Here is a 72,089-nt window from a genome sequence, read left to right as displayed (position 1 = left end):
TGGCTATTTGTTCAGGTGTTAAACCAACCGGTTGTCACACTGAACATGTGAGTTAAATACATATTATTATATAACAATGTTTATGAACAGCATTTGTGACGTGCTGTTGATCACCACGGGCAATTATTCATGCTTCATTGTATAAATTCAAAGTAACGTGCTTAGAACAGAAATGAATCAACTTCACCAATGTTATATGAAGAAATACACAGATATGTTGTGTTGTTAATAATGTTCTCCATATTTTTGCAGTTCTGTATTGGTGGCGGTGGACACTTTCCTGAGGTGGCTCCTAGACAGTGTGGGGACTTCACAGCTTTCGACTGGAGCGGCTATGGAACTCATACAGGCGCCAGTGCTTCCAGAGAAATAACCGAAGCAGCTGTACTTCTTTTTTATCGCTGACACTCTGAAACTAAAATCACCTGCTTCTTTTTCTTTTATTTTAAGATATATAACAGGAATTCACATCTGTTTATTACATGCACAGTTAAGTATTTAAAGATATATCTCTCTCAGATGCAACACCATCGTCAACTCCACCCACTAATTCAGCCGCACCAGAATTGATACAAAAATCTATCAGATGAAGGTATCTCAGAAAACAGGAAGTGAAGCAAACATTAGATTCGGACATTGCTTGCCTTCAAATGTGTCCTCCGAAGGCAGCATTTTCCAGGTTTCGGACGCAGCCAACATGTTGTAACTTTAGTTGTTGGGGCACATGACTATTGACTAACTTATTAAGTAATGTGTAATTGTGGTTATGGGTTTTGAATTAATTTTGAATTAGTTAATAGTCATGTGTCCCAACAAGTAAGTCATCACACAATGATACCTTTGTAAATCATTAGCTAATGATTAATTAAAGCAGACAACTGGAAGTTGAAATGCATGGCTTTAACCCCTTGTGGTAATCAACACATTAATTAAAATTATTAGTTAATATAATATGTTATTATGGAATTAATACACTGACACATTTAACTTAATAACTATTTAATGATTACTTAATCTATTAATCATGCATAATCTTCATTAGTTGCTGAAGCAGTAATCATTAATAAATGGGTTAGTTCACCATTAGTAATTCATTAACTCATGATTATCTGTGCATTAGTTAAGCATGAATTAATGCATAGTGCACCTGTATTGTATTGTGTTACTGATCCATCTTCAAGATACTCACCAGTTTAAATAAACTAGTTTGAATTCTATTACCTCTGTTGACTCTTGTCCTTTATATTATTCTGTAATCTTAGGATAAATTTGTTGAGTGTGAATTTTAGGTGTTTGTGATTGGGAAAAAAGTGTAATTTAATGAGCTACAGCTAGTTTTTAAATCACTCTTCATACTGTAAAACTCTGTGTTCAAGTATTTCTTTATATATATATATATATATATATATATATATATATATATATATATATATATATATATATATATATATATATATATATATATATATATTCAAAAGTGGAAACAAAAAAATAAATCCATTTGATTTCCATAATTTGAAAGATTTACAAAAGTTCACATTTGATCATACATAAAACACTACAAGCAGTGAGTCAATGAATACTGGACATCCTACAATTATCAGCATAAAAGTAAAGAGGACGCTTTAAAGAAAAACACAACATGTCCTTTTTTTTGGACATCAGGCCATATGGATTGGCTACAAAGAACAGGCAGATAAAAAGCAGCAAAGGAAGCACTTCATTTGGAAATTACATGTAATGTAATGAAATGTACATGTAATGTAATGTGTCAGCATCTGATGTTCAACCCATATTGAATCTGTGCATGTACAATAAATGGCTAAACTTTGAATACAATACTAAATAAAATAATTAATTATTGAAAATAGAAATGACCAGGTTTTACGAGATGTCGAATTTTGTCAAACTCATTCATATTTATCGAAAGGGAAGAGAAACCAATTTTTGATTTGTGTAATAATTTCCTGTGTAAAACAAACACTGTAAAAAGTATATGTTCAATAAGTTATGACAACATATGTTTTTACATTGTTTTAACTCATCAAACTAAGTTAAGCAATGTTAAAAAAAAATTATAAGTTACACAAGCTGTATCTCATTTTTAAAGTCAGTTTAGCATAATCTAAGTTGAAATAACTCAAAACATCCAAGTCGATTGTACTTAAAAATTTCAGGATGTGACTTTTGTTTACAGTGAAGTTTGATAGAATGTTAAATGATAGCTTTTCTTTCTTTCTTTTTTCTTTTTTTTTACAAAAATATTTACAATTTCAAATGAAAATCTAAACAACAACAACAACAACAACAACAACAAACTCAAGGAGCAAAAGAAAATATATATTATACTATTTCAAAATAAAATGTATTCAAACATTAACAAATTAGGAAAGTAACCCTTTCATGCACAAATTATGATAATTAATAACTTCAGTCAGGATTTTGTCTTATGTGTTTTTACATGAAAAACAAGATTTGAAATGTATTTTTTTTTTCATATATTTTTCAAAGAGATTTGCAGATGTCCACTTGAGTGGATAGCATGATTTTATGGTTTAAACTGAAGATATACTCTATTAAAAATTACACAATAATAACAGTTATGCAAGTCAATCAATAAAATTATATGAAATCATGTGACAACAACTATAAAAAATAAATGCAAAAAATATAAATGTGAAATACTGCAAATACAATTGGACTTCATACAAGCTGAACTTCACGTATCTTTGATATTAGAACATGAGGACATGTCAAAGATCTCTACAACCTGTCAAGGTACAACTAGAAACCCAACCCAGATGCTCCCTCCAGAGTACCAGAGTATGTTAATTTACTTTTATTAGCTGATAATTCATGTTCAAGATGGACACATTTGTACCATAGCTCTCCTCTGAGAAAGCCTAGCGAGGTGTTTTCATTCTCATCTCAAATGAGCAATGTTGAGGGTAACGCATTAAGTAAAAAAAAAGCAATCATTACTTATTGATGTAAAAAGTAAAATCAGATCACTTCTTTGATGTTATGAGTAAAGTAATGCATTACAAGTCACATACATTCCGTAATCAGAATACTTTTTGATCTAACAAATGCATTACAATTTTCATTGTGTAGTCAGATTACTTTTTTATATTAATGTAAATGACATTCTAATAAACACAAATAGCCTACATGTGTTTACAGTCAAAAAGGTTACTTCAGATGAAGTATTTTTAAAAGCAACAGTCACAGTAATAGAATGAATTGTAGCTGAAATAACTTTTTAGATGCGCACTTACCTATTCAAAAAATCTGAGGCACCGCAATCATCAAATAAAAAGAGAAGGAGTGGGTACAAAGACTGGAAAAATGAATATTTGTGACTGAAAGGTGTTGAGGTGGATACCGAGAGAGCTTTTTGTCACCTTTGCAAAACGTCTTTCTCAATCGGACATGGAGAGTAAAATACGATGTCAAACGACACAGACTCACACTGCAAAAAAATGCTTTTCTTACTTAGTATTTTTGTCTTGTTTCTTGCCAAAATATCTAAAAATTCTTAAAATAAGAAGTATTTACTAGACAAGCAAAAGTAATTGTCTTGTTTTGGGAACAAAAAACTCCAGAGTTTTTGCTTAAAATAAGACAAATCATCTGCCAATGGGGTAAGAAAAATAATCTTAATTCAAACAGAAAACAAGATTATTTTTCTTACCCCATTGGCAGATTATTTTGCTTAATTTTGAGTTATGCTTTACCCAAAACAAGACAATTTTTTACACGTAAATGTTTCTTAATGTAAGAATTTTTAGATATTTAGACTTGAAACAAGACAAAAATAGTAAGAAAGCTTTTTTTTTTTTTTTTGCAGTGCAGACTTTACTAACATGGAAGTTCACCATCCTTCCTCCCCTTCTCGTTCCGTGAACCTCTAGAGATAACTGTACTTTTAGTTTAAATTTAGCTTAACTAATTTTTTTTTTTTTTTTTACTGTTCCTGTGGTGTTGAGTCACTGCAATTTCTGTTAATCCTATAATTTTATATTATAATTTATTTAAAGTGAATAAATTGTAATGAAAATAAATAAAGTAAAATAGGCTATAGCTAAAGTAAATCGTAAGTGGAAGTGCATCTGTCAATTAATTGAATATTCAAAATATTATGTTAAAAATACACATTGGTTGGCCTATTCATGAGCATACATCAGCCATTAGCCTACACATTTAGGGGAATAGGGAATTTTTAATATACCATGTAAGGTGCTATGCTAGAAATGGGTAAACCACTCTCTGCCCGTCTGCCCATGGGGTGGGGCACCGCCACGCCAGGCAGTGTCCCACATTGTCCCTCAGAAACATACCCTTTGTCCCCCCTTGGGCTTATTAGCAGGTGGTCACCCTACATCTTTTCTATTCCCTACCCACAGACGGCATCATTGACATACAGCCAAAACATTGACCTAAAATCACACGATTTGCAGCATATCAGTCTCACAGGATTTGTTTTCACCACATGTAAATTAATAGTTACTTCAGATGTTAATGGTTATGGTCTTTTCAGAGAGTATGATTCATATATTGAAATTGTTAATGTGGGTGTGTCTACTGGACACTACCGACACAGGAAACAAAACTGAAATAACACAAAAATGTATTTATTTATGCATTATGGAGAAAATATTAAACATTATCGTATATTTTTGTTTGGATGCAGAGAATGATTTAAAGGCTTACAATAAATAGTAATACAAGCCTCTATATTGCTCTATATTATATTAGAATTCAAAGTATGCCATGCATTATCTCAGAAATAAAAAGATGTGTGCATTTTATTTCCTTATAGAGCAACATCTAATTCAGACTCTTAAAGAGAGAGAGAGTGAGAGAGAGAGAGAGAGAGAGAGAGAGAGAGAGAGAGAGAGAGAGAGAGAGAGAGAGAGAGAGAGAGAGAGAGAGAGAGAGAGAATGACTAGAAGGAACATTGTGCTGGCGAGACGGCACAATCAGCTCAACCGCGTGCTCACTGCTGCTGGTTAAAAGAGCAAACTGAAAAAGGCTGCTTCCGCCTTGTGCATGTTATGGCATTGCTCCAGTTGCACCAGGCCCAGGCACTCATGGACAAGCAAGAGGGTAGCCCTGACAAGCTGACAAGATCTCACGACAGCCAAACCTCCCGGGAGAGTGGAGACTCCATCCCCAGGTGGTCCAGCTGATATTGTGTTGCTTCGTGACCACACAGAGAGACCTGTTTGCCGCCCCGGACACAACCCATTGTCAGTTGTTCTATTCTCTGACCGAGGGGACCCTCACCTCGGATGCCCTGGCACAAAGCTGAACTCGGGGCTTACACAAGGATGCGTTTCCCCCAGTGAGCCTTCTCACATAGACACTGTGCAAGGTCAGGGAGGACAAGGAGCAAGCCCTGTGAGTTGCCCCATATTGGCCCAACAGGACTTGGTTCCCAGAACTAGTGATCCTTGCAACAGCACCTCCTTAGCCCATTCCTCTGAGGAAGGAACTCCTGAACCAGAGACAGGGCACCCTCTGGCACCCGTGCCCGGACCTCTGGAAACTCCATGTCTGCCAGGATGGGACACAGAGGTTCTGGGTGGCCTACCACAGGCTGTGGTAGACACAATCACTTCCGCCTCGATGCGCCTCGATGCGCCTCGATGCGCCTCGATGCGCCTCTATGCGCCTCTTGCCTCTTGCCTCTTGCTATGTTTTTCTTAGAACATAAGAATGGTGTGAATCTCCACCCTGTCACGAGTGCTCACGGTTGGGCGATTGGTTTTTGGGGGTGGCACCCGACAGCTGCGGGCCCCGCCCCCAATGCCATTTCGCTCCTGAGATGCATGAGGAGTCCACGCGGTCCGGGAGATCTCCGGGTCTTCCCGCGACCGTTCGGTGGCCTCCTCCGCCTTCTCTGCCCTCGAGGGGTCGCGGCCTAAGGGTACACTGGGGTCCCTCCCCCTCAGTCAGGTGCTCTGTTGCGCACTATGGTGTCCACTGAGTGTTTTGACCTGATGCGGTGAGGCTATCCTAAGCGCCCTCCCAAGCCTGTTAGCTCATCTACTTCGGTGGCGTAGTCCAGTAGTGCTATGGGGTAAGCTGCTGCCCCGATGCATATGCACGAGGACAGAGCTGATCCAGGGCTTACTAACTGCGTGCCGCCACCGATCCCGCCCAGCGCAGCGTAGGTGACCACACGCCCCCTGGGTCAGGAGATGTCCACAGCTGTGGTCCGGGATAGACAATTGGCCTTACTTGGTCGATGTGGGAAGGCTGAGTGAGCCTGCCTCCTCAGCTCGCCCATATCCCAGGCTGGCCTTATCGGCGGCACGGTCGAGGACTGCGCCCAACAGTTCTTGGCCGTTCCCAGAGGCAGACTGAGGCCATCTGCCCCGGCGGCCCGTTGCTGCACCTAAGCGCCGCCGGCACAGTTGCCTCAGCCTCCTCGCCGCCAGGGCGATCTCCTGCGACCCCCTCCCGCGTGGCCACAGCAGCACCTCACCCTGGCCACGCCGCGGAGCGCGCTGCAGGAAGCCGTCCCAGTCCGCGCCAGCCCCGCAGCCTGCAGAACAGTAGGCTAGCGGCGCTCCGGGTGCGGACAGCTCTGGGATGGGCAGTTCTTTTCAGGGGACGGTGGCAGGTCCGCCCCTTCTCCCGGTGGAGGGCCGGGGGAGAATCCTTTGTCCAGCTGTTGGCCCACGGGTCAGCAGCACCCTTTGTAAAGAAAGAACTGATTAACCCATCCCTGAGCACCCAGAGACCGGTGACGGCAGTGTGCGCCGCCCCCGGCCCACGCCGCTCTCGTCCCTCTCTGTCGCCAGCCCCCTCTCAGAGCAGACCCCAGTGGAACGCGAGTCCTTCCCTGGTCTCCTCTGTCAGGGCGCAGCCGTTACCACCGCTCCGACACCGGCCCGCTACGCCACCCGAGTCCGAGCCGGTAACGCTGCCTCGCTGCCCCACCGAGGGTACGCCGGTGCTCCGCGTGACCCCGTTGGTACACTCCCTGGGAGCGTGGCTACAGCTGCCGGGACTGTCCCGCTGGGTCGCACGGACCATCCGGCTCGGCTACGCGATTCAGTTCACGCGAGCTCCTCCCCGCTTCCGGGGTGTCCGGTACACCATGGTGGGGTCCAATGCCCCAGTCATGCGTGCGGAGATCGCGACCCTACTGGCGAAGGGCGCGGTCGAGCTCGTCCCTCCAGCCGAGATGAAGTCCGGCTTTTACAGCCATTACTTCATTGTACCAAAGAAATCCGGTGGGTTACGACCGATCCTGGACCTTCGCGTCCTGAACCGATCCCTGTACAGGCTTCCGTTCAGGATGTTGACTGCGAAACGCCTTTTTCGAATGCGTTCGTCCATGCGATTGGTCTGCAGCGATCGACCTGAAGGACGCGTACTTCCATCTGTCCATCCTTCCGCGACACAGACCGTTCCTACGGTTTGCGTTCGAAGGGCGGGCATATCAGTATGCCGTACTTCCATTCGGGCTAGCTCTGTCCCCTCGCGTCTTCACGAAGATTGTCGAGGCAGCCCTTGCGCCACTCAGGCAACAAGGGGTTCGCATCCTGAACTATCTCGACGACTGGCTCATACTGGGCCACTCTCGGGACCGGGTGTGCGAACACAGAGATCTGGTTCTCCACCACTTAGCTCGTCTGGGCTTTCGGGTCAACTGGGAGAAGAGCAAACTCTGCCCAGTGCAGAGGATCTCTTTTCTCGGTATGGAGATCGACTCGGTCGCCATGTGTGCGCAGCTTACCGGCGTGCGCGCGCAGTCACTGCTGACTTGCCTCCGTCAGATAGAAAGCAAGAGTGCGGTTCCACTGAAACTGTTTCAGAGGCTCCTGGGGCATATGGCATCTGCAGCCGCTGTGACGCCGCTCGGATTGCTTCATATGAGACCGCTTCAGCACTGGCTTCGCGATTGAGTCCCGAGATGGGCATGGCAGTCTGGCACGCTCCGGGTCCCCGTGACTCGGGCCTGCAGACAGACACTCACCCAGTGGTCGAACCTCAGCTTTCTACGGGCAGGTGTGCCCTTAGAACAAGTTTCCCGGCATATTGTTGTGTCTACAGATGCGTCCACCACGGGTTGGGGTGCCATGTGCAATGGACATGCAGCTGCCGGCTCTTGGTCAGAGAGCCAGAGCCGCCTGCATATCAATTGCCTCGAGTTGCTGGCAGTACGGTTCGCCCTGCACCGCTTCCTAGCGTTGCTGAAGGGTCAACACGTACTAGTCAGATCGGACAACACGGCCATAGTAGCGTACATCAACCTCCAGGGCGGTCTACGCTCCCGCCGCATGTCTCAACTCGCCCGCCATCTCGTTTTATGGAGTCAGAAGCGCCTGAGGTCCCTTCATGCTATCCATATCCCTGAACCGTGCAGCCGACGAGCTCTCACGGGTTCAGCCAATCCCTGGGGAGTGGAGACTCCATCCCCAGTCGGTCCAGCTGATCTGGGATCAGTTCGGGGACGCACAGGTAGATCTGTTTGCCTCCCAAGACTCGTCCCATTGCAGCCTGTACTATTCCCTGACCGAGGGCACGCTTGGCACGGATGCACTGGCGCACAGCTGGCTGCAGGGCCTACGCAAGTATTCGTTTCCCCCAGTGATCCTTCTTGCATGTGTTCTGTGCAAGGTCAGGAGGACAAGGAGCAGGTCATCTTGGTCGCCCTGTACTGGCACGGCCGGACCTGGTTCCCGGCCCATTTGAGCCTTTGCGGTCAGTAGATGTTAAGTTCTTGTCTATGAAGACAGCGCTCCTGACCGCATTGGCCTCCATCAAGAGGGTAGGGGTCAGGGCCCACTGCACTCGGAGTGTGGCCTCCTCTTGGGCTTTAGCACGTGGCGCTCCGCTGACAGACATCTGCAGAGCTGCAGGCTGGACGACACCAAATACATTCGCCAGGTTTTATAACCTCCGGGTGGAGCCTGTATCCGACTATGTACTCGCCTCTACAAGTGGCCGGTAATGGATTGGCTCAGGTGTCTTCGCTTGCTCGCCATTCCACTCCACGGACTGGATACGTGCGATATTCTTCTCTGGTGAGCTCCCCGAGAGCCCTGAGCTCCTCCAACACTGACGACGCCGATGCCAGTAAGTCTGCCTTAGCCCAGACACTCGTGTCCGGCCAGGTGCCCCATGTGCATGGTTCCCCTCCGGTGACCCCCACATGTGTATTTCCACCGTAAGCCTCCCTGAGCGGGTGTATTCCCTTGGCAACCTTGCCACCCCCTGGGGTTAAAAATCCACCTGCGGCTGGTACCCCAGTGATCTTCCGTATGCAGCCCCCCGGGGTCATACGTGTATTCTTAAGTCCTCCCTACGGGTAGGCATCTTGGCGCATATCTCCTCCTGGAATATGCCTCCCAGTGTACCTTGGTATTCCTGCGTTAAGTAGAGGCCTTTGACCGTCCTAACTTGCATCAGGGCACTCACGCTTGCGCAGGGCACTGGAAGACAGCCGAGTAGCGTTATTGCATTGGGACCCCCATTCGTCAGTCACTGACGTTATGTCGGAGTGACTGAATGAAAGGGAACGTCTCGGTTACGTATGTAACCCTCGTTCCCTGAGGAGGGAACGGAGACGTAACGTCCCGCTGCCACTTCCGCTGTACTGCTGGAACGGCCGAGAGTTCAGTCTTGGCTCCTCAGCAGGTAACATAATGCGATTCATGCCAGCTACTTCCTTATATACCCAGGTGGGTAGGCGGAGTTACGCATGCAAATCTTGCATGCCCATGGCATTGGCACTGCCATTGGGTGTATTCTTAGATCTCGAATATGATTGGCTTCTAGGCGAAACCCCCATTCGTCAGTCACTGACGTTACGTCGGAGTGACTGAACGAAAGGGAACGTCTCGGTTACGTATGTAACCCTCGTTCCCTGAGGAGGGAACGGAGACGTAACGTCCCCCATTCGTCCATTCGTCAGTCACTGACGTTACATCTCCGTTCCCTCCTCAGGGAACGAGGGTTACATACGTACACTGTAAAAAATTTCTAGTGCTTTCAACTAATTATTATTTAGTAACTAGTTCCACAGATATTTTACGTTCACTCAATTTTGTTCTAGAAATTGTTACCTGAATTAATATTTTTTAATTGGCTCAAACTTGACTTCAACATTAAAATATACGTTTGCTCAATTATTTTTTAAAGTTAATTGAATTAATAATTTTTAGTTGGCTCAAACTTGACTTCAACTTTAAAATGTACGTTTACTCAACCTGTTTTTATAATTAATTCAACAAAAACGTTTTAGTTAGGGGTTTCATTTTTAAATGGTTTTAATTGTTACTAGAAATTGCAGGTGAACTAGTTACATGTTATAGCAAGGATAAAAACAGGTTAAAGCACATTGTATCATCTGCATTTATAACATGTCATACAAACAATACATTTTCATAAGAATTAATTTCAAATTTCTTTAAATAATAAAAAAATGACCAAAGCCCTTGTCACTTTTCTTTAATGTCTTTAATGCACCTTTAGTTTTGAAAATACACACACAGTCAAAGTAGATACAGTGGAGCATTCTTGCTACTTGTCAGTGTTTCAGCTGGAAAAGGGATAGTTCACCAAAAATGAAAATTCTGTCCTCATTTATTCGCCCTCATGTTGTTCAAATCCTGTATAATGTTCTTTGTTCTGCTGAACACAAAATAAGATATTTGGAAGAATGTTTGTAACAAAGCAGATTAGCAACCATTTACTAACATAGTATTTCCCCCCCTACTATGGTAGTGAATGGTTGGTCTGTCTGCTTGGTTACAAACATTCTTACAAATATCTTATTTTGTGTTCAGCCGAACAAAGAAACTCATACAGGTTTGGAACAACATGAGGGTAAATGACAATTTTTATTTTTGGGTGAACTATCCCTTTAAGAAGAACTGACTGGCTTGGATGAGAAACTTTGCGACGACAAACCATCAATGGATATCTTGGTCACACCCTGTTGGAGAAAGAAAGATAACAATTAATAAAAATAAATTAAAAAATATATATATATTCTTTATAAATTTATTAATATTAAGAATTTACTTGCATGTGTGACTAAACTAAAGTTGCAAACTAAAGTAATTTAAAAGTTTTTTTTTTTTTTACCCTATATTGCAACGTAGGCCTACATGGCTAGCTTTCTTTCTCTTACGCTGTTTAGAATTCGTCCCACTTATGAGGACGATTAAATGAGCGACATTTTCATAGTAGCCTATTCGTGGATGTTGTTCCCATAACTTTACGGTACAATTTCACAAGTTGGAACACGAAAAATCACGTTTAACACAACAAAGTAACGTACTCGGTTACTTTCGTAACCTCGGTTCCCTGAGAGAGAGGAACGAGTATTACGTATGGGAAAAACTCCTTTTCTCGAGAATGTGAAGCAAAATTTTATTAATAAAGGTATCTATGTAAAGCGCAGTGAGCTGCACGGCCATAGCCCAGCGCGAGGAGCGCTCTGATTGGCCGGGCCGCGGCAACTGCAGGAACCTATGGTGAGGCGGCTGAGAGGAACGAACCAATGGGGGGCGTTCCAGAAGCTAGCCGAAAAAGGTGCTTATATTTGCATACAGGAGGCTATATAAGACCCTAATTCGCCATAGGTGTCAGGTTTTAAGATCGACTGAAGCGATACCTGAGAAGCATAAACACGGCACGGAACGTAATACTCGTTCCTCTCTCTCAGGGAACCGAGGTTACGAAAGTAACCGAGTACGTTCCCTTTCGAGAGAGGTTCCTCGTATTACGTATGGGAACACAATGTAAAGCGCCGTGTGTGCTGACTGACCCAGTATACCCAAAGCACATGTTAATAAACCCCCGATAGACCGACAGAGGCGGCTTATAAGGGGAATGAAGAACCGGAAGAGTCGGTTCGTTTGAACAGCTGATCGGACATAGTCGGATCTTATGATGAATGAATAAGTGCTTGAGGGCTAATGTGTACAGGCCAAAACATAAGGCAATCTGTTTGTCAGGGTCTAGAAAGAGCCTAGATGGAGAGAAGCCCTGCTTGTAGAGCTGGAACCTCCAACTTGTAGAATCTGATAAAAGTGGACGGAGAGGCCCAGCCTGCCGCCGCACAGATATCTTCCAAAGAAATGCCACACGACCAAGCCCAAGATGAGGCCATGCCTCTAGAGGAGTGGGCTTGAATGCCTGTAGGACAGGTTAGGTCCTAGACCTATATGCTAGTGGGACTGCATCCACTATCCAGTGTGAGAGTCTGTTTCATGACAGCACAAACTTTAGTGCGGCCACCGAAGCAATGAAGAGCTGATCCGACTGCCTGAAGGGGGCGGAGCGCTCTAGATACAATCTCAATGCTCTGACTGGGCAGAATAGGTTTGCGTCTATTCTCTCTGAGACGCGGGTTAAGCAGTGAAAAGACCTGCATACTGAAGGGGTTGATAGCACTTTCAGCATAAAACCATGCCTCGGTTTGAGCACAACCTTGAAGTTGCTGGACCCAAACTCAAGACAGGAAGGGCTCACGGAGAGTGCAGGTAAGCCACCCACTCGCTTAACCGAGGCCACAGCCAGCAGAAAAACGGTTTTGAGTGATATGTGCTTCAAGCTCGTGGTCTGAAGTGGTTAGGAGGGGGAACCCTTCACGGCCTCCAAAACCATGGCGAGGTCCCAAATAGGGACCGAGGTAGGGGCAAGGCGGGCTGAATCTCCTGGCCCCTTTAAGAAAACACACAATAAGATCACTTTTCCCTAGTGAATGTGCCGCGATCGGAGCGTGGCTAGCTGCTATGGCGGAGACACACACCCCGAGTATGGAGGGGGGGCGACCCGAGTCCATTAGCTCTTGGAGAAAGCGAGCAGTTCCGCCAGTTCGCATGAGTGTGCGTCGATGTTTCGCGTATCACACTGGTTAGAAAACCACTGACCACTTCAAAGCAGAGCTGCCAGATAGCAGGGGCTCTAGCTTCCGAAATAGTGTTCATAACTTGTCAGAGAGGTTCCCGGATACCGTTGATGGGCCATACGTGGAGGGCCCACAGCTCGGGATTGGGATGCCAGATCTTCCCTTTCGTTGGCGGAATAGGCCATGGGGCTGTGTCTGACAGCTGAAACAGTTTGGAGAACCATGTGCGGTCCTTCCAAAGTGGGGCTATTAAAAAGCACAGGCTTGCAGCTGGATCGCGATCGGAGGGAGCATATAGAGGGAGTCTGGGCCAATATGGGCCAGGGCATCCCTGCGTTTGCAGAAAAAAATATTGGGCAGCGTGTGCTGTGTGAGCTGAATCGTTTGCGGGTAAAGGGACCATCCCCCTGGGGACATGGGTCCTCTGGATAACATGTCCGGACCCTGATTCAGAATACCTGGCACGTAAGCCGCCCTTAGGGAGCTCAGATTGTGCTCTGCCCATAAAAGGAGATGCTTAGCCATGCAGTGAAGAGAGTCTGATCTCGGCTGCCCTAGCGATTTTATGTACGTTATCAAGACGTGGTGGTTCTTATGCCGTAAGACGCTCGTTGAGTCTTGAGTCTATGACAATGACTGTACTGATAAGCCTGCCCCACGAAGGCGAATCTCAAGAATGGCCTGTAGAGGGGGTTATCGTAACGTGAAGTATGCGTTTTTCAGATCTATTGAGAAAACCCAATCCCCGGGGCGAATGTGCGCGAGGATTTGTTTCACCGTCAGCACCTTGAAACGAGCGTGTCATAAGTGCTTTGTTCAGATGCCTGGAAAATGGGCCTGAGACCGCCATCCATTTTCGGCATGAGGAATTAGCGACAGTAAAAACCTGACTCGCTAGCGTCGGGTGTACTGTTTCCGCCGCTCTCTCCTTTAACAGTTTCAATGCCTCAGCGAAAAGCACGTGACTGACACTGCTTCTTACTGAGGGCTCGACCACGGCTTGAATCGCGGGGTCTGCGAGCAAAACTGTAGCGAGAACCTCGTTTTATATGTTCAACACCCAATATTATATACCAGGAATGGCCTGCCAGGCCTGGGCTCGTGAAGCCAGGGGTTGAATTAGATTCGGGGGCTGGCCGCTTAGTAATAGGGGCCTGTTAGCCGGGTTGCTTGTGCTGTAACACTGCTTGTAACACTGTGGGGATAGTGTTAGTTTTGGCGGTGCAGGCTTTGCAGTGGGCGCGCGCCTCACATTTATATTGTGTGAGCGAGAGTGAACTTTGTGAAAAGTGCTTGGGTGCAGGAGTGCAGACTGTAAAGTGGGCACATTTCCTACATAGAAAGCTCTTTTGTGTGTAGTGTAAACAATGTGTAGTGGCGCACAACCTACGTAGAATACCCACGGTGCAAACCAGTGAGCAAATCCACAGGGGTAAACGCACACAGCATTAGTGTGCAGGCGAGCGCGTTTAACACAGGCTAGTTGACTGCAATATTTCATCTCCAGTCACTTAACTTAAGGGAACTGGGAGAATGTAAGGAAGTGCGGGTGGTATGTGAGCCATTCCACAATGCCGTTATGTTCTAGTCTAGACTGAAAGCGCGCATGCAGACAAGCGTGTTTGACCACAGGCTAGTTGACTGCAATAAGGCTAGTTGACTTTATATGGTGTAATCCGGCCGCGGCGGGATTTATTTGTGATTTTGTGAGGCTGAATTAACAGTGCTTATGTAGGGGTGCACACTGTGTAGTGGACACTTTGTCTACAGTGTAAAAACCTTTCCAGCCGCCTGAATAAAGGGGACTGGAAGTGATAGAGTGAAAAAAGGGCTTAGCTTGGCAGCCATTTTCCGACGCCCTTACAGTGAGCGCGTGCTATGACGTAAGTCGCGCTCTAGTCAGCAACGCGCTGTGGAAGGGGCGCGCGCGCGCTATCATGACAAGGCAGCCATTACAACTTCCTTGGCAGTAAGCGAGCGCTGCAGCGACATTGTTCTTGACATACCCAATAGCCCGAGCTCGCTCGTCTAACTTACTCTAGTATTCTCTGTCCGCAGCGCTTCAGCACGACGGCAGTAGAATGAGCACGGCGAGAGCTTCGGCTCGAGTTAGTTTATTCACTCTAGTATTCTCTGTCCGCGGCGATAGAGCGACAGAACGAGAGAATTGGAAGCGTGAGGAAAAACTCTGTCCGCGGCGCTTCTAGCACGGCGAGAGCTTCAGCTCGAGTTTGTTTATTCACTCTAGTATTCTCTGTCCGCGGCGATAGAGCGACAGAACGAGAGAATTGGAAGCGTGAGGAAAAACTCTGTCCGCGGCGCTTCTAGCACGGCGAGAGCTTCGGCTCGAGTAAGTTTATTCACTCTAGTATTCTCTGTCCGCGGCGATAGAGCGACAGAACGAGAGAATTGGAAGCGTGAGGAAAAACTCTGTCCGCGGCGCTTCTAGCACGGCGAGAGCTTCGGCTCGAGTAAGTTTATTCACTCTAGTATTCTCTGTCCGCGGCGATAGAGCGACAGAACGAGAGAATTGGAAGCGTGAGGAAAAACTCTGTCCGCGGCGCTTCTAGCACGGCGAGAGCTTCGGCTCGAGTAAGTTTATTCACTCTAGTATTCTCTGTCCGCGGCGATAGAGCGACAGAACGAGAGAATTGGAACCGTGAGGAAAAACTCTGTCCGCGGCGCTTCTAGCACGGCGAGAGCTTCGGCTCGAGTTTGTTTATTCACTCTAGTATTCTCTGTCCGCGGCGATATCGCGACTGAACTAGAGAAGAGGAAGAGTGATGAAAAGCTCCGTCTGTCCGCGGCGCCTCCTCAGCGCGACGGTATAGTGACGAGAGCTTCGGCTCGAGTTCGCCTATTCACTCTAGTATTCTCTGTCCGCGGCTGTAGCGTGACGGAACGAGAGAAGAGTGAGGACAACTCTGCGGCAGCGGCGGAAGAAGAGCCGCGGCGGCGGCAGAGTGAAGAGAGCTTCGGCTTGAGTGTGCTCATGTCCTCTAACATTCTCTCTTTCCGCGGCGCTATTCAGCGCGACGGGACGAGAGCAGAGGGAGAGTGAGAAGAGCTCCGTCTTTCCGCGGCGCTTAATGACGCGGCGGAACGAGAGAGTCCTCGAATAGAACAAGCCTGTAAGCTCTAGAAGTGGCGTTGCAGCGGCAACACACACAAACACATACAACACTCAACATAGACACAGTTTAAAGGATATATAACGCTGGATGGCGTAGCTGGAACGGCAGAGAAGGCGGAGAGGGAGTCCGTCGTCCTCAGCTGCAGGTTCCGCTGGTGCCTTTTCAACGGCGGTGCTTCTTCCGGAGATCAGCGAAGGTATCGCTGAAGGAGATAAAATCTTCACATTCTCGAGAAAAAAAAACCTGACACCTATGGCGAATTAGGGTCTTATATAGCCTCCTGTATGCAAATATAAGCACCTCTTTCGGCGGGCTTCTGGAACGCCCCCCATTGGTTCGTTCCTCTCAGCCGCCTCACCATAGGTTCCTGCAGTTGCCGCGGCCCGGCCAATCAGAGCGCTCCTCGCGCTGGGCTATGGCCGTGCAGCTCACTGCGCTTTACATAGATACCTTTATTAATAAAATTTTGCTTCACATTCTCGAGAAAAGGAGTTTTTCCCATACGTAATACGAGGAACCTCTCTCGAAAGGGAACAACTAGAATAGTTGTTTTTTACATTTGATCATTTAGCAGACGTTTTTATTCAAAGGGACTAACAAATGATGAGACCAATCATATAGTTTAATAACTTTAATACAAATATAAGCATTTTTCACTCGTTTTTGCACATTAAATACTTGTAATTTAATTTGTGCATGTGCGCGCAGCATAATTAGGCTTAACGTTACCTGTACGTTACCTAACACTAAGGCTGTGGCACCGACATTATAACAGAAACGAACATTTTACAAATCTTTTAGCAAATCTTGCCATTAAATAAGTTAACATTTGCATTGAGAACGACATGACAAACACAATTCTTACCTGGAGCTCGACACTTCGCGGTCCCGCTGGGAGGCAATCATATCACGGAGACAACAAGAACCCGCGATTGATTTCCTCCTGGCCGCGGCGCGTTGACGCATGCGCAGTTTGCGATGACAGAACTAAGGCTATTTTTGTTACAGAAATCTTCATCGTCTAAGCGTGAGTGTTTAATTATTATTTTTTAAATATTGCTGATATTGCTGTTAACAAATAGTTTGTATGGGTAGAACATTACGAAACAAATAAATGGGAATATACTGCAATTATATGCAAAATAGCCTATATTAAAGGAAATATAAAGGAATAAAGGAAACTAAAGCCTTTTTTAATATAGCTACTGCAATGTATGCATATTGACTATATTTATAAAATATGGCTATATTTTAACACATACAATATTTAGTAATTAAGATATAAATAGTATTACATGTAATATCCATTAAGTTGTATCCTTTATTGTGTAGCCTTACTGTAGATTGAATTTCCCATATTAATGTGAATGCATGTACACACATAAACACTTTTACAGAATGAGTTACAACAAATTTCTACTTCCCATCATGCTTTACTTCTGATTTAAAGGAGGTTAAATGTTAAAATTAATTGTTATTTGATGTGTTTTTGCTCAATTTAAAAACCTGTAAAACTGTTACTTTTATTAACAATAATGTCGGTGCACTTTTCAGCAGTTACAGCTCTTTGCTAAATATGTAGGAACATGCCAGTGTGCTTGACTTGTGTTATTGTTAACTGTATGTGTGTGTGTATGTGTGTGTGTGTGTACATATATATATATATATATATATATATATATATATATATATATATATATATATATATATATATATATATATATATATATATATATTTTTTTTTTTTTTTTTTTTTTTTTTTTTATTATTTTTTTTTTTTTCTTTGCATTAGGGTTACCCATTTTTATTCGTTTTACTTGCTAATTAATTTACTAAAGTAAAATCTCACTGATTTGCAGGGGTTGTATTTAACACAATCCAGCATATATATTTTTTTACAGTGTAGGACATATATGATTGAAAATACATGAATATTGTACAATTTGTATATGTGGTTTTTGCAGCATATATGATCCTTATAGTTTTCTGTTGGAACATATAAGAATCACATATGTTTTTAGCAAGACTTTTCCATATGGGAGGTTCATACACCCTGTGGTTCGGGACCCATGTCTGCTGAAGCAGCACAACATTTACAATCATGGGGATTGCAAATGGAACTAGCTGAAGAGTTTAAGATGGCCTCTGTCCTTTGTCAGTTTATTGCACGAGACAGCAGAACTGACTGAAACAGGTTTTTTTTTGCAGCGTCTTTCTGTTGAGTTTTGCCTTTCCGCTTTCTCCTCTGCCTGGAGCAGGGAGACCGTCCACTAGAAACACACACTCTGGAATTTTTACATCTCACGTGCCATTTTCTGACCACTTTTTTAATTTTTCATCACATCAGCCTGAGGGAGCGGTCAAAGGCAAAAGTTCCAGCAGACAGTCCTAAGGAGAATTTCACTACATTTGCCACATGGAGTGAGAGGCCGATTGACAATCAGCCTCACAGAGGATGATATCGCATCCAGTCCCGCTTCACCGCCAGAGACAGGCCAACCACCACCAGTGAGTGACTTGACCGAGATGTTGCATAAGCCCACCACAGACCATGGAGACTGGCCACCCCCGAGAGACGAGCCCGTACCAAGGATAAAGATGGAGTGTTTCATTGCCTAAGAGCGCAAACTACCTACAGAGTCTGACCAAATGCGTGAGCCAGCAATATTGTATGTCGCTGAGGGAGTGATTGTGGAGCCTGAGGGCTGGGAGGAAAACCCTGCCCACAACACCACCACTGAGGTAGAGTTGACTGAAGTCACTGCAGTTATATTAAGAAACTAAAGATTGTGTTTGAGGTAAACTTAACTTTTTTGAGAGGTTTCTCCAGCTACCCCTGTTTCTCCAGTGACCCTTGTTTCTCCAGAGTCTCCAATTTCAGAATTCCTGCCCAGCATCCCTCTCCGGCCTCCTCATTCAGCCAGTTCCTCAGCCCCACCATCGCGGTTGACCTTCAGTCACTCTGCATCTCCCACATGCCTAGTGTCTTCAGAGTCAGACCACCAGCTCCGTCTCACACTGAGGATTCTCTGTCTCCACTATTAGTAATAGAATACACCTTATGACAAAAAGATTTATGGCTTTTTGACCTTTTGACCTTTTGAACTTCCGGGGTTGCGGTCATGGAGGGGTTTCCGGTATGATTTATGATGTGACCTTTTGACCTTCTGGGGTTTCATGGGGATTACGGGTATAATTTATGATGTGCCCTTTGACCTTCCGGGGTTCATGGGGATTACCGGTATAATATATAATGTTTTGACAGATGGTTTTATCCTTTGAAGTGGGTATGATATATTTGTGACAGAAAGTTTTTATCCTTTGAAGAGGGTATAATATATGATGTTTTGAAGTCGTTAATAATATATGAAGTCATTAATAATGATAATATATGGTGTTTTATCCTTTGAAGAGGGTATGATATATATTTGTGACGGAAAGTTTTATCCTTTGAAGTTCGGGGTATCAGGACCCCCCTCCTCCTCATTCCATATTATCATGCTGTACTGTGAAAAAACTGTCAAGTGTATCTCACACAAGCATTCTCTTCTTTTCAAATAATATAAACGAAAATCTACCCCACAAAAGTTGAATGTTTATAAAATAGTTTAATAAAAAACAATAATGAACCAACCATTTCAGTTTTAAATAAAATGGAGTCACAAAAAAAGCACTCGTTTATAGAGCAATGTTTATAGAGTAGAAGTAAAAACACACTTCTTATAAAGCAATACAATGTATGAAACGGTTCACACAAAAATCATTTAGAGATATTATTTAGTAATATCATAATATTTAGTGAGTCTGCATCTAACATTCCACATCTTTTTTAAACAAAGTTCCCATACCATCCAGGCATCCTATTTCCTGAATGTCTCCCGAAGCAGCCTCTCTTATCCATGGGCTGGGGTTTGTGGGTGTGTATTCCTGACACCTTGTTGCCATCCGCTACAGATCTCGCCTAATGGTAAAGGTAATTGGTTCTATAAAATTAACCTACTCCAGTATGAAACGAATGCTTCAGTCCCTCTCTGGACGGGAGGGGTTACAGCTGAGACTCTTTGCATCATGTCACAGCAAGTTTGTCTGCCAACGCCTTTCCAGAGCCAATATTTAGTTTGTACTAATTTTTTTTCAAAGTATAATCTTTAAAGTTTAAATGAGATCTAAAGCCAATCTTTAAAGTTTATATAAAGTCATACCTTCTTTATCTTCCTATGAGACAACTGTATAACATCTGATGCCACATTGTAGGAATGATTTTCCTTAAATTCAACCTAAAGTATATTCCTACTAAAATCAAAAACTGTGTGTTCAAAAACTTTAGCTTGTTTAAAATGTAAAATCTTAGATCGTATTTCTACAAATATTCAAAGCAGGTCTTAAACGGTTAACCTTTATGAATCCATGCTATAAAACACATTGACAAAGTTTGTCATCTGTGGTCAAAGACACAGCATAAGTAACGTTTAATTTTACTCGTCTTATGTTGAAGCACGATCTTTAAATAATAACCGGTCATATCTTATACCACTACTACAATAGTCAAACATTTTATGGTGGCCGTGATCTAGGATTGTAAGTCGCATATGATTTTTATTTTCTTGCGTCTTCCAAACTGGTCTTCATCAGTGTGGAAACATACCCTTTACATAAAATATACTATCAGTTATCTATTTAAAATGCATAGAATTTTGAAAATGTAATGTTCATGTATGTTGTTGAGACAGTTTGTCTCTTGGTCAACATGAACAGACTTTGGAGAGAGCGGATGACGCTAGTTTGTGCAAATCATTTTAAGCATTTTTATTTAAACTTATTTGTTTTCTTTTGACAAACCTACATTTCAAACGATTCACCTCCAATGTTCCACAACCACAGGGAAAACATTTTGTTTTGCAACACTCCTGAAACCTAATCTTGGTGAATTTTTCTCACCTAGAACACAAAACTTTGTTCATACCAAACAAGTATGTTTTACACATGTTGACTATTTAACTATTTTTGTAGGTATCATGACATTTTAGAGGAATTACTAGAAGATTAAAACAGCAGAATCACAATGTTTGTTGATGATGTGATTGTCATATTTAGTTACATTTCAGATGACCGTTTTGTTTGTTGAAATTTTTTGACAAAGGCTCTTCTTTGAGCACCATCAACATTATAGGAATAAATGAAAATTAAGAAATGACACGACAGTCTTTCTATTTGACAGTGTTTGACTAAAGTGATATTTCTTTTACTGTCACTACAGAGTCAGTCTCATTTATGATGAGGAATCACATGAACCGTCACCGTGAAAAGTAAGTCTTGCTATTCTACAGCTGAAACATATACGCCTGTTGCATTCATTAAACTTTGCGCTTGTTAAACAAAGTTAGACACCTCCTATAAAGGTTATAGACACATTTTGAACATTAGCCTTATACGCGTTTTATCCATGCACAAATCTCTATGTAATTCGAGAAGTACATTTACGAAAGTATCATTTTATAATCAATTTAGGAAAAAAACATTCACAAGCAATTGTGAAAGTTTGTTATTTTGGATTTGTAAATATTGATTTTTACTACTCCACCGGATAGGCATGAGGTTTATGACCAAACTCTTCTTTTGACAAACCAACATTTCAAATTATGTAACGAATCGTTTCTTTCAACATCCCACTTGACATTAAAGATTGTGACATGTCGTCAACTATCATCGACATCTGACCCTGACGTACGACACATCGGTTGTAATAAACAAGATGTGCTAAAAATTCCGTCCGATTTGTTAGTGGGATAATACCGCATCAACATAACCTGTTCCTGTTTTAGGTTATAGGTCAATTCAAGCATAATCTTTATGCAACAATTAGTACGCGTGCACAATTTACCACAAATGTTTACCGCGGATAAGATAAGAGACATTTAGCTATAATGAAATCATAATACAGAAATCATTTCTTCTGATCTATTGTAAAAGTTTGTAACGTAGATTTTTCCCTGCCAGTAGATGACAGTTTTACATTTTGTTTCGAAGACTACTCTTTGAGAATAGTCAAACAGGCATAATACAGCATTAAATTTTTTTTTAACTATGTTATTTTAGGGGGTCTGTCTGCATAATGCGTCAACATGAAAAGCGAGTCTCTGTGTTCTTTGAAATATTACGTTTACCATCCACAGAACAGGGGTTAGAAGCTGTGACATGATTAATCTCTCTGAGTGTGTTAAAGTGGCTGGTGTTTTATGGCTATCGAAAGCACCACATTCTTGTTAGTCACATCAAAGCTCCACAGCCCCTACCCACTGAATTTAGTATTTAAAAAAGTTAGGAAACGGTCTGCAACTCTAGTGTTACAATGGCTACTGAAACATCTGTGGTGGGTGTAACACCGACAAGAAGTTCTGTTGAAACTGAAGAAAACCTTCCTTACACACTACAGAAAAACAGAGGATCCGTTTGACCAAGTTTCTTCATGAAGATGAAGATTTTGTCAAAAAGGATTTTCTGCTAGGTGACGTTTATATCGCGGGATTTGTTTTTGACAAGACATCACACACGGTCAAACTCTACGCTATGGAATTTTTTGAAGAAGAACTTACATCGGAGACACCTTGTGTGCTTTTCCCCGCTAAAGACTGGTCATTTTTCTACAACCGTGTTTGGAGCGATCTTAATGGGGTTGCTAGTAAAACATTTTACATCAACGAATGGGATGGAGCGACGCCAAATGTGAGGTACAAGGTGACAAAGGACAGTGAGGAACCAAAGGCTGATGATTACGTACTCGTATCAACCTGCAGGAACAAGAGGCTACATGAACAAAACCACCTTAAGTTGCGTAAATGTTATGAGGAGGCCGAAATTCAAATTCAAAGTATTGGCTTCAAAGCAGCAGTGATTCCGACTCTGAAAATGACTTCCCAATTACAGAGGACTACCCTTTCGAATGCTGTACAAAGAGTCTTGTCCTCTTGTGGAGTGACATGCCTATGCTGCACAGCACCTTTTGCTAATAGACATGTTCTTTAAGAGTTATATGTTGAGTGATACTGAATGATCAATCAATCAGTATTGGCGTATTACATGGTTAAGTCCTTTGTATTGAAAATATTAATACATTTCAGTAAAACCATGCAGTATTTGTGCAATTACATTGTAATTGTAATGTTGTTACGAACTGCTGTAGCGACTCAGGCGAATCAAACACACAATCGCCAGTTACATTTAACAAATATGTTTTGAATGCTTTGTGCTTAGTAACAGACCTTCCCCCAACACAACAGAGAAAGATTCTCCGTTACCCTGGAAACCATCTAATAAGACGTTTTACGGCCCAAAAGAATTTGGCCACATGAAAGTCCAGAGTTAAAGCTTGTAAAACACACGCTTTTGCCTCAAATTATAGACAACCATCTATAAATGAACATGCACCCCAGGACATTGTATGTAAACACATAACCAACGTCTGTATAGTATTTTGCATCTTTTTATCTTTGTCTTAACAACTTACTAGTTCAGGTAACCTCATATATTTCATGTCTCCTATCAAATTAATGCTCACTTCACGACTTACACTTCCATGTATATCACTTATTCAGAAAATGCAGTGTGTGTTTGTTGCATTAATTAGAGTATGAATGGTCAGAGACCCACTGATTCAAGCTTGAAACAAAGAGCCATAAAATCTCCAGAGGAATTTCCCGCTTGGAAATCCCAACAATCTCATTGGTTGAATCTACCCCAGGAGGGCGTGACTACTCCCAGACCTTAAAAAGAGGTGCTCGAATGCCCTCCCTCTCTCTCTTCCCCTCGCTCTCTTCTCTTCCCCTTCCTTCAGCTCTTCGCCTTTGCATCGCATCAACTTCCTAGCCCCGAGGGCATTTCTTCAGGGAGAACACAGAGCATCTCTAGAGCAACCAGCCGCTCCACCCCGACCTCTGAAAGAACCGCCGGACATGCAGGACATTTGAACTCGGAACACACGCACACACACGAGAAGCGAAAACTAAAGCAAGTATTCTTATTTCCAAATTCAAACTGCTGTTAAGAGGGTGTGTTATTTTCCCGTTGGGACAAGTTCACTTCTTGAGGCCTCTGTGTTTGATGAACTAAAGGAAAGCTGTTTCTCATCCCTAATTCTGTTTCTCATCCCTAATTCTGTTTCTCATCTCTCTCTCTCTCTTTATCTCTCTAATTTTAGTCTACTTAGTATCTTCGTTTATGTACCATATTCTTTCGTTTACTATCTATATTTCTACTCTCTTTATGCATATTTAGTATGTACTTTCTGTGTGAATTGTAGTGTTATTTTAGTCTGTGTTTATTAAACCTCCAAAAGACATTTAATGAGTTGAATCTGTTATTCTTCCACATACACGAAGTCAATGAAACTTATGATCTAACGTTACCTAACTGCTTATGCTACTATTTTAGTAAAGTAACTTGTACGACCATTTGAAATATTGACTTTCGTATGTGTGAACGACATTCATATTCTATTCATTGTGTATTTTTGGGGTATTAATAACCGGCACGCGTGTTTTTGTTTTGTTTTTGTTTTGTGAATTGTGAGGTACCGCGCAAAGCGAACCCAAGCATAAACAGATGCTGAAACATGCTGAAGTAGCAGGATTATATTAAGGACAGTATAAACGGCACGTAAATCCAATATTGAAACAAGTAGCCAGATTATATTAATGACAGTATAAACGGTCGTAAATCCAATATTGAAACAAGTAGCCAGATTATATTAATGACAGTATAAACGGTAGTAAATCCAATATTGAAACAAGTAGCCGGATTATATTAATGACAGTATAAACGGTAGTAAATCCAATATTGAAACAAAACCTCTGCAGCCGTAGGCGCAATAAGGTGTATCCGCGTGATTTATATTACATGTTCCATCAAAATAAGGATATTTTGATGTAGTCTGTAGACATGTACGTACGCTATCCCGCTTGATCTGAACTACGGAAAGTTTCTATCGTTGCGGAAGATTGGGACAGGATGAGACTCTCCTGTACAATAAGAGGCCTGAAGTATAATTATTATATCGTTAATATAAACGATAACTCCTGGTTTAAGTCTGGCTTAGCTAACCAAAGACCTGAGACCTAAAACATTTGAATCAAAGATGCTGAAAACCGTCAGCCATATTGATAAATGTCTATTGGAGTCCTTGTAAATGCGTGAATAGGCAGACGGTAAATTCCTGTCTTCACCCGCTTCGTTTCTCGTGCCCTTACAGCACCGTAGAGCACCAAAGTCATCTTGAGTGATTGAAAAAAAAAAGTGTACAAATGCCAGAGGGCGACTCAAAAATTGCAACGGCGCTTGCAGAACGCCAGAGGGCGACTCTAAAACCAGACAACGCCATCTGGTGAGCATTTCCGCCTAACTAATTCTAGTCTAGGGCGGGCGCAACAGCGCCATCGTGTGGATAAATTCGGATAGTTTCACTCTCCGCTATTTGATTCTGCCTTAACAAAATAAGTTTGAGCCTATAAATTGTTTATTGCTTACTGTTGTACACGGTTTCATTTATACAACTTTTCTAGCAACAAGCAAGTCTCCTTTCTTGCCGATTAAACACCCTTATTCGAATTTGAAGTTTAAAAAGAAACATAACTTCCTCTAACTCAAAGTGAAATTAGGTTTAAATCACAGACAGTCCAATTGGAAGGAAGGACACCACCGTGTGGCTATACCCTGTTAAGTCAGCACAACACTAAATCCCTAATCCCTTTCTGATTAATTCTTTTATTTGGATAACTCCCACTTAAAGATTAATCGTTATAGGATAGGATTTTTGATTTGCTTTCTTTTATTTGATTTTCCTTACAGGCTTATTTAAATTTCATTTAATCTTGCTTTGAATGTAATTTGAATTAAGTTGAGCTTCTATTTTTTTTATTTATAATTTTATTTTAATTTGTAATTTTTTTTGTTTTATTTTTAATTTTAATTTCAATTAATTTTTTTTTTATAATTTTTTTTTTTATAATTTTTTTTTTCTTTCTCTGCAAAAGTTTTTATTTTCCCCTCCCATTGGGAATAAAGCTCAGTCTGGTAATTACAAACGGTATCAAAAGTGCTTTTTGTTTTATCATTACTTGACAGAAACTTTTGCCTTTTTCTAAATTGCTCTTGATATTTAATCTTCCACTTCCTTCTCGCCTACAATCAAAAGGCCTTTGATCCGGTGAACAAGAGAGTTTTAATTCAATTTAAATCCACCTGTTTACCCTCTTTGTGTATCCATTGTAGGGCTCACGCGTCCGTGGTGCATTGAGAATCGTCTCAGGCTGGTCTCCAGAGGGGGGGTGGCCCGACCGACGTGACCGGCACCGGCTGTGTGTGAGTCTTGGTTTCTTGTATCTCTGTCCGCGGCTGCGGCATGCAGTGGCGACATCAGCAATTCGACACTCCAAAGAAGTCAACCAGTCCAGCTCACGCACGCAAGGCAATCTCTGGGACTAATACTCAAACCAGGGCCTAAGTGGGGGCCACTCTCGAAAGAGAGGGTTCTGGGGAACGTACCGATTTTGCTGTGCGGGCTGGCGGTTGATGGACTGGTGTGTCGGGTTGTGTTTTAAGTCATAAGCTGTTTGAGTGGGCGCAACGCAACACAGAGTGGCAGGGGACCGGGGACACGGCAGTTACTCTGACCCTGAGTCAGACCAGGGGCTCATCACTGCCATGGACCTCAAGCAAGCCCGACTCGAGACCTCACAGAACTTTTATAACAGACTGCGACGTGCTTACTTTAGGGCACGTAACGATCCAGGCATGGAGGAGGACATCAACTTCAAAACTCTTTTCCTCCGAAACCTGCACCCTACCATCAGTCACCACCTGGGGGTGCAGGCGTGCCCGCGCAGCATGGACACGCAACAGTTAAGAGACTTGGCCCACAATGCTTACGTCAAACAGAAAACCATTTCTGAAAAGACTGTAAAACAGCCCACCATCTGCCCTGTCTCTGAGCACCGCCCAGAGCTGACCCTAGAGGGCGCCCAACAGAACCACAGTTACCGACCCGTCAACAGAGAGTCCAAACCACTCCAAGCCAGCAGAGGGCAGTGTGGTCATAATGGCAACCGTCCACGGTACCAATCCGGAAGGATCGGTACCGAAGGATCATATCGGTACAGAAGGATCCTGGGACCCGCCTCGCCCCTTTCACAACCAAAAGGGGGTGAGCACCTGGGAAACTGGCCGACAACCCAGACGGAGCCGAAACGAAACTCCGGGACCACCCAGCCCAGCAAGCCAGCGAAAAGGCCACCCTCGATGGGACAATGGTAGGCCCAGACCTGAACCCACGTCTGGCAAAGAAAGTGCAGCTGCTTCTGAGGTTACAGAGCTCATAAAAACCCTGAAAGAGTTCCTCCGACAGAAACCTCACAAGGAAGACAAGAAGGAAGGACCAGGTACAGCATGACTAGACATGATACCTGAAATCAACCTTCCCGACCCTCCTGCAACTGAATCATCCACCCTGAACACTGTTCCCCAACCACAGACTAGTGAACTAACTGTTGCACCCCCACACGTCAGCAGCACACCCACACTACAGCTGACAGCAACAGCCTCTGATCAAGACAGCATCATGGGGCAGCCCAGAGTACCAGAAAGCGCTGTTTTGATTATCTGCACTCACAATGAGACACTCGAAACATATCCCGACGGCTTATCAAGCAACACACAGGTCCCCACACCAAGACTCCTGGGAAACCTGATCGAGAAGGGGATGGCTTGAAAACTCTATCTGACCATCACTATGGAAAGGGAATTTAAGCTCGAAGCCCTAGTTGACACTGGCTCCGACCTCACGCTTATATCCGCCCAACTGTTTGAAAAACTCAGATTTGAAGCACAGAGGCAAAATCGCACCCTTAACCTTCACACTTGTAAGCTAAATGTGCAGTCGTATAGCCAAAACGACATCCAGCTCAAGCACGTAGCTTCCATCCACCTGACAATTGGACCTATGAGCCTGACACACCCCGTCTATGTCTCCCCTATAAACACTTATCCATTTCTCATCGGAAAAGACCTGCTGGACCGCTTCGAACCCGTACTGGACTTCAAACAGCTGAAAGTCTGGGCTCAAGTGCATGACCCTCTGCCCCTTCAGACACACACCTCGTCTGAGCAAGACTGTCAAGTCACAAAGGTCACGGGAACTCCCGCAGAGCCAGACTGCCAGGTCACAAAGGTCACGGGACCCCCTGCAGCACACTGTGACAACACAGCCTCAGCGTTAGCCCCAAAGCCAAGTTCAAGTTCGCTACTCTGCACATTTCAGCTAACCAAAGACTCTGATGCCTTCTGCCCCCAGGTCATCAATGGCCTACAGCTGAATGACATCACCACAACGAACAGTATCCCTGCACTGTGGGCAGACAACTCAGCCAAAAGTCTCTCACTGTGCAATGCAATCAGTAAAAACACACCACATGGCGGAGGCACCCCCGAACCCCACATCCAGCCCCATTGTTGCAGTGTTAACCCACAGCAAGCGATCGACACCGGCTACAATGCACCGCCCAGACCACGGCATACCCCCTGATGAATCACATCTTTTTCCTGTCAAGATTGCCACTGAGAATCCACTCAGACAGAGGCATCCACTTCACTACCGAGGTCATGCAACAGATCTGGAAATGTCTAAGAAACGCGGCCGTGATCATGCTCCTATGCCTCCAGACAATCAGAGGTCAGCCACCACCAGACATCATCACACCTGGTCCAGCCTCGGGCATCGTACTGAGAGAGCAACCTGGACTCCTGATCACCAACTGCCGAACACACACCCAGAAGGTGTATGTCCGACTTGACCCCCGCAATGTCTACAACGCACACTACCCCCGTGCAGTAGCCCAGTACAGCTGGGCCGGTGCTCGCTGGACAGAGGACTCTCTCCGCCACGCCGATGCTGATATCACGCACATGCTCAACCAACTAGAGAAGATGACCGTCACCCAGGCAGAATTAGGTGGACACAACCGCCGCCCCAAACCGTTCCTGGGAGCGCTGCTCGGAGCCGCTGCCGCTGTCGGAACTCTGTTTAACATTGGTATGTCCAGTGTCAATGCAGTAAACATCGCCACAGTAAGACGACATGTGGCTGAAATCCAAACTGAACTTCCACAGCTCAAAGAGCAACTCACCACACAGAGTGCAGCTCTACAGACTATCGGCAAGACATTGAGAGGAACTGTGGTAATTCTAAACACCCACAGTGTCCTGTTGAACCAGACCGTGAACTCCATGAAACAGTTATTCACCGTCTTCCAAAATGACTTTGCCCAAACGCAGCTAGTTACCGCCTTAATGACGGACATGTTACGGGAAATAAGCTCGTCCATCGACAGCTTAGCCATGGGTAGAATCCCACCGTACCTGATACCCTTAAGCCTGGTGCAAAACATGTTGGCATCTGCGATCAACGCACCCACTGACCCGCTGCAGATACACCTGGCCTACTCATTGGGTAGCGCCATTCCCCTTTACGTGGATCCCGAGCAGAAAGAAATGGGTTTCCTCCTTAATTTACCCATCATCAAGTCGAGCCGAATCTACCGACTCAAAGACATTATTAATGTGGGCTTTTGGAAAGGTAACACTCACCTCAAGGTGCGCACTCCTCAGGTAGTCTCGTACCATGACAGCGACACACAACTGTATCTAGCCCCACACTATGTCATGCATGTGATTTGAGAAAGAAGGCCTTTAACGAACACAAGGCCGCCTCTGAAGAGATTCTCAAAACCCCAATGACTTTGAACTTTGAAACAGAGAAACCAAAATCAAAAGACTTTATAGGGCTCAGACAGCTGCTGAACAATGAGAGCAGCTGGACAGAGCAAGCACGGGGCCAGTGCAGAACTGTCACTATGGCAATCGTCCAGGTACAAGACACTGGGAAAAGCCATGGAAGACTGCACCCTCAACCTGCGCACACCACAGGCCATCCCACGGCCGATGACAACATCCTCTGCCAAACCCTTTACACACCTGTCAAGCGAAGGCTGAACAAAGATAGCTGGATGCGACTATCTTAGAGTTACAGGAGTTGCTGACACCAGCGAAATAGCTCCATGAACAAGCCTCCAACTCCTTGCCCAACACAGCTCAGGCAAGCTCCTGTCAGCACTGCCAGAAGAGCAGAGCAGAACTCCAATCCTTCGGACTTCTCGTGAATGAGAGGCTAACAACAGCCTGCTGCCCTCCTGCTACGAGCACTAGGTCAGTCTAAAACCCTCTTCAGGTCACACAGACCCCTAACCACTTCCTGAAACTAGACACCTGCACCACACAAACGGACTTCTGGATGACAGGTGACGCACCGTCAGGGCACCTGCTGCCTCGACACCTGCTGCACAAGCACAGAGACCTGAACTTGGCTACTGTCTGCCTTATCTGCCGTGGAACGACCATCACTCCAGGAGACACAAACAACTGGAGCCTAACATTGCTATGGTGTGTCTGATCTTCCTGAACCTTTGATATCGCTCGTTGTTGTCCATAGGAGGGGCAACAACTATCGAAAGGGGGGAATTATGTAGCGACTCAGGCGAATCAAACACACAATCGCCAGTTACATTTAACAAATATGTTTTGAATGCTTTGTGCTTAGTAACAGACCGTCCCCCAACACAACAGAGAAAGATTCTCCGTTACCCTGGAAACCATCTGATAAGACGTTTTACGGCCCAAAAGAATTTGGCCACATGAAAGTCCAGAGTTAAAGCTTGTAAAACACACGCTTTTGCCTCAAATTATAGACAACCATCTATAAATGAACATGCACCCCAGGACATTGTATGTAAACACATAACTGTCTTGTAAAATGTTTCGTCTGTATGGTATTTTGCATCTTTTTATCTTTGTCTTAACAACTTACTAGTTCAGGTAACCTCATATATGTCATGTCTCCTATCAAATTAATGCTCACTTCACGACTTACACTTCCATGTATATCACTTATTCAGAAAATGCAGTGTGTGTTTGTTGCATTAATTAGAGTATGAATGGTCAGAGACCCACTGATTCAAGCTTGAAACAAAGAGCCATAAAATCTCCAGAGGAATTTCCCGCTTGGAAATCCCAACAATCTCATTGGTTGAATCTACCCCAGGAGGGCGTGACTACTCCCAGACCTTAAAAAGAGGTGCTCGAATGCCCTCCCTCTCTCTCTTCCCCTCGCTCTCTTCTCTTCCCCTTCCTTCGGCTCTTCGCCTTTGCATCGCATCAACTTCCTAGCCCCGAGGGCATTTCTTCAGGGAGAACACCGAGCATCTCTAGAGCAACCAGCCGCTCCACCCCGACCTTGGAAAGAACCGCCGGACATGCAGGACATTTGAACTCGGAACACACGCACACACGCGAGAAGCAAAAACTAAAGCAAGTATTCTTATTTCCAAATTCAAACTGCTGTTAAGAGGGTGTGTTATTTTCCCGTTGGGACAAGTTAACTTCTTGAGGCCTCTGTGTTTGATGAACTAAAGGAAAGCTGTTTCTCATCCCTAATTTCTTTTTCTCATCCCTAATTCTGTTTCTCATCTCTCTCTCTCTCTCTCTCTCTCTCTCTCTCTCTCTCTCTCTCTCTCTCTCTCTCTCTCTCTCTTTATCTCTCTAATTTTAGTCTACTCAGTATCTTCGTTTATGTACCATATTCTTTCGTTTACTATCTATATTTCTACTCTCTTTATGCATATTTAGTATGTACTTTCTGTGTGAATTGTAGTGTTATTTTAGTCTGTGTTTATTAAACCTCCAAAAGACATTTAATGAGTTGAATCTGTTATTCTTCCACATACACGAAGTCAATGAAACTTACGATCTAACGTTACCTAACTGCTTATGCTACTATTTTAGTAAAGTAACTTGTACGACCATTTGAAATATTGACTTTGTCCTGATCAGTAAAGTTAATGATTCTTATGCGCTCGTAAAGCAGTAATCCCTTATTGAGAATTGATTTGAAAGTCTATAACTAATTTGCAGGACAAACTTAGTAAGATAATTTCAAGCAATTCCGTAAAGGGTTACTTGTATTTAATTAAACATTTTTCCCTATCGGAAAATTTTAATACGTAATGAACGACTAGCAAATTATATTCATAAATTCATGAATATTGAATATTAAATCCCTTTTGAGTTAATTATTCCCCGAAACATTAAACTCACAGTCGTTGTTGTTACACTGCTCTGAGACAGAAGGTTGGTTGAAGATCCAAACGCAGTATTTATTAAAGGGTAATCCAAAGTCGTAGTCCATAGAACAGGCAAAAGGTCATAACAGTAACCCAGCAAACATTTGGACGTTTAATGACCGTTGAAAAGACGTCCATCCGACACGTCCCGTCACGGTTGAAAAATAGTTCCAAAATGAAAGTTGAACCGACGTCTTTGACGTCATCTGGCCGTGAACTGCACGTCTCTTCTGCGCGTCCCTGGACGTCTAAATGCGACGTCTTCTGGCTGTTTAAATGTGTTGCTACATAATTTACGTGTATTTAAGCCTGCATATATAAAATAATTACACACCCATTATGTAACATCGTGAAAGGCAATCAGTTATGACGTGAGGTTTAACACATCTTGACAAAGGTTCAAAAAAGGTCCAAAATAGGTCCAGTCAGACCTGAACCTCCATACAACTTTTTAATCACGTGCATCACAAACAAGAACACATTGTGGACATAAGCAAAAAAAAAACAGCATGTTCTGATTTACCACAACATTTTATTGTTTGGAACAGCCACAACTTTTCCTCTTTATTTATTTTTCATCATTGTTTAACATCTGTTAACCAAACTAAAATACCAAATTCAAAATACTGAATTATTAGCCTTTAAGATAACATTTTACAATAAGGTTCAAAGTTAACATTAACTAATAATGAACTGCACTTATAAAGAATTTATTTATTTTTGTTAATGTTAATTTCAGCATTTACTAATGCATAATTAAAATCTTGTTAACATTAGTTAATGCACTGTGAACTAACATGAACAGCTGTATTTTTATTAACTAACGTTAACAAAGATTAACAAATACACAGTAACAAATGCATTGCTCGTTTCATGTTAACTAAGGCATTAACTAATGTTAACTGATACAACCTTATTGTAAAGTGTTACTGCCTATATAAAGGGATAGTTCACCCAAAAATGAAAATTCTGTCATGTTTCAAACCTGTTTACCTTTCTATGTTCTGCTGAACACAAAGATATTTGGAAGAACGTTTGTAACCGAACAGATCTCAACACATTAACTACTAAAGTAGGCAAATAATATAATGTTAGTTAATGGGAGGTTATATCTGCTTGGTTACAAACTGGCTTCCAAATATATTTGTGTTCAGCAGAACATTGAAAGGGATAACAATGAATTTTCATTTTTGGGTGAACTATCCCTGGCTTAAACACATTAAAGTTGTTTGGCTCATTTTTGTAAGCACCACCCCAGCTCTTCCTGTACAGGGCTTCAGGTGTTCCTCCATCGCTGCATCAATCTCAGAGTCTGGAGCATTCGGGTTCCACATCTTCACAGCATCTGAGGGAAGAGAATATATATATATATATATATATATATATATATATATATATATATATATATATATATATATATATATATATATATATATATATATATTTTTTTTTTTTTAATGAATAAAAGGGAAAATGTGAGGTAAGTTACATGCATTTATTCTCAAAATAGCTTAATGGAGTACAGCTAAATAAAAAAAACAATGGAACAACATGTATAATAATAATAATAATAATAATAATAATAATAATAATAATAATACATTTTATTTATAACGCACTTCATTCCGAAGAATCTCAAAAGTGCTACATGGGAAAATGACAAAAACCAATAAAAATAAATAAAATGATATAATAATAAAAACAATCAACACATAAAAGCATTACATATTATTTTATTGTATAAAAAATGTTCTGCTTTAAATGGGTGTTAGATGGGTCCATCAGTTGGGAGATCAGCATCTGTCCGCTCCCTCTTCAATACCACTGTGCTGCCCTAAAAAAAAACTTAGGTGTGTGTCTGTGAGAAGGACCCTTAACTAGGTGTGTGTCTGTGAGAAGGACCCTTAACTAGGTGTGTGTCTGTGAGAAGGACCTTTAACTAGGTGTGTGTCTGTGAGAAAGGCTCTTAACTAGGTGTGTGTCTGTGAGAAAGGCCCTTAACTAGGTGTGTGTCTGTGAGAAGGACCCTTAACTAGGTGTGTGTCTGTGAGAAGGACCCTTAACTAGGTGTGTGACTGTGAGAAAGACCCTTAACTAGGTGTGTGACTGTGAGAAAGACCCTTAACTAGGTGTGTGTCTGTGAGAAGGACCCTTAACTAGGTGTGTGTCTGTGAGAAAGACCCTTAACTAGGTGTGTGACTGTGAGAAAGACCCTTAACTAGGTGTGTGACTGTGAGAAAGACCCTTAACTAGGTGTGTGACTGTGAGAAGGACCCTTAACTAGGTGTGTGACTGTGAGAAAGACCCTTAACTAGATGTGTGTCTGTGAGAAGGACCCTTAACTAGGTGTGTGTCTGTGAGAAAGACCCTTAACTAGATGTGTGTCTGTGAGAAGGACCCTTAACTAGGTGTGTGTCTGTGAGAAAGACCCTTAACTAGGTGTGTGTCTGTGAGAAGGACCCTTAACTAGATGTGTGTCTGTGAGAAGGACCCTTAACTAGGTGTGTGTCTGTGAGAAAGACCCTTAACTAGGTGTGTGTCTGTGAGAAAGTGAAAGACAGGTGGGCTGAGATGTCCCCTAAATAGATAAATGGTACCAATAAAAAGTATATTAAGGAACAATATATTTTTTTGATTGGTATATGGCCCAAATTACATCATATAAAGGATACATTAATAAGTTACAGTAATAATTTTGACGGTATCATTTAACATACTTTCTATTTATATGTTCGAAATAACTTTTCTACTTGGCCAAACTCAGTACATTTCAGTTGACAATGTAGCATCATTTCTTCCATTTCATTCGTGTCAAAAAAGTAAAACTCAAGCATGTTAATCAAATAATACAAAATGTACTTACCCAAAAGTAGATTTTTAATAATATATCGATACAACTCCCCAATTCCTCTCCTCGTGGTTGTTCAACGGTCCCGTCCGGTTTCCGGGAGAGCATATCTCGCGAGATAATATCCTATCGCGGGATTTTGTAATATCGCAGGCTGTATTAATAATAATAGATTTTATTTATAACGCACTATTACTATATATTGTTACTACATCTTGGCAGCACAGTTTTGGCTATCTTCATCCAACTCAGACCTAAATGGTGAATGGAAATGTATCTGTTTTACATAAAAATAATAACGAATACATAAAACAGATTGGGAAAAAATTACTAAATGCAGCTTTACAATCACTTAACCACATGGGCACTTTGTGATTTTAATTAATTAAATGAGATAAAGTAAATATATTTATTTTGCATGCAAATTGTGTATTTCATAAAGATAATTCCTGTTTTTGTCTCGCTTGACGTCTTATTCACAACCTCTTAAAAACTACTTGGTGCACTTAAATTAATTATTGCAGTATTAACCAATGTGTAGGGGAAGCACAGCTTTTGCAATTTTCACAAGGATTTCATAACATAAGGGTCAGGATGGACTATAATTTCATGTGTAAAAGACGTCGCCAGGTGACGTCCTCTCACAACCGAATCACAACAGGGTATATATTGAACTACACGGAGCTAAAAGTCAAAGTAATAATTATACATACAACTCCAGAGAACTGTAGACATGAACAAATGTATCTGAATACATTTTTAAGAAATGTTTCTGTATTACACATTTTTACTGATACATGCCGTCCTACCGCGACTATTTTTGGCCAGGGACACGACGTTGCCGTCGGACCAATGTTTGCTGGGAAATCAGTCCGAAAAGGCAAACAAAACAGAAGGAACAGGCAAAAGGGTAATCCACGGAGAAGGCAAGAAATCAAAGACCAAGATACATGAAAACAGGGAAACGCTCAGAAATGCAGTTGTGACACTAAACAAGACTTCGCAATGAATGACAGAGATAGCCAGGCTTATATAGGCAATGAGGTAATAAGGTGATGAGAGACAGGTGTAAACATTGAGTGCTAATGAGTCCAGGGAAAGGATTATGGGTAATGTAGTTTGTGATGGAGTGACAGTCCGGGGTGGAGTGCCCTCTGGTGGTGATCACGGGCACTCACACTGGTGAATTGTGACATAGCCCCCCCTCAAAGGAGCGGCTTCCAGACGCTCCTAAAATTGTCCAGGATGGAGCGGAGGCGGACATGGGGGCGGGATGGAGGGCCAGGCCCATGTAGTGGAAGAGAGCCTGGAGATTCAGTCAGAGCAGGAGGCCAGAATGGAGCTGACCCGGTAGATGACCAGGGTGGCGCAGACCGGGCAGATGACCAGGGTGGCGCAGACCGGGCAGATGACCAGGGTGGCGCAGAACGGGCAGATGACCAGGGTGGCGCAGAACGGGCAGATGACCAGGGTGGCGCAGAACGGGCAGATGACCAGGGTGGCGCAGTCCGGGCAGATGAACAGGGTGGCGCAGTCCGGGCAGATGACCAGGGTGGCGCAGTCCGGGCAGATGACCAGGGTGGCGCAGTCCGGGCAGATGACCAGGGTGGCGCAGTCCGGGCAGATGACCAGGGTGGCGCAGTCCGGGCAGATGACCAGGGTGGCGCAGTCCGGGCAGATGACCAGGGTGGCGCAGTCCGGGCAGATGACCAGGGTGGCGCAGTCCGGGCAGATGACCAGGGTGGCGCAGTCCGGGCAGATGACCAGGGTGGCGCAGTCCGGGCAGATGACCAGGGTGGCGCAGTCCGGGCAGATGACCAGGGTGGCGCAGTCCGGGCAGATGACCAGGGTGGCGCAGACCGGGCAGATGACCAGGGTGGCGCAGGCAACCGAAGCGGAGCCGGCGGTCATGAAGACCCCCACGGCGGAACAGACGACCACTCAGGCAGCGCAGGCGGTCTTGAAGACTCCCACGGCGGAGCAGATGACCACCACAGCAGTGCAGGCGGTCTTGAAGACCCCCACGGCGGAACAGACGACCACCACAACAGAGCAGCCGGTCTTGAAGACTCCCACGGCGGAGCAGATGACCACCACAGCAGTGCAAGTGAGGTTGAAGACCCATACGGCGGCGCAGATGACCACCACAGCAGCGCAGGTGAGGTTGAAGACCCCCACGGCAGAGCAGGTGGTCCAGCCAGAGTCTTCTCTGGACTCGGGGCAGGAGTCGACGACACCAGGCCCCGGAAGGTCCGCTGAGACGACACCAGGCCCCGGAAGGTCCGCTGAGACGACACCAGGCTCCGGAAGGTCCGCTGAGACGAGACCAGGCTCCGGAAGGTCCGCTGAGACGACACCAGTCTCCGGAAGGTCCGCTGAGACGACACCAGGCTCCGGAAGGTCCGCTGAGACGACACCAGGCTCCGGAAGGTCCGCTGAGACGACACCAGGCTCCGGAAGGTCCGCTGAGACGACACCAGGCTCCGGAAGGTCCGCTGAGACGACACCAGGCTCTGGAAGGTCCGCTGAGACGACGCAAGGCTCTGGAAGGTCTGAGAGCGCAGAGGCCTGTGGGTTGGATGGTGCTGAACTAGGGATGCCACTTGCACGCACTGACATCAGCGGTGAGTCCTCCAGGCTGGATGCCAGTCTCACTTGCATTGGGACCACCTTACTGGTTTCATGTGTTCCGTTTATGACAACCCGGAACTCTGCATTGATGTCCATGATGGCTGAAGGTTCTGGAGTGGTGTCCATCTTGTCCAAAGACACAGCTTCGGCTGCCATCTTGTCAGAGGACACAGGCTCAGCAGCCATCTTGTCCAAAGACACAGGTTCGGTGGCCATTTTGTCAGAGGACACTGGCTCGGCGGCCATCTTGCCCGAGGACACAGGCACGGCAGGTGCAGTGGAAAAGTCACAATCCTCCTCCATGACACCCACTGTGAAAGCAGAGCCGCTTACCTGAAGGGCATAATCAAGGAACTCACTCAGGGACCCTCGAGGACCATCACGGACGAGTTTGCTTTGTAACTGTTTATTGAGTCCATGGCAAAAAAAGTCAATCAACATAAAGTCCGGGAGGTTGGTGAAGTTTGCAATGTTCAGAAAGTCTATGATGTGGTCCTCAAATGAGAGAGTTCCCTGGCATAGACGGACGAGACATACTGCTGGATTCATGTCGGCGAAGTCTTCTGTTACAAACTGCTCTGAGACAGAAGGTTGGTTGAAGATCCAAACGCAGTATTTATTAAAGGGTAATCCAAAGTCGTAGTCCATAGAACAGGCAAAAAGTCATAACATTAAACCAGTCCAAAAAGGCAAACAAAACAGAAGGAACAGGCAAAAGGATAATCCACGGAGAAGGCAAGAAATCAAAGACCAAGATACATGAAAACAGGGAAACGCTCAGAAATGCAGTTGTGACACTAAACAAGACTTCGCAATGAATGATAGAGATAACCAGGCTTATATAGGCAATGAGGTGATGAGAGACAGGTGTAAACATTGAGTGCTAATGAGTCCAGGGAAAGGATTATGGGTAATGTAGTTTGTGATGGAGTGACAGTCCGGGGTGGAGTGCCCTCTGGTGGTGATCACGGGCACTCACACTGGTGAATTGTGACAAATGTTCCTTGTTTTGTGTTACTTGACATTATCTTAGTTTTTTTGTTTATTGGAGCAAATTTCAATCCCCTCTGTGTTACAGACTTAATAATGATTCACTCAAATTGTAGAATATTGTTTAAAATTGTTTGTATTTTTTGAAAAACATTAAAATTATTATTCATGTGTTACATAAAATATGCGCATAGTGTTTTAATTTACTTGAGACAAATTAATATGACGATGTCAGTAAAAGTCTTTAACTGAAAATATCATCTTAACATTATCTTAAAAGTCTGCACAAAAAGAAATTTCAAGACTATCTAATTTCTGTTTTTTGTTTTGTTTTGTAAATCATAACTGGACTGAGTTGCAATTATACACTTCTCTCTGGTGATATGTAGGAGTTTTACATGCGGGTACTTCTGATGTATCACAGCTATCTGTAGGACACAATCTGCATTTTCCAAAACTCTAATCACAATTCGCGCAACAACCTTCTGTTTTTACCACACATTAACAATCCATGTTGGTTTCACACAATATCCAGTCAGTTAAAATAATTCTAAAATGCATACATTTTCTGTTCATACATGCTTAGCCAATACCAAAAACTCATGGTTTCTTCCGGTCTTATTTACAAATGCTTAAACAGTACGTCACAAATGAAGAGCTAATGGTCCAATCGTTAAATATAGTATAAAGCCTCTACTTCTGCAACAATAGCAGCATCTTGAACGTATTGAAATACCGTATAAAAGAAAGACTGAAACAACTGATAAGCATAGTAGATCTCTGAAATATTTTCTTAATTGAGTTAAATATTTTAACAGCTTCTATGTTTGAAATCATTTAAGATGATTATTATTTACCTCCTAATTAATCAGAGTTGCGAGCTGTCTAATACTGTTTGTAACAAGCTCAGACATGTTCATAAAATAATCACAAATGATTGAACCTTTTATTTTTTAATAAACCGTTTCTGGAACCTTGATACACTTAAGCTCTCTCCTAAAGTTGAAGAACAAGCTGCTCAAGCAAGCTCTTTGAAAAACAAGCTGCCTGCTTGACAAATATTTATTTATTTATTTTTGTACTGTGAATGTTCATAGGCATTTATATGCCTTATTGACTAGCTTTGACATTGACATTTCTATTAGTTGCATGTACTGCACATGATTTAATAATGAGGGTTGCCATCATTCTAGGGTTTAAAAAGAATGACGTGAAAAGGGAAAAACATCCAGTATGCAGCAATCCTGTGGGCAAAAATGCCTTGTTTATGCTAGATGTCAGAGGAGAATGGGCCGACTGATTCAAGCTGATAGAAGAGCAACTTTGACTGAAATAACCACTCGTTACAACTGAGGTATGCAGCAAAGCATTTGTGAAGCCACAACACGCACAACCTTGAGGCGGATGGGCTACAACAGCAGAAGACCCCACTGGGTACCACTCATCTCCACTACAAATAGGAAAAAGAGGCTAGTTTGCACAAGCTCACCAAAATTAGACAGTTGAAGACTGGAACAATGTTGCCTGGTCTAAAGAGTTTTGATTTCTGTTGAGACATTAAGATGGTAGAGTCAGAATTTGTCGTCAACAGAATGAGAATATGGATCTATCATGCCTTGTTACCACTGTGCAGGCTGCTGGTGGTGGTGTAATGGTGTGGGGGTGTTTTCTTGGCACACTTTAGGCCCCTTAGTGGGCATTGTTTAAATACCTGGGCATTGTTTCTGACCATGTCCATCCCTTTATGACCACCATTTACCCATCCTATGATGGATACTTTAAGCAAGATAATGCACCATGTCACAAAGCTCGAATCATTTCAAATTGCATTCTTGAACATGACAATGAGTTCACTGTACTAAAATGGCCCCCACAGACACCAGATCTCAACCCAATAGCTCATCTATGGGATGTGGTGGAACAGGAGTTTTGTGCCCTGGATGTGCATCCCACAAATCTTCATTAAATGCAAGATGCTATCCTATCAATATGGGCCAACATTTCTAAAGAATGCTTTCAGCACCTTGTCGAATCAATGCCACATAGAATTAAGGGAGTTCTAAAGGCGGAAGGGGGTCAAACACAGTATTAGTATGGTGTTCCTAATAATCCTTTAAGTGAGTGTATATTAACAATAAAACAGGCAAATATACAACTAGACTCTTGCCTTAAAAACCTTTATATATGGGAAAACAAACCTGTATGGCTTTTTTCTGTGAAAAACAACAGAGGACATTTTGACTGTATACATTTTTTATTCATACATTACAAAAGTGTGGAGTCCAAAACAACATTGACATTTCCCTTGGAAATTCGCCAAGTTAAAGTCCCTTCATAAAAATAGGTATCAGACCTGAAAAAACAATATCTCTTCCTTATTGTATTTGCCAGTAAAGTGCACAAGGAAGTGTTTGTTCTAGATGATAAGTTTGTTACTTATAAATCATCTTTTGATAAGTAAAGGGTATAAATGAATATTTTTCCTTAAGCCCATTCAACACCAATAACACAAAACCTATTACTTTACTGGCATATGGAAATGGTAAGTTAACTGTCTTTTTTCAGATAACAGAAACAAATGAAAGTTTAGAGTATATGATTTGGTAATGTTTTATTAAATGTAATTGATTGGGGGAAAAAAACACATTATATTTGTGAAACAGATGTCAGCGAGATGTTTTCGTTTAGTAAACATTCTTCACACAAAAAACATAGAACCAAACACATCATCATTTTTCTCCTTTTATTTGCAGACCGTCTTTCTTATAAAAAGGTATTTAGGGATCCTTCTCAGTCTCTCACTGAGTTTATTGTTCTGTGATGCTAAATCAAGTAAGTGTGATGATTTGATTGGAACTAATTTCTATTTTCTACATCATTGCATTTTATTTATCACAATATGTGACACTATGTGACTCACTTTCTGACTCACATGCCAGCGTTTACTCTTTTTATGATCTTTCTACAGTGTATGTCATACAAGAAAGAGAAGCACCTTGTATTAATATCAGTGACACCAACAGCAACCATGAGCTTGAAAAACTTCTGGACAGAATTAAATATGTTGCTCGAAGCTGCAAAGAAATTCTTGACAAATATCATGTTTATGAGGGTATGATTTTTTTTTTTTTTTTTTATCTGAAGGAATAAGTAATAATTTAGGTGACTCAGCAATTCTTCTGTTCACACAGATGGCCTTTACTATCTGATCTCATCAAGAGGGGTCCTTTACCAGACGTTCTGTGATATGAACACTGCGGGTGGTGGCTGGACGCTTGTGGCTAGTGTTCATGAAAACAACATGTATGGAAAGTGTACTGTTGGTGATCGCTGGTCTAGTGAGCAGGGCAGCAATGCAAACCGGCCTGATGGGGAAGGAACATGGGCGAACAGAGTCACGTTTGGAACTGCAGATGCCGCTACAAGTGATGATTATAAGGTACTTTTTTATTGGTTTTACAACTCTGATTCAAGGGAAGCAACACATAAAGGACACAAAGTCCCTGGATTGACAATCAAAATATGTTTATCTAAAACAGAATCTGACACTGCCGGTATCTTTTCTGTCCTTGAAAAGACAATTTATATTAAAGGGATAGTTCCCGCAAAAATGAAAATTTGATATTGATCTGCTTACCCCCAAGGCATCCAAGATGTAGGTGTGTTTGTTTCTTCAGTAGAACACAAATTAAGATTTTAACTATAAACTGTTGCTCGTATAATGCATGTCAATGTGGTGTAAATAGTAAGACTCCATTGACATGCATTATACGAGCAACGATTGTTGAGTTAAAAATCATAATTTGTGAAGAAACAAACACACTTACATCTTGGATGCCCTGGGGGTAAGCAGATAAATATAACATTTTCATTTTTGGATGAAATATCCCTTTAAGTCATATCAAGCTATATTATTAATTTGACCACATCGGATGAGAACAAAACTTTAACTAAATATGAGCTTGATAATGATACTACTGGCATCTACAGAACTGCTTTATTGCTAAATTGAGTTGTTTTCAGCTGACAAACTTTGCAAAATCAACATTGTCATTGATCTGATTAAATCAACATTGAGCTAAATTGACCTGGTTAATGAAACTATATTGTCTTCTGTAGAGCTCATTTATTGCTGAATCAGATTTGTTTCATAAATTATGAACTTTCCAACATTCACACTGTAACAGTGTCATGAACTGTACAAGGTTCTAGTGGTTGTAGTTTTCATCCTCACCACCAGGGGGTCCTAGAGTGCTCCCTTGGTATGGTTAAAAGGTGAGGAAGTAGTAGAGTAAGACAGAGGACAGCATGGTGTGCTTTGTGTTCCTTCTTGGCCTTGAAACATCCTTGTTGGGAAACCTAGTTGTTTGATGCTCAATTGTAAGTAATGTTTGATTATAACCACTGAATGATGTATATTGAATAACTTTATTTCATGCTTAATGTTATATGTGAAATTTAGTCATGAGGTAACTGTTATTATGCCTTGAGATTGTCGTGAACCCCATTTTAAGTGGGTTGATAGAATGAATGTTTGTATTTTCTTTTATAGAAGGATTCTTGATTATGGGCATTCTTTCCGTGTTCATCACCATGTGCTATGGGAATAATGTGGATGGGCTATCATTGAGGAAGAGACTGATGTGCCAAGGCATATGGGACATTTCTTACAATACATGTCTGAGCTTTAAGCTTCAAGTATAATCCTTGAGTATTTTCCTGCGGACGAGACTTTCTGTGATTTCTGTTTTGGGTTATTGATTGATTTGTATTTTTGTTTTGTTTGTTTGTTGTTTATTTAATTATTTGGAGAAGGTCTGTTCCAATAGGGGTTATTCAAGAATTATGTAAAAAGGGTCCATTGTCGTGTATTTGTACATCAAATGAAATTAATCAGCAAACGAGTTTGGAAAAGGAACTCTTTATTGATATAACCATGTGTGAAGTAATACAGTTGAATCCTCCTTCAAAATTTGTGTAGCTGTTTTCTTTGTTAGAGAGACAGAGGATCAGTTATAGATGGCGCCCGAACAGGGACAAAACTGTATTTATTCTTAACTACTTTGATGTGCAAAAAAAGAAATGGAAGACTTAAATCCTGATGAGAGGGATGAGAGTATGCCCAACCCTGATTTTACAGCTGGTCCATTTGTGACTCGTAGAGAACCTGTTAGAGAACTCATACATACTTTAAGTGAGCTGTATATTAATTCTGAAGAGGATGATTCCGTTGTAGATGCAGACCCACAACCTCGCTCTACGACGCCCCTACCACCTGAAGAAAAGGAAGGAGATGATTTAAACTTATCCCTACAGGCAGCAATAGAGGAATTAAAAGGAAGAGTTGTTAACCTGGAGAAATGCAGTGCTGACTGTATTCAGGAGGTAAGCCAGTGCTGTTCTCAAGTAGATCTTGAGGTTCAGTGTGGATCTCTGGAGGAAAAGCTGACATACCATATCGAGAGGGAGTGTGACAGAGTTAAAAAAATCTTAGAACTGAGTATACAAGATCTGGGAAAATCTATGGTTGACTGCTTAAAAAGGAGAGATCAGCAGATTGATAACAAGCTAAGGTCCTGGGTACCAGTAACATCCACTCCAGTTGTTACATCTGCTCCTGATCAGTACACACCCATTTCACGGCAAGGTGGAAGGAAGACCCATGCATCTCAGCCTTTTTCCGTCAACACTGAAACTGTACCTGCACCCACCTATTTGCCCCCTGTTAAAGTAGAGTTTCCCCATTTTGGAAGTGAAGCAGACACCGATCCTGTGTCTTTTATTGAACGATGTGAAGAATATTTGGCCATTCGACCTCTGAGTGACTCTGAAATTCTTGCTTCACTTACTTCAGTATTAAAGGGCACAGCGAAAGATTGGTGGTTGGCCGAGAAAAGAACGGTATTGACATGGCAACAGTTTAAAACAATCTTTCTCCGCTCATTTTTAAATGACGATTATGAGGCTGAGGCTGAAAGAAGGCTTCTGGAGAGGAAACAAGGGGCTAAGGAGAGTATACGTGATTTTGCATTCCATTATAGAGCGTTGTGCCTAAGATGGAAGAAGGACATGCATGAGAGAGAAATGGTGCAAGCCATACTAAGAAACTGCAATCCTCGTCTTGCGAGCCTGTTGCGAGGAACGGTGAGAGACGTCAGTGAATTGGTAAGGATAGGGACCCAAATCGAAAGAGATTTTGAGGAATCCAAACGATATTGGAACCATGCCAATTCTGAGATGCAGAAGAAAAGATCTCCTAGTGAGAAAGATACCATCCATAGGACAACCCATGCTAATACCCGAGTAGTTCAGTCGGTTTCATTTCCCAGTCAGGCTGAGTTGAAAATGGTGACTTTACCCATATTACTAAGAGGTCGGTACTTTCAGGCAATGGTGGACACAGGGAGCACCCTGTCTCTGATTCAAGAGTCCTGTTGGAACCAGATAAAAGGACAAGACCAGTGGAACCCAAGCAAAGGACAGACATTCATGTTAGCCAATGGTCAGATGCATTCTTCCATGGGCATGTCTAACTGGGAATGTGAGCTGCAGGGGCAAAAGTTCAAACTGACATTGTATGTGCTGAGAGATTCAGATCTGACAGTACCAATAATTCTGGGTATGGATTTTTTAACTTCTGCTGGGGTTATGCTGGATTTCCGAAGGGCTCAGTATGGCATAATATCCCAAGAGGAAAGTGAAAGTGAGAAGTTTCCCCTTTTGCCATCTAAGTCATTTACCAACTATGTGGTTTCCTTTTATCTTGCTTTGCCTGGTAGAGAAATAACATCAGAAGTCTCATCAGCTGTTCGACAACTAGCCTTCAAAGCTGATACCACCTCAGAATTCCAGAGTCATTTGGAGAAGTTGATGAGTGAATGGCCTATGGTTTGCACGAATGAGGTAGGACACACTTCAATAATCAAACACTGCATCAATACTGTAGATGAAGTTCCTCTCCGTAAGAGAGCATACCGTGTATCTGTGGCGAAACAACAATTCATTGACAAAGAGATTAAGGAGATGTTAGCCAATAACATAATTAGACCTTCAAACTCATCATGGGCTTCTCCTGTTGTTATTGTTCCTAAAAAAGATGGTGGATCTAGGTTTTGTGTAGACTTCCGTGGATTGAACTCAAAAACGTACTTGGATGCTTACCCGATGCCCCAAATCCAGGATATTTTGGGATCTTTACATGGAGCCAGAATTTTCAGCACTTTAGATCTCAAAAGTGGATATTGGCAGGTGGAGATGGAGCCAGAAAGCATGCCTAAAACTGCTTTTGTGACATCCTCAGGGCTATTTGAATTCTTGCGCCTACCATTCGGGCTTAAAAACGCTGCAGCTTCTTTTCAGCGTTTAATGGAATGTGTACTGAGAGAAATCAAGGGAAAATGCTGCTTTGTATACATTGACGATATTGTGGTATACTCAAAGGATGAGAGTGAGCACTTGTTGCACCTAAGTCAAATTTTCCAGTGCCTCAATCAAGCTGGTTTGACTTTAAACCTTAAAAAGTGCAATATGATGCAGAGGTCTTTAACTTTTCTAGGCCATGTGATCTCAGAGGAAGGCATTAAGACGGATCCTGCTAAGATAGCGTCAGTGAGTCAGTTTCCAGTGCCTCAATCCTTGAAGGAGGTGCAACGGTTTTTAGGACTTGCTGGCTGGTATCACCGATTTGTACCACGATTTTCAGAGAAAGCAGCCTCTCTACATGCTTTAAAGAAGAAAGGAGCCACTTGGGCTTGGACAGAAGCCTGTCAAGAAGCATTTGAAACTATTAAGAATGATCTAACTCAAACTCCTGTCCTGATTTCTCCAGACTTTTCTAGGCTATTTAAGGTGCAGACAGATGCGAGCGAGAAAGGACTGGGAGCAGTTTTGACTCAAGACATAGAAGGAGAAGAACACGTTGTTGCTTATGCTTCCCGTTTACTTCAGGGAGCTGAAAAAGCATACTCTGTGTCTGAGAAGGAGTGCTGTGCTGTTCTGTGGGCTGTGGAGAAGTGGCGGCCTTATTTAGAGGGTAGACCCTTTGAAGTTATAACCGATCACTCAGCATTGACTTGGGTTTTTAATCACCCCAAACCCTCTTCAAGATTGACCCGGTGGGCTATACGGTTGCAGGAGTTTGAATTTACAGTTAAGTATCGGAAAGGACAATGCAATGTGGTCCCAGATACGTTATCCAGGAGTCTGGAAGACACTGCAAATTTGAACATGGTGAGGCAAATGAAGACTGCAAGTTCAACTGTAACACCCTCAAGCCTACCAGTGGATTGGGAGGAAATTGCAAAAGCTCAGCAAGAGGATGCTGAAATAAAGGAACTGACTGATAAGGCTCTCACGCAAACAGATATCGATCCCTTAAGAATCCATTATGTTGTAAGGAATGGGTTTTTATTTCGTAGTGTGCCAGATGGACAAGAAGGGCAGAAGTTTCAGCTGGTAGTACCAGAAGGTTTGCGCAAAGAGTTCTTGAAATATGCCCACGACAATCCGTTGAGTGGTCACTTTGGGCGGTTCAAAACCCTTTTGAGATTGCTTGATATGGTGTACTGGCCCAGTTTACGCTCCGATGTTTGGAAGCACTGTAAAGAGTGTCAAGTGTGCCAGATGTACAAACCCTCAATCTCCAAGTTGTCTGGTTACTTGCAGAGTACCCCAGTGGTGGAGCCTGGATATATGATAGGTGTGGACCTAATGGGACCTTTTCCTAAGAGTCCCAGGCAAAATGAGCATCTTTTGGTGATAGTAGATTACTGCTCAAAATGGGTTGAGTTGTTTCCTCTACGGGTAGCCAAAGCCCCACAAATAGCTCACATTCTGGTAGATGAAATTTTCACTCGTTGGGGTACTCCAGTCTATTTGGTTTCTGACAGAGGAGCGCAATTTACCTCACACCTCTTGAATTTAGTATGCAAGCAATGGGGGGTAACTCAAAAACTTACCACTGCCAGTCATCCACAAACTAATTTCACAGAGCGCATCAACCGTACGCTCAAAACTATGATAGCCTCTTATGTCAACGAACATCATCGTCATTGGGATCGTTGGCTTGCAGAATTTAGGTTTGCCATAAATACAGCTTGGCAAGAATCCACTAGGTTTACACCTGCCGAAATCGCTTTAGGGCGAAAACTAAAAGGACCAGTAGAGCGAGCCCTGTCAAGTCCACCTGATCCCAGTAATCCTGCTTATGCAGTGCTGGAACGATATGAGAACCTGCTGAAGTCGGTGAAAGAGAATGTAGAGCAAGCTCAGAGGAAGCAAGGGCGCTATTATAACCTTCGTAGAAAACATGCTCAGTATCAGGTTGGAGATTTAATATGGGTGCGCTCTCATCCCTTGTCACGGGCCAGCGAAGGGTTTATGTCTAAGCTAGCTCCTAAGTGGAAGGGTCCAGCTAAAATTATAAAATGGTTGGGTCCAGTTAATTGTTCTGTTGCATTTTTGGATGACCCTGATCATTCAGACATCTTTCATGTACAGAACCTGAAGCCTTTCCATGGTTATGTCAAGCCTTCCAATGAGGAGAAGGGTATGTAACAGTGTCATGAACTGTACAAGGTTCTAGTGGTTGTAGTTTTCATCCTCACCACCAGGGGGTCCTAGAGTGCTCCCTTGGTATGGTTAAAAGGTGAGGAAGTAGTAGAGTAAGACAGAGGACAGCATGGCACTGCATGAAAAGTGGGATTTTCGTCCCCGTAAACGGCCGGAAATCTCCCTGATTTTCGACAATTAACGTCAGTTTACAGCCTGTGAACGTCGCGTTCGTCTGTGCCACATATTGACGGAAACGAACCATGACGTATGTGGAGCTTGCGGAGGCATGCTGGCGCCGGCGCTAATGGCTCTAATTAGCATATGAATAGCAGCTCTGGGCGGCGCCTTGCCGGAATGGCTTGAATTTCCTCACTCAGTATTGGTTGAAACTACTACATTGAAACAAGAAATATCACTCGTGATTGGTTGGCAGATCTGTTACTATTGGTCAACCTGGGTAATAAATTAATAAATTTAAACCCCCAAATTATAATAATTTTACACACATATAAAATTATGATTTGCATATTATTTTTTAATTGTATATATTCATATTCATGTGATATGCTATTATGTTTTATATTCATGTCATTGTTATCCTATGGACTACGCCATTATAACCATCAAGGACATTCATTTATTGAGGAAAGGAAAATATGCCAGGGACGTGCAGTTTATTCAAAGAAAGAGCTTTATTAGAACAAACACAAACACACAACCAAATGCAAAACGTTTGAGATCTGCCCACACAACAATAGGAAGCTCACGAGAAGCCCAAAATCCTACAGCACCATGAAGTCTCTGTTTTCCGCTTCAGAGCTGTAGGTAACTAGCGCCATTCTGTCTGATTTCAGTCCATTTTTCAGACGTCTGTCGTGCGTTGCCCTGTTCTTTGGAATCGCCTCTAATCTCGATTGCAGCGTGGCACAGAGCTCGGCGAGCTCCTGGCTGGTCGAACAGTCCATCCAGACACCGCGCGAACGATGCCGTCTTCCTCATCAGACATCAGGTCTATGGTAGCGCACTTCCAAAGGCCCACCTCATCCTCAGCTAACACACTCTTTCTTGCTTGTAGCAGCTGTAAAAACAACCAATAAAGACAATCAGTATTGCGCGATGTACTGCGTAAAATGCACCTGAAAAATAGTCACACTGACCAAAAACGGATCTAATCTAATAAATCTTACCCTCTTTCTTCTCAATCGACTCCGAGTTGAACTCTTCACAGCTTTTCAAGAACTGGATGTTTGTACCTCCTGCGTACTGTCTCTATGTCTTACATGCAGCTGGAAAACAATTAAATGAGTGTTGACGAAGTTGTGAAGACGGCGTACTGCTTCCTGTAAAATGACCAGAAAAAGAAAACACTCTTATAAAGCAACTTACATTTGTTCTTTTACAAGGCTAATTTCAGCTTGTGCTACTTAAAAAGCTTTGCTTTAGGTTACTTTAGCTTAGATAACAGTCTTACCGCAATCTTAGGACTGGTCTTCTCTTAGGCACTCGTGTTCTCTTCTTAAAGTTAGTATCTTCCACACAGTTTTTCGACTCCAAAGCAAGCAACCTATCATCTATGGACAGCAACCTGGAGATTACTAAAGTTAACTGCTCGTTAAAATCGGCAGCAAGCTGACGAGATTGCATTCAGCTGTTTCTTCCCGCCGGTGTTACGGATCAACTGGGGATCATGTTATCTGGGGACGGGCGCGTGCACGCAGCTAGTTTTACCTGGATTTACAGCAGATGTTAGACGAGGACAGATTCGTCACAGCGGATTTTCCACTGAACAGATTTAAAACGCTTTCCACATTATTGGTAGTAAATGTTTGCATAATATCAGGCTCTGTGTTTTCCTCTGTCGCTGCTTTGCTGTATGTTTCAAACGCAGTTTAAGGGAATTTTTAATGTGGTTTCATTTCACAACACAGACCACGCCCACATTTTGTTACATTCTTTTCGATGAAAGTCGTATCCAATGACAATTACATTCAATAAATTACATTGTGTCGTATTAGTATCGGAATTTTTATTTTATTTTTAATAACTATTGTTTTTGTAATTTGCTTAGGGTATTTTTTAAATGATATATATATATATATATATATATATATATATATATATATATATATATATATATACTAACTAAAATAACTCATAGCCTGTCATATTACCTTTCTCATATTAGCCTATTATATTCTATTATAATCTATTATATTGCCCACCCCTTGCCCACCTGCACATCCCAGCTGATATACAAGATTTGGGGGGTCATTCTGCATTTGAAAGTTTGAAAGGGTTTTAAATCTTCTAAATAAAGTAAAATGATTCAAAATCAAGTAATTTATATATGCCAAAGTCAACTTTAAACATATACAATGTAATTTCCAAACAGCAAAATTGTGGCCAGTAAAAATGCTGAGTGGCTAGTAACTTTGGAAAACCACTAGCCACGGTGGCCGGTGAGCAAAAAAGTTAATGTCAACCCCTGTATATATATATATATATATATATATATATATATATATATATATATATATATATATATATATATATATATATATATATATATATATATATATATATATATACATATATATATATATATATATATATATATATATATATATATATATATATATACATATATATATATATATATATGTGTGTGTGTGTGTGTGTGTGTAGTGCTGTTAAAATTAATTGGCGTTAACACGTTAATTTTGACAGGCAATGATATATGATATATAAAGTTTGCTGATGTATGACGCCGCTTATTAGCAGGAGACCGCAATGATTGGTAAAAGTTGCGGTGATTGGTCAAAATTGCGAGTCGCACTGAATTCACGGGGACTGATTGCAAATGACACACAATAAATAATCTAGAATACTTTCATCAAATATATAAATTCAAGCTTAAGTTTAAGATTTTACAATTAGGCTATACTGAGCCTGATCTATCTGAGAGATTTTCTTAGAAGGAAGTTAATACCTTTTAGAAAAATGTCACATGGGTTAAAACTCCTGCTACCCTGATTTGCATTTATATAGCTCACAGCTTGTTTATTTACATGTTAAAGCCTCCCCTGGAGTTAAGGGAAGGGGGGTCTTGGGGGGGACAACTGCCAAGCAAGGCCCACGTCAATTTCTGACAATTCACGGCAGTTTTCGGTGTCGCCTGCAAACTGCCGTGTACAGTCGTAAACCTGATCTTCCACGACAATCTACAGTGCCGCTTACTGACGAAAATCCCACTTTTCATGCAGTGTGGTGTGCTTTGTGTTCCTTCTTGGCCTTGAAACATCCTTGTTGGGAAACCTAGTTGTTTGATGCTCAATTGTAAGTAATGTTTGATTATAACCACTGAATGATGTATATTGAATAACTTTATTTCATGCTTAATGTTATATGTGAAATTTAGTCATGAGGTAACTGTTATTATGCCTTGAGATTGTCGTGAACCCCATTTTAAGTGGGTTGATAGAATGAATGTTTGTATTTTCTTTTATAGAAGGATTCTTGATTATGGGCATTCTTTCCGTGTTCATCACCATGTGCTATGGGAATAATGTGGATGGGCTATCATTGAGGAAGAGACTGATGTGCCAAGGCATATGGGACATTTCTTACAATACATGTCTGAGCTTTAAGCTTCAAGTATAATCCTTGAGTATTTTCCTGCGGACGAGACTTTCTGTGATTTCTGTTTTGGGTTATTGATTGATTTGTATTTTTGTTTTGTTTGTTTGTTGTTTATTTAATTATTTGGAGAAGGTCTGTTCCAATAGGGGTTATTCAAGAATTATGTAAAAAGGGTCCATTGTCGTGTATTTGTACATCAAATGAACTTAATCAGCAAACGAGTTTGGAAAAGGAACTCTTTATTGATATAACCATGTGTGAAGTAATACAGTTGAATCCTCCTTCAAAATTTGTGTAGCTGTTTTCTTTGTTAGAGAGACAGAGGATCAGTTATAACACTTTTATTGACCTGCATTATTGTACTTGCACAATTTTTTTTTTTTACTCTACAGCCACATTATTGCTGAAACCAAAGTTGTTTCATCACATTGTTTTTTGCCAAATTACCCCCTTTATTACTATAATATTGATTTAAACAATCTGCTTTCATAAAGCACTTTATAAATAAATATGACTTGACTTGACAGAATCCTGGATACTTTGACATTGCTGCACAGGATGTGTCTGTGTGGCACGTTCCTAATAATATGGAGTTGGAACATTGGACTACTGCCTCCATCCTGAGATACCACACTGAAAACCGCTTCCTAACTCTACATGGAGGAAACCTTTTCCAATTATTCAAGGTCAGATAAACTTTAATCTTAGTTTTAAAGGTGCCCTTCAATGGGAAACGTCTCGGTTACGTATGTAACTCTCGTTCCCTGAGGAGGGAACGGAGACGTAACGTCAGTGACTGACGAATGGGGGTTTCACTTAGAAGCCTATCATCTCCGAGACTAGAAAGCGCCCAATGGCAGTGCCAATGCCATGGGCATGTGAGATTTGCATGCGTAACTCCGACTACCCACGTGGGTATATAAGGAAGTAGCTGGTATCATCGCATTATGTTTTACCTGCTGAGGAGCCAAGTTGAACTCCGTTCCAGCGGTACAGCGGATGTGGCAACGGGACGTTACGTCTCCGTTCCCTCCTCAGGGAACGAGGGTTACATACGTAACCGAGACGTTCCATTTACATTTACATTTACATTTATGCATTTGGCAGACGCTTTTATCCAAAGCGACTTACATTGCATTCAAGGTACACATTTTACATTTAGTCAATTCTTCAATTCTTGCTTCAATTCTTGCTACTGTTTAAGCTATAGGAAAGCTTCCCTTTCGTTCAGTCACTCCGACGTAACGTCAGTGACTGACGAATGGGGGTCCCAATGCAATAACGCCACTCGGCTGTCTTCCAGTGCCCTGCGCAAGCGTGAGAACCCTGATGCAAGTTAGAACGGTCAAAGGCCTCTACTTAACGCAGGAATACCAAGGTACACTGGGAGGCATATTCCAGGAGGAGATATGCGCCAAGATGCCTACCCGTAGGGAGGACTTAGGAATACACGTATGACCCCGGGGGGCTGCATACGGAATATCACTGGGGTACCAGCCGCAGGTGGATTTTTAACCCCAGGGGGTGGCAAGGTTGCCAAGGGAATACACCCGCTCAGGGAGGCTTACGGTGGAAATACACATGTGGGGGTTGCCGGAGGGGAACCATGCACATGGGCCACCTGGCCGGACACGAGTGTCTGGACTAAGGGCAGACTTACTGGTGTCGGCGTCGACAGTGCTGGAGGAGCTCAGGGCTCTCGGGGAACTCACCTGAGAAAAATATCCCACGTATCCAGTCTGTGGAGTGGAATGGCGAGCAAGCGAAGACACCTGAGCCAATCCATTACCGGCCACTAGTAGAGGCGAGTACATAGTCGGATACAGGCTCCACTCGGAGGTTGTAAAACCTGGCGAATGTGTTTGGTATTGCCCAGCCTGCAGCTCTGCAGATGTCTGTCAGCGGAGCGCCATGTGCTAAAGCCCAAGAGGAGGCCACGCTCCGAGTGGAGTGGGCCCTGACCCCAAGGGGACCGTGGAGGTTCCAAAGATCGGGACGCGGGTGCCACAGGGTGCCCCATCTCTGAGATAGTAGATCCTGTCTCAGAGGAATCGGCCAGGGAGGGGCTGTCGCAAGGAGAACTAGTTCTGGGAACCAGGTCCGGCCGTGCCAGTACGGGGCGACCAAGATGACCTGCTCCTTGTCCTCCCTGACCTTGCACAGAACACGTGCAAGAAGGCTCACTGGGGGGAACGCATACTTCCGTAGGCCCTGCGGCCAGCTGTGCGCCAGTGCATCCGTGCCGAGCGTGCCCTCGGTCAGGGAATAGTACAGGCTGCAGTGGGACGAGTCGTGGGAGGCAAACAGATCTACTTGTGCGTCCCCGAACTGATCCCAAATCAGCTGGACCGACTGGGGATGGAGTCTCCACTCCCTAGGGATTGGCTGAAACCGTGAGAGCTCGTCGGCTGCACGGTTCAGGATCCCCGGGATATGGACAGCACGAAGGGACCTCAGGTGCTTCTGACTCCATAAAACGAGATGGCGGGCGAGTTGAGACATGCGGCGGGAGTGTAGACCGCCCTGGAGGTTGATGTACGCTACTACGGCCGTGTTGTCCGATCTGACTAGTACGTGTTGACCCTTCAGCAATGCTCGGAAGCGGTGCAGGGCGAACCGTACTGCCAGCAACTCGAGGCAATTGATATGCAGGCGGCTCTGGCTCTCTGACCAAGAGCCGGCGGCTGCTTGTCCATTGCACATGGCACCCCAACCCATGGTGGACGCATCTGTTGACACAACAACATGCCGGGAAACTCGTTCTAAGGGCACACCTGCCCGTAGAAAGCTGAGGTTCGACCACTGGGTGAGTGTCTGTCTGCAGGCCCGAGTCACTGGGACCCGGAGCGTGCCAGACTGCCATGCCCATCTCGGGACTCGATCGCGAAGCCAGTGCTGAAGCGGTCTCATATGAAGCAATCCGAGCGGCGTCACCGCGGCTGCAGATGCCATATGCCCCAGGAGCCTCTGAAACAGTTTCAGTGGAACCGCACTCTTGCTCTCTGCCTGAGGCAAGTCAGCAGTGACTGCGCGCGCACGCTGGTAAGCTGCGCACACATGGTGACCGAGTCGATCTCCATACCGAGAAAAGAGATCCTCTGCACTGGGCAGAGTTTGCTCTTCTCCCAGTTGACCCGAAGGCCCAAACGAGCTAAGTGGTGGAGAACCAGGTCTCTGTGTTCGCACACCCGGTCCCGAGAGTGGCCCAGTATGAGCCAGTCGTCGAGATAGTTCAGGATGCGAACCCCTTGTTGCCTGAGTGGCGCAAGGGCTGCCTCGACAATCTTCGTGAAGACGCGAGGAGACAGAGCTAGCCCGAATGGTAGTACGGCATACTGATATGCCCGCCCTTCGAACGCAAACCGTAGGAACGGTCTGTGTCGCGGAAGGATGGACACATGGAAGTACGCGTCCTTCAGGTCGATCGCTGCAAACCAATCGCATGGACGAACGCATTCGAAAAGGCGTTTCGCATTCAACATCCTGAACGGAAGCCTGTACAGGGATCGGCTCAGGACGCGAAGGTCCAGGTCCACCGGATTTCTTCGGTACAATGAAGTAAGGGCTGTAAAAGCCGGACTTCATCTCGGCTGGAGGGACGAGCTCGACCGTGCCCTTCGCCAGTAGGGTCGCGATCTCCGCACGCATGACTGGGGCATTGGACCCCACCATGGTGTGCCGGACACCCCGGAAGCGGGGAGGAGCTCGCACAAACTGAATCGCGTAGCCGAGCCGGATGATCCGTGCGACCCAGCGGGACAGTCCCGGCAGCTGTAGCCACGCTCCCAGTGAGTGTACCAACGCGATCATGCGGAGCACCGGCGTACCCTCGGTGGGGCAGCGAGGCAGCGTTACCGGCCTGGACTCGGGTGGCGTAGCGGCCCGGTGTCGGGGTGGCGGTAACAGCTGCGCCCCTGACAGAGGAGACCAGGGAAGGACTCGCGTTCCACTGGGGTCTGCTTTGAGAGGGGGCTGGCGACAGAGAGGGACGAGAACGGTGTGGCCCGGGGGCGGCGCACACTGCCGTCACCGGTCTCTGGGTGCTCAGAGATGGGTTTGTCAGTTCTTTCTTTAATCACATTAGGGTGCTGCCACCCCGGGGGGCGGCAGCGGAACGAAAGATTCTCCCCCAGCCCTTCGCCGGGGGAAGGAGCGGCCCTGCTGCCGTCTCCTGGAAAGAACTGCCCATCTCTGAGCTGTCCGCGTCAGGAGCGCCGCTTAGCCTGGCGTTTAGCGGGCTGCGGGGCTGGCGCGGACTGGGGCGGCTTCTTGCTGCGCGCTCCGCGGCGCGGCGCGGGTGAAGGCTGCTGCTGTGGCCGCGCGGGAGCGGGGGGGACCGCAGGAGGCCACCCTCGGCGGCGAGGCAGCTGAGTCGACTGTGCCGGCGGCGCTTTGGGTGCAGCAGCGGGCCGCCGGGGCAGTATATGTTTGATAGCCTCAGTCTGCTTCTGGGCTGCCGAGAACTGTTGGGCAAAGCTCTCGACCGCACCGCCGAATAGCCCAGCCTGGGATATGGGGGCGTCGAGGAAACGAGTTCGCTCGGCGTCCCGCATATCGGCCAGGTTGTGCCATAGATGTCTCTCCTGGACCACACATGTGGACATCACCCGGCCCAGGGAGCGTGCGGTAACCTTCGTCGCTCGGAGAGCGAGGTCGGTCGCGGCACGCAGCTCATCTCTGAGCCCTGGGTCGGCTCCACCTTCGTGCATGTCGCACAGCAACTTGGCCTGGTAGGCCTGAAGGGTTGCCATGGAATGCAAAGAAGCGGCGGCCTGCCCCGCAGCTCTGTAGGTCTTCGACACCATGGAAGATGTGAATCTACAGGCCTTGGAGGGGTACTTAGGATCGCCACGCCAGGAGGAGGCGCTCTGGGGACACAGTTGCATCGCCACAGAACGCTCCACCGGGGGGACCCCAGTGTACCCTCTAGCCGCCGCCCCATCGAGGGCGGAGAAGGCGGAAGAGGTTGCCAAACGCTCGCGAGAAGACATGGGGGCCCTCCACGAGTGCACAACCTCCTCATGCACTTCCAGGAAGAAAGGAATTGGGGGCACGGCAGGACGGCTGTCCTGACGTGGCACACCCAAAAACCAATCATAAAGCCGCGAACGCTCCGGGCGGGGCGGAGGGTTCCACTCCAGACCGAGCGCCGCGGCCGCCCGGGCAAGCATGGCTGTCAGCTCCGGGTCCGACTCGGACAATGCTGGCGCGCCCGGAGGCGGCAGCACAGCCGAATCATCATCCTCGGAGGACTCTAGCCCACCTTGTGATGCGGTCACCGACATCTCGTCCTCCTCTGGAGCGCCGAACGAAACCCGCGGACCGGCCGAGACCGAGGCCTCGGGCTCCATCACAACGCTCGCGGGTACCGGTGCAACAGAGGGGGGTGTGGGCCGAGGCATGAGCGTCGGAGCTGTGTTCCACACCATCACCCTCAGGTCACCCTGGCCACCAGCCGAAGAGACGCCCCGCGGACCGGATGAGACCGAGGCCGCGGACACGTCAGATCGGGGGTGACGGAGGGGACTCCCACTCCGGCGGCCGCACGGAGATCATTGAGTCTCGACCGCAACACGGAGATGGCCATGTTCCCGCAGTGGGAACATGACTCATCCACAAGCGCCGCCTGAGCATGCTGGAAGCCCAAGCATGCCAGACAGTGCGAGTGCCCATCAGAAGAGTGTAGAGACAGGCCACACCCAGAAGCACACGGGCGAGACATCCTGAAAAGGACGTGCCACGTGTGAGCTCTTTTGTGAGAGGATTAACCTCGCAGTCGATGCCGAAGCGCCCAGGGGACCACACACCAACTGGAAACCAATCGTCTGACCAGCAGGCAGGAAGTATGTGACCGCTGGAACGCGCTGAACACCAACACCGACTGGAAGATCCTGATCGTCTCGAAGAACTGACTTAACTCAGAAGGCTTATAGGAGTGAAAGGTATGTAACCCTTGGCTCCGAAGCATTAAAACATAATGCGATGATGCCAGCTACTTCCTTATATACCCACGTGGGTAGGCGGAGTTACGCATGCAAATCTTGCATGCCCATGGCATTGGCACTGCCATTGGGCGCTTTCTAGTCTCGGAGATGATAGGCTTCTAAGCGAAACCCCCATTTGTCAGTCACTGACGTTACGTCGGAGTGACTCAACGAAAGGGAACTGTATTTACCTTAGCATAGTTGAATAATACGAGTTCTGTACATGAAACTAACATACCATGATTCTCAAACACCATTGTTTGAGCCTTCATATGTAAAACAGGTTAATCCCAACATAACACAGACTGTGGCGCAACAGTCGGAATCATAACTATTTATGCCTCCCCAAATTTGCACATAACCAGCCCATGTTTAAGGCCAGGCAGTATCAATGTAGAGCTGCACTGAATCAACAGAAGTTCTGCAGGTATTATGAAGATGAGGACAATATTGAAAACGGCAGATACAAATGACATGTTCCAGGCTGTGCAGGAGATGTGAGCTCTTTTTATCCTTCCCACAGAACAGAACTGTGTGTGTGTTGTGTTGCCAGATTTCAGTCATTTAAATCCCCCAATCAGATATTTCCTGTTGAAAGAACACATATTCTATCAGGTGTTTATCTTTATCAAGTGCAATCTGGCCACCATGTGCACGTAAGCTCTCTCTCGTGTGTGGATTATCTGAAAACCCCAATAAATAAGTAACCTGCATTTCAGCATCTCCATTTGAGATTTTCTGATTAAAGTGTCATTCAGTCAATCTGTGCATGTTCTATCATGACTCACAAGCTACTTTTGCTGTTTGCAAGTGTGTTTGCTGAATAAATGCACCTGCGTGAGTTACTGAAATAAACCAATCAGAGCAGAGCCTAACATTATTATTCATGACCCTTCCAAAAATCAAAAACAGACCATGTCATTCTAGGGACAATTTCTAGAGTTGTAAATGGACATGCAAAACTGTTTCTGGACCATATTTGCCCTTAAATAAGCCACATACCCTCTATGTAGATATCAGAGAACAAATTAAAATGTTGTTTCAACTCATTCTAGGGCACCTAAATTTGAAATATTCACTGAAATATAGGAAAGGCCATATATATATCTTTGTTTGTTTTTGTTGTTTGTTTGTTTTTACCAGAAATTCCCTGTGAGGTTTGGAATCGGGACATGCAACATTGATAATGGACCTGCTATTCCAATAGTGTATGATACCGGAAGTGTGGATTCTACCCAAAAACTGTATGGACCATATTCAAGAGGTACAGCATTACCCTTTGAGCCAATATTTTTCAAATAAATATTTTTTTTAAGAAAGTAGCTACATCAACTGACTGCGTATTATTCAGTGAAATCTGAAATGCATTTAATATTGAAATGCACGTTTTTTGTTGTTATTTTCAACCGAAAAAAGAGAGAAAAATAAGAATATGGCTTGATTTTTTTTTTTTTACATTTTGGGGTTGAAAACGAATAATCAGTTTAATTGTTCTCTACATGTCAGTGGAATGAAATGCCCCTTTGCGCTGATTGGTCAACCAGACATTAAACCCAGAGCTGTTAAAAAACATCTGACTAAACTTCACAATAAATATTTTGTGGCGAGGTGGACAAGCGAGCGAGACTGGGGATGTGATTGCGAAAGAGCGTCACATGCGAGGCACACCGGTCTCGAGTCCTCTCATGAGGGAGTTCGGAGGCATATAAGGTGAGCGACAACAGTGAAGGACAAGAGAGGACCAGGCATGGACTTTGTGTTATGGTTTTGTTTACGTTTTGTTATGTGTGTGCGGGCAGTCATCCATGAGGGGCTGCCTGCTACTTTCGTTTTGTTTATGCTTAACAATTATCCTTAAAGGGGGGGTGAAACACTCAATTTCAGTCAATCTCATGTCAATCTTGAGTACCTATAGAGTAGTATTGCATCCTTCATATCTCCGAAAAGTCTTTAGTTTTATCATATTTATAAAAGAAATATAGGCTGTACCGAGTCTTTCCGGAAAAAAACGAGCGCCTGGAGGCGTATCGTGTGGGCGGAGCTAAAGAATGACGTCCTCAAGCGTGGAGAAACCCATCGCTATCTCAGCTAATACAGATAATGATCCACAATCAAATCTGAGGCATAAATAAATTGAACAGGAGAAAACGGCAACTTCAGGACGTCCGTCTCTGTGGTATGTACTGTATTTAGGGGCCTGTCAAGATTTCTGTGTCTTTACAAGCAGTTTATGAGGACATGATTCAGTTTATGGACTATTGTTTGCGAGTAGACCTTAGAAGTAGCAAGCTAAACGGTTTTGCACGTCAGAGTCAGACTAATGTAACGTTATACAGAACAACAATGGAGTAACCATTAGCGCATTTGAATGACGAAGCACGCGATCGTGTCGTTTACTGTTAACTCACGCGACGAGCCAATAGCAGAGACATTTGAAGCAGATTTACTCACCGGCTGCTTCCAAAGCAGGACCGAACCTTTATCGCTGGGACCGCTCCGTCAAAAACACACTTCTTTGGTATGATTTGTTGAAGTCCTGTGACAGCAGTGGCGTGGAAATCCACTTTGAGACGTGACTGAAGCGATGCTTAGAAGCTTCCCGTCATTTCTGCGTTCAAATCGGTTCAAATGCAGTGCTGCCTTCCCGGAATGCTGTGCTGAAGTGTTGAAGTCGCTCGACGTCACCCATAGGAATAAAGTGGAGCGCGACATAAGTCTTCACGGAGGACTGGATCTGCAGTTGAGAGACTTTACGACGTGCATTTCCTCTCTCGCTCTAGTGACGCACGCGCGCACCCTACCGGGAGAAGAGCCCGTACGGCCCATACAAGGACCTTCCGTTCTATTAACGTCAAGTCGACCCATACTCGAAAAAAACTCTCCGAAACTTGTGAGAAACCGGAAGGAGTATTTTTAACACAGAAATACTCTATCAAACGTCCAACATTAGTTTTTAAAAAATTGTCTATGTTTAGGATGGGAATCCAAGTCTTTAACAGTGTAAAAAGCTCAGTATGCATGAAACAACATTTCACCCCCCCTTTAACATTGCTGCTTGAATTTTGTTTATTCAGCTGCCTGGCCTAACCCTGAAACGTCAGGTAAAGCACACAGGCTCGCAACTGGAGGAATACATATGCCTACAAATCAAATGCTTTGGTAAAGTCACACAAATTAAACATTGAAGTCCATGTAACACAAAAATAAACAATGAAGTTTATAATTACTATGTTGTTGTTGTTGTTTACAGTGGGTCATAATATAGCATCATTGTCAGTGCGTTTTGTGGTGTTAGGAATTGTTTTTCTGTGCATTTGACCGTGCCATATGCCAACGTCCCTATTGATAAATCTCAAAGTCACCGTGGGTTTGGGTGTACGCAAGGTGTACGCTGGAAATTTGGTGTACGCACTTTTGATAAATGAGGGCCATTGAGAGCAGATTGAATCAGCGAGTGCGGCTTCTGTCGTGGGACTCGCCCAGACATTGCACGCAGTTGCTGTGCATGTCACCAGTTACTGTAATGTATTACTTTTGTAATGCGTTACTCACAACACCAGGGTTGCCAACTCTCACGCATCTGGCGTGATTCTCACGCTTTCAGGCTCTGTCTCACGCTCTCACTCCGCCCAACTCAATCTCACGCCAAATTGCCAAACCTGCTTTTGATATTAAACAAAGCTATAAGCTTTAATTTTTTTTTAATGTGTTTTAATGAAATTCAAACAATAAATAGCGTTTTGGCGCTAATGTGGCATAATGTTAAAGCCAGAGGCGTTGAAAAGCGGAGTTGCAGGCTCTCGTCTCCCTGCGGTGCGCGCTGGTCACGTGGCCCATGAGCGCTCAATACTTCTAGCGCTCTGCCAATGCATTAAAATGGCTTAAGCGGATACACAACAGTTTCACCATATAGATGTTTGCTGCAAGTTTTGGTAAACAGTACAGCATAGTGTTAGTGTTTATTGATTATTAAGTCAGCCATATTTACAGGATCGTTTTATTATGGAGAGTGATAGAGATTCAACATTGTTAACATTAATGTTATTCTTGTATTTAGCCCTCAGGTATTCCTTACTAATAGGTCACACTCATACTCATTAAATTATATTTATTGAATATTTTGAGGAGATCTTTTGGTACTAAATACTATTTGTGCAACAATTATTTTCAATAAATGACCACTTAAAATATTTTTCTTCTAATATTTGTATTTCTTCTAAAATTTATATTACAATTAGTGTAGTAATTAATATTAAAATAGAGAATTCCAATTCAAAGAGGCAAATTAGAGTCATTTTGTGGCTAAAAAATATTAATGTTTATTTGTAATGCCATTAGGTGCCTTATGGCTCTTTAATAAATATACATGTATCTAATCTAGTTGCTCAAAAATATATTGCAGTCTTTGCATTCTAATAAATATTTAGATATGATGATCAAACACTAGATTTCTTTAAATGTGAAATTTCAAAACTTAAATAACTTGCATCCTAATCTTTTTAATGAATAATGATACTTATATAAGCACTCACAAGTGAATATTAAGGAATGGCACATATAATTTGACCCAAGAAATCTTTAAACTATTGCCAAAACAAACATATTATTATGTACAGTATATATACTAGATATAAACTGATACTGAATCAAGATCAAAAGCACCCCCCCCCCCCCCCCCCCGGCCCCCGGCCCCCAAAAAATCTCACTCCAACCTGAACTTAAAAGTTGGCAACCCTGCAACACTGCACATAAATGATGTGTAATTATGATAACAATGGACAAATAACAGTACAAAGTACTAAACTGTTACACAAGAAATGAAATCCGCACTTACTAGCCTATAAATTGTAATGTAGGCTTATTTTATCATCATGTAAGAATCCTGTTCTGAGCGGGGCTCGAACTCCCGGCCGTAACGTCATTAGCGCCATTCCGGCTGCCTTTATGTAAACAACACAACGGTGCATTTACGGCATACACATTTAGCTCGCGAATGTACAACAAAGAATATAGCACTCATGGTAAATATATGTAAACATGTCTTATAATAATTATAGTACAGAGGAATACTCGTTCTCCATTAGAATTGTCTATGCACGATTGCGATAGATAAGGATCTATGCTACTAATACTTTCAGTTCGCGGTAAACTATGATTTTAAACAATCATAGTACATTATTATGTACACATGACAGTCCTTCATAACAGCCTATATTACTTTTGTATTGCATTTGTATATTAACATGCTTTTAGAAATATTTTATGTGTTATTTATACTAGTAGGCTAGCCTATTGTGATGATTTTTTCACGACCCAGATTTTTTGGTGCCCCCCCAAGCACTTGGTGCCCTACGCGCAGTGCGTGATGTGCGTGTGCGGAGCGCCGGCCCTGCATATAAGGAGAGCGACAACAGTGAAGGAGAAGAAAGGACTAGGCATGGACTTTGTGTTATGGTTTTGTTTACGTTTTGTTATGTGTGTGCGGGCATTCATCCATGAGGGGCTGCCTGCTACTTTCGTTTTGTTTATGCTTAACAATTATGCTTAACATTGCTGCTTGAATTTTGTTTATTCAGCTGCCTGGCCTAACCCTGAAACGTCAGGTAAAGTACACAGGCTCGCAACTGGAAGGAATTGTTTTTCTGCGCATTCACCAGCCCCTCTGCACGTGCCACACTCGTGGCGCGACATTTGTAATAACGCCTCTAGAAATATGCTCTTTTCTTTTTAAAGCTCTTAAAAAGGATACACCAAAGTGCACTTACTCGGATGCAGGTGGCTCATGGGCAAATCGCTGACCAGGGAACTCCTCATTTATTCAACCGTTTCGTTCAATGCTGATTCATTTAGGGATAAAAATTCAAGTGGATGTCTATACTATTGGTTTGCTTTGGAAGTTACGTTGGCAGAGAAAATAAAACCGTTTTGTGTGACATCAATTAATACTTAATATTAATTTAAAAAAAAAACTCAGCATACTGTCTAAAACAAAAGGTAAGACTGCTGCATATTTGCACTTATACCCATACTGTTTTGTGCTTTATACAATGTAAATACGCTTTGCATGCATTGCATTGCACAGCTTCGCCACACAGAAAATAAATACAGTATAAAACGGGCAGTGAGTCAAAGATATAGGGGGCAGTTGTGGGGAGATGCAAAGTAAATAAATATTTATGCGATAAACTAACATTTCACGTGTATAATAATTAATTTATGCATACAAAGAAAGGCCTGACTCCTCCCCAGTATACAGTGTGTATAAAATCATTATTTAGTTTGGTTGTTTGATGAGAAAGAGATGTACTTGTGATAAACACTTAAAGGGTTACTTCAGCGATTAGCATATGGCTTTGTATCAGTAGAAACCCTGGAGTATATTCAAATGATTGTGCTTTCCCCCCTCATATCCCCCTGAGACAAGAGATTTATGCATTTTATTTCTGGAAAAATTCCTCCTATGATGCATCATAGGAGGAATGTTTAGCCGAAGGCCAAAGACTACAGCCAGCAGATGGAGCCATTTCCGCATGTTTTGAACGCGCACATGGGGGATGGGAGATCACACTCAGAGCTCAGCTCGCAGCTACAGGCGCTCATTAAAACTGAGCTATGGTGAGCAATGTAAGTCTTATAACTTCTCAAATTAATTTCTATGAAAGTTAAGCTTGCAAAGGCATGAACTGAAACACGCCAGACTGAACTCTCGTTGTGAATGTATGCCGCAAGTGTAGTCGTGATTACCTCAGCTCTCATCACGAGAGCTCATCAGCTCATTTATTTCACTCCTGCAGTTAGTGCTCAGTGCTGTGATACTCGCGCGGTGACTCGCTCATTATATTGAACACACACGTTGAGTTTTTAATTGTAGTGTCTTCTCCAACTCAGTCACAGTAATCCAGTAGGTTTGGGAATGGCCTCACAGGGCAGCGAAGCATTCTGGGAATTGTAGTCTTTCATCCCCATGGGACAAAAATACATTTTCTGTCTTTTCTCAGTCTAGAAGGCACCAAATTCAAAAATAATTTCACATTTCTACTTCATTGATGACCAGTTTAAATACAGATTCATCTTCCCAGCGCTGAAGTACCCCTTTAAAGAACCTGTACAGCTGTATGAGTGAAGGACTTTTATTCTGTGTAGATATAACCCACATGAATAGAGTAAATAATAAAGCTGATTATTTGTTTTCAACCCACAGAACTTAAAAACAAAAAAATCAAGCCAAATTAATTGATTAACTTTTTTTTTTTATTAAAACTTTTTTATGATTTCAATGTCCAATCAAAAAACGAATGATCGGAAGATACCTTGATTCGAAAGACATGTCATCATCAATTATATACTCTGTGCTTTCTTCAGGAATATTTGAGCCTGGATTCATCTCATTCAGAGTCTTCAATAATGAAAAGGCAGCCATGGCTATGTGTTCAGGTGTTAAACCAACCCGTTGTGACACTGAACATGTGAGTTAAATGATATTTACAACAGTGTATGAACAGCATTTGTGACTTGCTTTGATCACCACAGGCAATTATTCATGCTTCATTGTATAAATGAAGAGGAAACTAATTTACAGTAACACGTTTAAAATAGAAATAAAAAAACTACACTAATATTAGTGTGAAGAACGACATAGGTAGCTACTTGTGTTGTTATTAATGTACTCATATTTTTGCAGTTCTGTATTGGTGGCGGTGGACACTTTCCTGAGGCGGTTCCTAGACAGTGTGGGGACTTTACGAGTTTCGACTGGAATGGCTATGGCACTAATGTAGGAGGGAGTGCCTCTAAAGAGATGACCGAAGCAGCTGTACTTCTTTTTTATCGCTAATATTCTTATCATTCTAAAATTACCAGAATTGTATTCTGCATCGATTCATATTCCACTCCAAAGTATATTTTAGAATGAGCTCATCCCCAAAATGGCTTAATTATCATAGAGAAGAAGAAAGTAAAGTTATATTTATTGTATAATTTGGGTTGATCCACATTCTGATCAAACTATCATCAATTACAATTAGTAATGGGAATGGGTGTGGGACACACAGAACCATTTCAGACAATGAGGTGTCACAACTTCATCGACATACAGACCACAGCTGCTACAACAGGAGCAACTTCATTTACATTAAGAATGGTAAACTGTAACAGGATAAAAGGTTTGAGATTTTGATGTTCTGGGTTCATTCTGACACCAGTGAACCCAATGTGCTACATGTATTTTGTATCATCTTCATCAAGATCTTCACCGACCATCATCATTTTTACTTTCCTTTCCTTCTGTCAGAGATATACCACATTGAATAATACCCCGATGCACACAATTATTTGCTCAAATGTATTTTTTATAATATATATTTTATATTGGTCTATTTTCTAAAAATGTGCATGGTCTTTGTAACTGATAAAGTTGTTGGCTTTTAGCCATTTATTGGTTGTCTTCTTTTAGTACATATCTAATCTACTTCTAACATCTAACTGTTCACAAATGGAAACATTTATCCTGTGTAATCTTGTCTTTTAATAATAAAACCCAGACATGAAATTTGTCATGATGTTCAAAATGTTTTCTTATTTAAAGAGATATGGTGCTTTTCATCCATCCCTCTAGAACCTCCCATAACCCAAAAGGACGCAATAATAAAATAGAGTGTAAATTATTATATATATTAAACTTATTAAATGGAGGCCACAATCTGCCTGTTTTGACATGGCTCCAGAGGCCAACCCTAATCTCTCTGTGCTTTTTGTTCTATTTCCACCTGATCCGTCACCTGCCGGCTCCACCGTGGTGGTCCTCAGCTACACCTGGAAGGACTTCGGATCTGCTGTGGTGGTCTCTGCTACACCTCCATTCTGGGTTCTAGTGTGTGTTGTAGGAACATATGAGAGACGCTCCTTATAAGGGGGGCTATGTTACTACCAGAGAGCACTCTTCCCATCCCCCTTGTTTTCCCAGCATGAACTTCAATTCCCATAACCCATTGCCTGGACTCACTAGAGTTTGATCACTTTCACCTGTGTGTAATTTACCTCATTAACTCTGCTTTTATAAGCCCTGTGTTTTTAGTCATCCTTTGCCAAGTCTTGTTTGTTGACATACAGCAATTCTGAGCATTATTCTGGTTTCTCATGTTTATGGTTTCATCTCTTTTGCCTGGTTATTTGGATTACCCTATCTGCCAGTTTTTCCTGTCTTTTGCCTATTTAGATTGTTTGCCTTTGCCTTTGTTTTCTTTCTTTATTTATTTTTTTTAAATCTAAACATTTGAAATTTGACAATTAATATTAACTTATTGTTTATTGAACTGAAAAAAGAGCACGTTGGAGACCAACAGTGGACCACACCACTTGGCCCTTGGGCTCTATCTGTGCACGTGATTCAGTTACTCATAAACCAGCCATCGATAAGATTGCTTCCTTAAGCCACAGTTTCAACTTTGGAACATTTTGTTGATGTTGGTGACACATTTTTAATATAGAAATAGGCTACATTCAATTCACTGCAGCTTCCAGTGAAAATTAGCACTAGTGGTAGTAAAACTCCAACTTTTATTCCTTTTCTAACAAATCATGATTTTAGAAGCAGATTATCAATGAATAAAGACTTTTTCCTTGCACATGTTATGAAATCAAACTACTTTTACCATAGTGCATATTTTGTAAACTATACATTTGCATCCAGGGTTTGTAAAACAATTTTTCAGTGTGTTTAGTTTAGACTGACTTGTTAGTTGGTTAGTTTATCTTCATTAATCTCATGTAGTCTATTTATTTGTTCAGTTCTTGCCGATCCTTAGTCGAGATGGTTAATTTCATGGTAAATTAAGTCCACTAGGAGCCTCCATCAAAACGGTAGCACAATGGACCAAAAGCACTATGAAAAGCTAATATATAAGATAATAAGATAATATATTGTTTAGTGTAGCCTACACTGCACCAGCTGCTCCTCTTGGTATTAGTTGGCGGTGTCCAGCTCCGGAATTTTCCATTAAATTACATTAACAATGATTTTGTAAAATTTGACTTCACTAGCCTGGAATATTGTTTAATGTATTCCCTGTTGTGATGAATATGTGACGTATAAGTGCAGCAGCTTCTCGAAAAAGAAAAAATATAGGGCAGGGCATGATTTTGTCCATCGGAAATAGACTGGATCATCATGGTTTGCTATTTCTGAGATTTCACTTAATTATAATACCCCCTACACACACAACTGTATGATATTGATAAGTTATTTTGACATGTAATCACATAATACTTATAGCTACCTTAAGCTTTTTTACATAGTAATATTTTATTATTGTATAGTTATCATTTTCGTTTTGTAATTTTTTTATGTTTTCTCCAACAGACCAAGCACACATTCCCCAGGTGGAGCATAAGATTGTAGTGCATTTATGCCCTCAAAATGCTGCTGCCTGGCTAAATTGCCATCATCTTCTATCCAAAGCCTCATCTCTAAATTTACCTCATATCTGATGGCAAGGGCTTACACAGCTGCTGGCCAGGTTACCTCTGCCCTCCACACTATGGCTCTCCTGCAAGTATATCAAGCCAAGGGATTGAAAGATCTGGCCGAGGATAGTCCTGACTCAGAGTTGCTGTAGGAACTGTGTGCAGAAACAAAAGTTACGTCGCAGGCCCTGGGTTGGGTGATGTCTATCTTGGTTATCCAGTAGCACCACCTGTGGCTTAACCTTGCGGAGATGAGGGATACAGAGAAGGCTCGCTTTCTTGACACCCCACTATCCCAATAGTCAGCTGCAAATATGGTTTGACCCTAAGAAAGATTCTAACAAAAGGTTTCTCAGTGGTTTACAGTAGTATCAGATGTACTTAAAAACATACTGAAAGTTTACCAAAGTCTGACTCCAAGAAAGTCCCCATTTTCAAAATGACGGCCGTCAGGTCCTTAAAATGACCATTACTCATTTGTATTCCTGACAAGGAATACTGGTGCATGATACATGTTTTGGCCATGTAATATTCTAATTAGAATATCTGCATGTTAGATAAGTGATTACAAGTACAGTTATATATTAAGGCAATTGGTTACAAGCATATTTAAGCGAAAAAATAAGTACAATTCCCATTAAGTAATTGCATATTTCTCCTTTCTCATATAATTTTGACTACACAGCAAACTCCACAGTCAAGTGCGTTAAAATAACTTTGAAGCAGTGTTAAAGTAAATGAGATAATTAAATTATTGAGTGGTGATTGGCAATTAGTGATGAACACCTGCTGTTAACAAGTAGATTAGCATGTTATGGTGATTAGTGTTTGCTGTAGTTGAGCTTTTGACTTTTACTTTTAAAAAATATTTTTTTTCCTGAATGCTTCAACTGTGTTTAGAAAAACAAACTTGTTGTGGCAAAGCAAGCACAGAGAAAATGTCTTTAAGTGTCATTATATTTTGATATTGGCATAATCATCATGTAGTTAACTGGGACTATTTTTAGCCCAATCTTTGATTATATTTATGTCACAACATAACCAAAAACACCTGGTTTGGATACATTTTCTCTTGGTTTGTCACAGACAAAATCTTATATTAAAAACTAAAACTAAAGTAAACACTGAACACCACAATGGTGACCTAAAAAGGTGGCTCTTCCCTTCAGGGATTCTGCTTGTTAAAAGCAGGTGTTCATCGCCGATGGCCAATCATTACTCAATTAATCACTTAATTATCTCTAACTTAAACACTGTTTCAGTGTTACTTTTAACACTCCTGGGTGTGGACTCAAACACTGAGGAGTGTTAATTTAACACTGGGGTTTTTGATGTATAGTGTTGGTGGTTTCTGTGGTTCATGCATTGGTAGTCCATATGCCCTGCAACTGCACCGTTGTGTTCGGCAGACAGTTGTGCAATCACAGTGGATCATTTGCCAGCAGCCATATCACACTTTAGCCCAATACTGGTTTCCCACTGAAGCTAAGCAGGGTTGAGCCTGGTCAGTACCTTGATGGCAGACCAACTGGGAAAAACTAGGTAGCTGCTGGTAGAGGTGTTAGTGAGGCCAGCAGGGGGCGCTCACCCTGTGGTCTGTGTGGGTCCTAACACCCCAGTATAGTGATGGGGACACTTTACTGTAACAAGCATCTCCCTTCGGATGAGACGTTAAACTGAGGTCCCGACTCTCTGTGGTCATTAAATCTCCCATGACACTTCTCGTAAAGTGCATGGGTGTAACCCCGGTGTCCTGGCCAAATTTCCTCCATTGGCCCTTACCAATCATGGACTCCTAAAAAAAAACATCCACTGAATCGGCTCTATCACACTCTCTCCTCTCCACATATTACTGGTGTGTGGTGAGCGCACTGGTGCTGTTGTACTGTGGCTGTCGTCACATCATTCAAGGGGAGCTGCCCACTGATAGTGGTTGAGGAGAGACCCCTGACATGAGTGTAAAGTGCTTAGGGTGTGCAGTAGTACATATGAAAGCGCTATATAAATGCCTCATTGATTTATCTGTAGGAGACTTTCTGGGGCAGCAGTCTTACTGGTCATAACTGGCAGCAACCAGTTGTCCACCAGTTTCCATCCCCAATCCACTGTGTTCATGTCACCTTCCTTTCCAATCCACACCATGATCTGGAAGTAAACTCTTTGGCAGTGGTATTTCGTTTAGGACTCAATTGGAGGCAGACATTCTGGGGTAACAAATTATTTAGTGGTAACTATTTTATTGCTAAAAAGGTTGTAGCGCAAAGAGGCAAGTTAATTGGTACTCCTTTTGCCAAACAACACTGCCATTTCCTTGGTCCCATGGTCCTCTATGACATTCCTTGCTTGATGTGGGAGCAGAAACCTGTTGTCATGGTCCTTTTTTCACCCTGGAGTGATTGCTACTATGATTTCCATTCAGTGGAAGGTCCCCTTACCATACATAGCAGAGGTCTTCAACCCTGCTCCTGGGGATAAACCGTCCTGCAGAGTTTAGTTCCAACCCTAATCAAAGACAGGTTAAGCTAATCAAGTTCTTCAGGCTCACTTGTTAAAAATACATAGGCAGGTGTGTTGAAGCAGGTTGGAAATAAACTTTGTAGGACAGTGGGTCCCCAGGAGCAGGGTTGAAGACCTCTGATCAAGGATGTAGTAAGGATGCTGTGGTCAACATTGTCCAACATTGTCCCCAGCAAAAAGAAGTGTCATGTCCAGCACATCTATGTCATCCCGTAACATATCTGGAGCAACTGAATCTGCTACATTCTTTTCATCTTTTCAAAATGCCAAAATTCCTTGTATGATGAAGCAAATCCCATTCCATGAAGGGTATCCACCAGGAATTGTGACCGATCCATATGACGTGCCTGCACTGCAAGGCCAAGTTGTAATGGAGCTACAACAGCACGTGGTTGTGCTGCCTGGACAATTGCCTGTCAAATTCCTGCAACCTTTCGGCTGGTCTCCTTACCCACAAAAAGATCATTTAACGGAGTGTCTCAGGAACAAACAAAATGGCAGAGTCAAGCTCAAGGGACTTTGTGCTCAGATACTGATCCATAACGGATGGGACATTGGACTTGATATTACTTTTGATCAGTCGCACAGCTGTTTGAATGATTGCTTGTTTCTGGGATTCCTCATCCTTTTCTTGTTCACTGAAATAAGATTGTATAATTTGTGATGTCTTCTCTTATTGTCTCTTATTCTCTTATTGGCACTGTCATAAAGGCCTTCCCCTTCAGTGAAATGTACCCTTCCTGGTACTATTCTCTCAATTATTCTATTGCATCATGTCATGCATGAATCGGTGGGCGGAGCTAAACAGGCAGTGATGAAGTAGGCATTGATATTCTTCTGCAGAGGCAGTGCTTGCCTCCATTTGAGGTAATTGAAAAACCTGTCGTTTGCTGGGCCTGGCGTCAATAAAAGCTTTTATTGGACTAACAAGGAAGTTTTCAGTTCTGAAACTTATATTATATTATATGACTTATAGGATATTCTCATAGTTTGATGACCTCTGTCAGATGCTCAAGGAAAATTTTATTTCTCAGTTTATGACCCCTTTAAGGGCATTCGCATTCTCAACTACCTCAATGACTGGCTTATTTTAGCTTAGTCGCAGGAGTCTATCTGCAAACACAGGGATCAGGTCCTTCGGGGCCTAGCATGACTGAGACTTCAAGTCAATGGGAGAATAGCAAGCTCTCCTCTGCACAGAGCATCTCTTTTCTCTGTGTGGAGCTGGACTGT

The 72,089-nt window shown here is 43.1% G+C and overlaps 2 protein-coding genes and 2 long non-coding RNA genes across 4 annotated transcripts in view; 3 read left to right on the top strand and 1 right to left on the bottom strand.

Moving 5' to 3' along the window:
• LOC137072872 (intelectin-like) overlaps window positions 1-1,217 on the top strand; it is a 19,295-nt gene extending 18,078 nt beyond the window's left edge. Inside the window, exons 7-8 of the mRNA XM_067440857.1 lie at window positions 1-47; window positions 253-1,217. The exon at window positions 1-47 is cut by the window's left edge and continues 57 nt beyond it. Coding sequence (XP_067296958.1) covers window positions 1-47; window positions 253-405 — 200 coding nt within the window. The 3' untranslated portion in view covers window positions 406-1,217. The remainder of the gene's footprint in view (window positions 48-252) is intronic.
• A 40,002-nt stretch (window positions 1,218-41,219) lies between these two features.
• Window positions 41,220-66,431, top strand: LOC137072861 (intelectin-like). Its single transcript, XM_067440831.1, has 8 exons — window positions 41,220-41,245; window positions 41,457-41,535; window positions 41,672-41,815; window positions 41,895-42,142; window positions 52,422-52,580; window positions 59,022-59,142; window positions 65,241-65,344; window positions 65,560-66,431. The coding sequence occupies exons 1-8, from the start codon at window positions 41,237-41,239 to the stop codon at window positions 65,710-65,712; spliced, it is 1,017 nt and encodes a 338-aa protein (XP_067296932.1). The 5' UTR covers window positions 41,220-41,236; the 3' UTR covers window positions 65,713-66,431.
• Window positions 48,929-49,580, bottom strand: LOC137084590 (uncharacterized). Its single transcript, XR_010906769.1, has 2 exons — window positions 49,443-49,580; window positions 48,929-49,333 (listed from the first exon to the last, which is right to left on the bottom strand). It is a non-coding gene; the product is annotated as an uncharacterized lncRNA (long non-coding RNA).
• On the top strand, window positions 51,521-52,112 carry LOC137084585 (uncharacterized). The gene is made up of 2 exons (XR_010906768.1): window positions 51,521-51,591; window positions 51,764-52,112. It is a non-coding gene; the product is annotated as an uncharacterized lncRNA (long non-coding RNA).
• Window positions 66,432-72,089: the final 5,658 nt, after the last annotated feature.

This window comes from Pseudorasbora parva, chromosome 1 (genome assembly GCF_024679245.1).
Source record: "Pseudorasbora parva isolate DD20220531a chromosome 1, ASM2467924v1, whole genome shotgun sequence".
NCBI lineage: Eukaryota > Metazoa > Chordata > Actinopteri > Cypriniformes > Gobionidae > Pseudorasbora > Pseudorasbora parva.
The sequence above is the reverse complement of the archived record's forward strand: the minus strand, read 5'-3'. Positions and strand labels throughout refer to the sequence as shown.

Bases quoted from the DNA above. Each gene is read 5' to 3' on its own strand.
- LOC137072861 (XM_067440831.1), top strand. The intron at 41,816-41,894 runs GTATGATTTTTT...CTGTTCACACAG, and splicing joins CAAATATCATGTTTATGAGG to ATGGCCTTTACTATCTGATC. The intron at 65,345-65,559 runs GTGAGTTAAATG...ATATTTTTGCAG, and splicing joins CCCGTTGTGACACTGAACAT to TTCTGTATTGGTGGCGGTGG.